At 44.0% G+C, this 57,849-nt stretch overlaps 3 protein-coding genes across 4 annotated transcripts; 2 read left to right on the forward strand and 1 right to left on the reverse strand.

The window, feature by feature from the left end:
- Positions 1-18,426: 18,426 nt before the first annotated feature.
- On the reverse strand, positions 18,427-25,413 carry klhdc10 (kelch domain containing 10). 2 transcript variants are annotated; one of them, XM_074698725.1, is made up of 10 exons: positions 25,165-25,413; positions 24,213-24,239; positions 23,098-23,319; positions 22,837-22,991; positions 22,582-22,730; positions 22,400-22,484; positions 21,991-22,057; positions 21,862-21,909; positions 20,552-20,691; positions 18,427-20,287 (listed from the first exon to the last, which is right to left on the reverse strand). In XM_074698725.1, exons 1-10 carry the CDS (start codon positions 25,253-25,255, stop codon positions 20,078-20,080), a joined length of 1,194 nt encoding a protein of 397 aa, XP_074554826.1. In that variant the 5' UTR covers positions 25,256-25,413; the 3' UTR covers positions 18,427-20,077. The 2 variants fall into 2 exon arrangements, with proteins under 2 accessions (XP_074554826.1, XP_074554827.1); XM_074698726.1 differs by lacking the exon at positions 24,213-24,239.
- Positions 25,414-27,174: 1,761 nt separating this feature from the next.
- Positions 27,175-31,792, forward strand: zc3hc1 (zinc finger, C3HC-type containing 1). The gene is made up of 10 exons (XM_074697687.1): positions 27,175-27,345; positions 28,300-28,402; positions 28,631-28,781; positions 28,915-28,998; positions 29,128-29,255; positions 29,468-29,607; positions 29,788-30,067; positions 30,174-30,377; positions 30,608-30,814; positions 30,906-31,792. The coding sequence occupies exons 1-10, from the start codon at positions 27,212-27,214 to the stop codon at positions 30,978-30,980; spliced, it is 1,506 nt and encodes a 501-aa protein (XP_074553788.1). The 5' UTR covers positions 27,175-27,211; the 3' UTR covers positions 30,981-31,792.
- Positions 31,793-32,711: 919 nt separating this feature from the next.
- Positions 32,712-57,490, forward strand: ube2h (ubiquitin-conjugating enzyme E2H (UBC8 homolog, yeast)). Its single transcript, XM_074698359.1, has 7 exons — positions 32,712-32,983; positions 49,595-49,671; positions 52,200-52,274; positions 52,355-52,394; positions 53,060-53,112; positions 54,361-54,489; positions 54,584-57,490. The coding sequence occupies exons 1-7, from the start codon at positions 32,931-32,933 to the stop codon at positions 54,706-54,708; spliced, it is 552 nt and encodes a 183-aa protein (XP_074554460.1). The 5' UTR covers positions 32,712-32,930; the 3' UTR covers positions 54,709-57,490.
- Positions 57,491-57,849: the final 359 nt, after the last annotated feature.

The following is a 57,849-nucleotide window of genomic DNA, read 5'->3' on the forward strand; positions in this document are numbered from 1 at the left end:
AAACTTCTAGGGTGCAGCCCGTCAGGGTCCTCTGAACTTCAAGGTGCGTCCGTCAGGTCACTAGGAGAGTCCCAGTGGGTTTTCTCAGAATCGGTGTTCGGGAGTGCCGATTTCGGAAAATCGCGATTTTGCAGCGGGCATGTTTTCAATAGGAAATGAGGCCTGTATTTAGCCTCTCAATTAAACTGGCCGAACTCCACAAAACGTAGCCCGAGGCTCTGAAACTTCTAGGGTGCGTCCGTCAGGTCACTAGGAGCGTCCCCCAGTGGGTTTTCTCAGAATCGGGTTCGGGGTCCCGATTTTCGGAAAATCGCGATTTTGCGCGGGCATGTTTTCATAGGAAATGAGGCCTGTATTTAGCCTCTCATTCAACTGGCCGTAACTCCACAAAACGTAGCCCGAGGGCTCTGAAACTTCTAGGGTGCGTCCGTCAGGTCACTAGGAGCGTCCCAGTGGGTTTTCTCAGAATCGGGTTCGGGGTCCGATTTTCGGAAAATCGCGATTTTGCGCGGGCATGTTTTCATAGGAAATGAGGCCTGTATTTAGCCTCTCATTAAACTGGCCGTAACTCCCACAAAACGTAGCCCGAGGGCTCTGAAACTTCTAGGGTGCGTCCGTCAGGTCACTAGGAGCGTCCCCAGTGGGTTTTCTCAGAATCGGGTTCGGGGTCCGATTTTCGGAAAATCGCGATTTTGCGCGGGCATGTTTTCATAGGAAATGAGGCCTGTATTTAGCCTCTCATTAAACTGGCCGTAACTCCACAAAACGTAGCCCGAGGGCTCTGAAACTTCTAGGGTGCGTCCGTCAGGTCACTAGGAGCGTCCCCAGTGGGTTTTCTCAGAATCGGGTTCGGGGTCCGATTTTCGGAAAATCGCGATTTTGCGCGGGCATGTTTTCATAGGAAATGAGGCCTGTATTTAGCCTCTCATTAAACTGGCCGTAACTCCACAAAACGTAGCCCGAGGGCTCTGAAACTTCTAGGGTGCGTCCGTCAGGTCACTAGGAGCGTCCCCAGTGGGTTTTCTCAGAATCGGGTTCGGGGTCCGATTTTCGGAAAATCGCGATTTTGCGCGGGCATGTTTTCATAGGAAATGAGGCCTGTATTTAGCCTCTCATTAAACTGGCCGTAACTCCACAAAACGTAGCCCGAGGGCTCTGAAACTTCTAGGGTGCGTCCGTCAGGTCACTAGGAGCGTCCCCAGTGGGTTTTCTCAGAATCGGGTTCGGGGTCCGATTTTCGGAAAATCGCGATTTTGCGCGGGCATGTTTTCATAGGAAATGAGGCCTGTATTTAGCCTCTCATTAACTGGCCGTAACTCCACAAAACGTAGCCCGAGGGCTCTGAAACTTCTAGGGTGCGTCCGTCAGGTCACTAGGAGCGTCCCCAGTGGGTTTTCTCAGAATCGGGTTCGGGGTCCGATTTTCGGAAAATCGCGATTTTGCGCGGGCATGTTTTCATAGGAAATGAGGCCTGTATTTAGCCTCTCATTAAACTGGCCGTAACTCCACAAAACGTAGCCCGAGGGCTCTGAAACTTCTAGGGTGCGTCCGTCAGGTCACTAGGAGCGTCCCCAGTGGGTTTTCTCAGAATCGGGTTCGGGGTCCGATTTTCGGAAAATCGCGATTTTGCGCGGGCATGTTTTCATAGGAAATGAGGCCTGTATTTAGCCTCTCATTAAACTGGCCGTAACTCCACAAAACGTAGCCCGAGGGCTCTGAAACTTCTAGGGTGCGTCCGTCAGGTCACTAGGAGCGTCCCCAGTGGGTTTTCTCAGAATCGGGTTCGGGGTCCGATTTTCGGAAAATCGCGATTTTGCGCGGGCATGTTTTCATAGGAAATGAGGCCTGTATTTAGCCTCTCATTAAACTGGCCGTAACTCCACAAAACGTAGCCCGAGGGCTCTGAAAACTTCTAGGGTGCGTCCGTCAGGTCACTAGGAGCGTCCCCAGTGGGTTTTCTCAGAATCGGGTTCGGGGTCCGATTTTCGGAAAATCGCGATTTTGCGCGGGCATGTTTTCATAGGAAATGAGGCCTGTATTTAGCCTCTCATTAAACTGGCCGTAACTCCACAAAACGTAGCCCGAGGGCTCTGAAACTTCTAGGGTGCGTCCGTCAGGTCACTAGGAGCGTCCCCAGTGGGTTTTCTCAGAATCGGGTTCGGGGTCCGATTTTCGGAAAATCGCGATTTTGCGCGGGCATGTTTTCATAGAAATGAGGCCTGTATTTAGCCTCTCATTAAACTGGCCGTAACTCCACAAAACGTAGCCCGAGGGCTCTGAAACTTCTAGGGTGCGTCCGTCAGGTCACTAGGAGCGTCCCCAGTGGGTTTTCTCAGAATCGGGTTCGGGGTCCGATTTTCGGAAAATCGCGATTTTGCGCGGGCATGTTTTCATAGGAAATGAGGCCTGTATTTAGCCTCTCATTAAACTGGCCGTAACTCCACAAAACGTAGCCCGAGGGCTCTGAAACTTCTAGGGTGCGTCCGTCAGGTCACTAGGAGCGTCCCCAGTGGGTTTTCTCAGAATCGGGTTCGGGGTCCGATTTTCGGAAAATCGCGATTTTGCGCGGGCATGTTTTCATAGGAAATGAGGCCTGTATTTAGCCTCTCATTAACTGGCCGTAACTCCACAAAACGTAGCCCGAGGGCTCTGAAACTTCTAGGGTGCGTCCGTCAGGTCACTAGGAGCGTCCCCAGTGGGTTTTCTCAGAATCGGGTTCGGGGTCCGATTTTCGGAAAATCGCGATTTGCGCGGGCATGTTTTCATAGGAAATGAGGCCTGTATTTAGCCTCTCATTAAACTGGCCGTAACTCCACAAACGTAGCCCGAGGGCTCTGAAACTTCTAGGGTGCGTCCGTCAGGTCACTAGGAGCGTCCCCAGTGGGTTTTCTCAGAATCGGGTTCGGGGTCCGATTTTCGGAAAATCGCGATTTTGCGCGGGCATGTTTTCATAGGAAATGAGGCCTGTATTTAGCCTCTCATTAAACTGGCCGTAACTCCACAAAACGTAGCCCGAGGGCTCTGAAACTTCTAGGGTGCGTCCGTCAGGTCACTAGGAGCGTCCCCAGTGGGTTTTCTCAGAATCGGGGTTCGGGGTCCGATTTTCGGAAAATCGCGATTTTGCGCGGGCATGTTTTCATAGGAAATGAGGCCTGTATTTAGCCTCTCATTAAACTGGCCGTAACTCCACAAAACGTAGCCCGAGGGCTCTGAAACTTCTAGGGTGCGTCCGTCAGGTCACTAGGAGCGTCCCCAGTGGGTTTTCTCAGAATCGGGTTCGGGGTCCGATTTTCGGAAAATCGCGATTTTGCGCGGGCATGTTTTCATAGGAAATGAGGCCTGTATTTAGCCTCTCATTAAACTGGCCGTAACTCCACAAAACGTAGCCCGAGGGCTCTGAAACTTCTAGGGTGCGTCCGTCAGGTCACTAGGAGCGTCCCCAGTGGTTTTCTCAGAATCGGGTTCGGGGTCCGATTTTCGGAAAATCGCGATTTTGCGCGGGCATGTTTTCATAGGAAATGAGGCCTGTATTTAGCCTCTCATTAAACTGGCCGTAACTCCACAAAACGTAGCCCGAGGGCTCTGAAACTTCTAGGGTGCGTCCGTCAGGTCACTAGGAGCGTCCCCAGTGGGTTTTCTCAGAATCGGGTTCGGGGTCCGATTTTCGGAAAATCGCGATTTTGCGCGGGCATGTTTTCATAGGAAATGAGGCCTGTATTTAGCCTCTCATTAAACTGGCCGTAACTCCACAAAACGTAGCCCGAGGGCTCTGAAACTTCTAGGGTGCGTCCGTCAGGTCACTAGGAGCGTCCCCAGTGGGTTTTCTCAGAATCGGGTTCGGGGTCCGATTTTCGGAAAATCGCGATTTTGCGCGGGCATGTTTTCATAGGAAATGAGGCCTGTATTTAGCCTCTCATTAAACTGGCCGTAACTCCACAAAACGTAGCCCGAGGGCTCTGAAACTTCTAGGGTGCGTCCGTCAGGTCACTAGGAGCGTCCCCAGTGGGTTTTCTCAGAATCGGGTTCGGGGTCCGATTTTCGGAAAATCGCGATTTTGCGCGGGCATGTTTTCATAGGAAATGAGGCCTGTATTTAGCCTCTCATTAAACTGGCCGTAACTCCACAAAACGTAGCCCGAGGGCTCTGAAACTTCTAGGGTGCGTCCGTCAGGTCACTAGGAGCGTCCCCAGTGGGTTTTCTCAGAATCGGGTTCGGGGTCCGATTTTCGGAAAATCGCGATTTTGCGCGGGCATGTTTTCATAGGAAATGAGGCCTGTATTTAGCCTCTCATTAAACTGGCCGTAACTCCACAAAACGTAGCCCGAGGGCTCTGAAACTTCTAGGGTGCGTCCGTCAGGTCACTAGGAGCGTCCCCAGTGGGTTTTCTCAGAATCGGGTTCGGGGTCCGATTTTCGGAAAATCGCGATTTTGCGCGGGCATGTTTTCATAGGAAATGAGGCCTGTATTTAGCCTCTCATTAAACTGGCCGTAACTCCACAAAACGTAGCCCGAGGGCTCTGAAACTTCTAGGGTGCGTCCGTCAGGTCACTAGGAGCGTCCCCAGTGGGTTTTCTCAGAATCGGGTTCGGGGTCCGATTTTCGGAAAATCGCGATTTTGCGCGGGCATGTTTTCATAGGAAATGAGGCCTGTATTTAGCCTCTCATTAAACTGGCCGTAACTCCACAAAACGTAGCCCGAGGGCTCTGAAACTTCTAGGGTGCGTCCGTCAGGTCACTAGGAGCGTCCCCAGTGGGTTTTCTCAGAATCGGGTTCGGGGTCCGATTTTCGGAAAATCGCGATTTTGCGCGGGCATGTTTTCATAGGAAATGAGGCCTGTATTTAGCCTCTCATTAAACTGGCCGTAACTCCACAAAACGTAGCCCGAGGGCTCTGAAACTTCTAGGGTGCGTCCGTCAGGTCACTAGGAGCGTCCCCAGTGGGTTTTCTCAGAATCGGGTTCGGGGTCCGATTTTCGGAAAATCGCGATTTTGCGCGGGCATGTTTTCATAGGAAATGAGGCCTGTATTTAGCCTCTCATTAAACTGGCCGTAACTCCACAAAACGTAGCCCGAGGGCTCTGAAACTTCTAGGGTGCGTCCGTCAGGTCACTAGGAGCGTCCCCAGTGGGTTTTCTCAGAATCGGGTTCGGGGTCCGATTTTCGGAAAATCGCGATTTTGCGCGGGGCATGTTTTCATAGGAAATGAGGCCTGTATTTAGCCTCTCATTAAACTGGCCGTAACTCCACAAAACGTAGCCCGAGGGCTCTGAAACTTCTAGGGTGCGTCCGTCAGGTCACTAGGAGCGTCCCCAGTGGGTTTTCTCAGAATCGGGTTCGGGGTCCGATTTTCGGAAAATCGCGATTTTGCGCGGGCATGTTTTCATAGGAAATGAGGCCTGTATTTAGCCTCTCATTAAACTGGCCGTAACTCCACAAAACGTAGCCCGAGGGCTCTGAAACTTCTAGGGTGCGTCCGTCAGGTCACTAGGAGCGTCCCCAGTGGGTTTTCTCAGAATCGGGTTCGGGGTCCGATTTTCGGAAAATCGCGATTTTGCGCGGGCATGTTTTCATAGGAAATGAGGCCTGTATTTAGCCTCTCATTAAACTGGCCGTAACTCCACAAAACGTAGCCCGAGGGCTCTGAAACTTCTAGGGTGCGTCCGTCAGGTCACTAGGAGCGTCCCCAGTGGGTTTTCTCAGAATCGGGTTCGGGGTCCGATTTTCGGAAAATCGCGATTTTGCGCGGGCATGTTTTCATAGGAAATGAGGCCTGTATTTAGCCTCTCATTAAACTGGCCGTAACTCCACAAAACGTAGCCCGAGGGCTCTGAAACTTCTAGGGTGCGTCCGTCAGGTCACTAGGAGCGTCCCCAGTGGGTTTCTCAGAATCGGGTTCGGGGTCCGATTTTCGGAAAATCGCGATTTTGCGCGGGCATGTTTTCATAGGAAATGAGGCCTGTATTTAGCCTCTCATTAAACTGGCCGTAACTCCACAAAACGTAGCCCGAGGGCTCTGAAACTTCTAGGGTGCGTCCGTCAGGTCACTAGGAGCGTCCCCAGTGGTTTTCTCAGAATCGGGTTCGGGGTCCGATTTTCGGAAAATCGCGATTTTGCGCGGGCATGTTTTCATAGGAAATGAGGCCTGTATTTAGCCTCTCATTAAACTGGCCGTAACTCCACAAAACGTAGCCCGAGGGCTCTGAAACTTCTAGGGTGCGTCCGTCAGGTCACTAGGAGCGTCCCCAGTGGGTTTTCTCAGAATCGGGTTCGGGGTCCGATTTTCGGAAAATCGCGATTTTGCGCGGGCATGTTTTCATAGGAAATGAGGCCTGTATTTAGCCTCTCATTAAACTGGCCGTAACTCCACAAAACGTAGCCCGAGGGCTCTGAAACTTCTAGGGTGCGTCCGTCAGGTCACTAGGAGCGTCCCCAGTGGGTTTTCTCAGAATCGGGTTCGGGGTCCGATTTTCGGAAAATCGCGATTTTGCGCGGGCATGTTTTCATAGGAAATGAGGCCTGTATTTAGCCTCTCATTAAACTGGCCGTAACTCCACAAAACGTAGCCCGAGGGCTCTGAAACTTCTAGGGTGCGTCCGTCAGGTCACTAGGAGCGTCCCCAGTGGGTTTTCTCAGAATCGGGTTCGGGGTCCGATTTTCGGAAATCGCGATTTTGCGCGGGCATGTTTTCATAGGAAATGAGGCCTGTATTTAGCCTCTCATTAAACTGGCCGTAACTCCACAAAACGTAGCCCGAGGGCTCTGAAACTTCTAGGGTGCGTCCGTCAGGTCACTAGGAGCGTCCCCAGTGGGTTTTCTCAGAATCGGGTTCGGGGTCCGATTTTCGGAAAATCGCGATTTTGCGCGGGCATGTTTTCATAGGAAATGAGGCCTGTATTTAGCCTCTCATTAAACTGGCCGTAACTCCACAAAACGTAGCCCGAGGGCTCTGAAACTTCTAGGGTGCGTCCGTCAGGTCACTAGGAGCGTCCCCAGTGGGTTTTCTCAGAATCGGGTTCGGGGGTCCGATTTTCGGAAAATCGCGATTTTGCGCGGGCATGTTTTCATAGGAAATGAGGCCTGTATTTAGCCTCTCATTAAACTGGCCGTAACTCCACAAAACGTAGCCCGAGGGCTCTGAAACTTCTAGGGTGCGTCCGTCAGGTCACTAGGAGCGTCCCCAGTGGGTTTTCTCAGAATCGGGTTCGGGGTCCGATTTTCGGAAAATCGCGATTTTGCGCGGGCATGTTTTCATAGGAAATGAGGCCTGTATTTAGCCTCTCATTAAACTGGCCGTAACTCCACAAAACGTAGCCCGAGGGCTCTGAAACTTCTAGGGTGCGTCCGTCAGGTCACTAGGAGCGTCCCCAGTGGGTTTTCTCAGAATCGGGTTCGGGGTCCGATTTTCGGAAAATCGCGATTTTGCGCGGGCATGTTTTCATAGGAAATGAGGCCTGTATTTAGCCTCTCATTAAACTGGCCGTAACTCCACAAAACGTAGCCCGAGGGCTCTGAAACTTCTAGGGTGCGTCCGTCAGGTCACTAGGAGCGTCCCCAGTGGGTTTTCTCAGAATCGGGTTCGGGGTCCGATTTTCGGAAAATCGCGATTTTGCGCGGGCATGTTTTCATAGGAAATGAGGCCTGTATTTAGCCTCTCATTAAACTGGCCGTAACTCCACAAAACGTAGCCCGAGGGCTCTGAAACTTCTAGGGTGCGTCCGTCAGGTCACTAGGAGCGTCCCCAGTGGGTTTTCTCAGAATCGGGTTCGGGGTCCGATTTTCGGAAAATCGCGATTTTGCGCGGGCATGTTTTCATAGGAAATGAGGCCTGTATTTAGCCTCTCATTAAACTGGCCGTAACTCCACAAAACGTAGCCCGAGGGCTCTGAAACTTCTAGGGTGCGTCCGTCAGGTCACTAGGAGCGTCCCCAGTGGGTTTTCTCAGAATCGGGTTCGGGGTCCGATTTTCGGAAATCGCGATTTTGCGCGGGCATGTTTTCATAGGAAATGAGGCCTGTATTTAGCCTCTCATTAAACTGGCCGTAACTCCACAAAACGTAGCCCGAGGGCTCTGAAACTTCTAGGGTGCGTCCGTCAGGTCACTAGGAGCGTCCCCAGTGGGTTTTCTCAGAATCGGGTTCGGGGTCCGATTTTCGGAAAATCGCGATTTTGCGCGGGCATGTTTTCATAGGAAATGAGGCCTGTATTTAGCCTCTCATTAAACTGGCCGTAACTCCACAAAACGTAGCCCGAGGGCTCTGAAACTTCTAGGGTGCGTCCGTCAGGTCACTAGGAGCGTCCCCAGTGGGTTTTCTCAGAATCGGGTTCGGGGTCCGATTTTCGGAAAATCGCGATTTTGCGCGGGCATGTTTTCATAGGAAATGAGGCCTGTATTTAGCCTCTCATTAAACTGGCCGTAACTCCACAAAACGTAGCCCGAGGGCTCTGAAACTTCTAGGGTGCGTCCGTCAGGTCACTAGGAGCGTCCCCAGTGGGTTTTCTCAGAATCGGGTTCGGGGTCCGATTTTCGGAAAATCGCGATTTTGCGCGGGCATGTTTTCATAGGAAATGAGGCCTGTATTTAGCCTCTCATTAAACTGGCCGTAACTCCACAAAACGTAGCCCGAGGGCTCTGAAACTTCTAGGGTGCGTCCGTCAGGTCACTAGGAGCGTCCCCAGTGGGTTTTCTCAGAATCGGGTTCGGGGTCCGATTTTCGGAAAATCGCGATTTTGCGCGGGCATGTTTTCATAGGAAATGAGGCCTGTATTTAGCCTCTCATTAAACTGGCCGTAACTCCACAAAACGTAGCCCGAGGGCTCTGAAACTTCTAGGGTGCGTCCGTCAGGTCACTAGGAGCGTCCCAGTGGGTTTTCTCAGAATCGGGTTCGGGGTCCGATTTTCGGAAAATCGCGATTTTGCGCGGGCATGTTTTCATAGGAAATGAGGCCTGTATTTAGCCTCTCATTAAACTGGCCGTAACTCCACAAAACGTAGCCCGAGGGCTCTGAAACTTCTAGGGTGCGTCCGTCAGGTCACTAGGAGCGTCCCCAGTGGGTTTTCTCAGAATCGGGTTCGGGGTCCGATTTTCGGAAAATCGCGATTTTGCGCGGGCATGTTTTCATAGGAAATGAGGCCTGTATTTAGCCTCTCATTAAACTGGCCGTAACTCCACAAAACGTAGCCCGAGGGCTCTGAAACTTCTAGGGTGCGTCCGTCAGGTCACTAGGAGCGTCCCCAGTGGGTTTTCTCAGAATCGGGTTCGGGGTCCGATTTTCGGAAAATCGCGATTTTGCGCGGGCATGTTTTCATAGGAAATGAGGCCTGTATTTAGCCTCTCATTAAACTGGCCGTAACTCCACAAAACGTAGCCCGAGGGCTCTGAAACTTCTAGGGTGCGTCCGTCAGGTCACTAGGAGCGTCCCCAGTGGGTTTTCTCAGAATCGGGTTCGGGGTCCGATTTTCGGAAAATCGCGATTTTGCGCGGGCATGTTTTCATAGGAAATGAGGCCCTGTATTTAGCCTCTCATTAAACTGGCCGTAACTCCACAAAACGTAGCCCGAGGGCTCTGAAACTTCTAGGGTGCGTCCGTCAGGTCACTAGGAGCGTCCCCAGTGGGTTTTCTCAGAATCGGGTTCGGGGTCCGATTTTCGGAAAATCGCGATTTTGCGCGGGCATGTTTTCATAGGAAATGAGGCCTGTATTTAGCCTCTCATTAAACTGGCCGTAACTCCACAAAACGTAGCCCGAGGGCTCTGAAACTTCTAGGGTGCGTCCGTCAGGTCACTAGGAGCGTCCCCAGTGGGTTTTCTCAGAATCGGGTTCGGGGTCCGATTTTCGGAAAATCGCGATTTTGCGCGGGCATGTTTTCATAGGAAATGAGGCCTGTATTTAGCCTCTCATTAAACTGGCCGTAACTCCACAAAACGTAGCCCGAGGGCTCTGAAACTTCTAGGGTGCGTCCGTCAGGTCACTAGGAGCGTCCCCAGTGGGTTTTCTCAGAATCGGGTTCGGGGTCCGATTTTCGGAAAATCGCGATTTTGCGCGGGCATGTTTTCATAGGAAATGAGGCCTGTATTTAGCCTCTCATTAAACTGGCCGTAACTCCACAAAACGTAGCCCGAGGGCTCTGAAACTTCTAGGGTGCGTCCGTCAGGTCACTAGGAGCGTCCCCAGTGGGTTTTCTCAGAATCGGGTTCGGGGTCCGATTTTCGGAAAATCGCGATTTTGCGCGGGCATGTTTTCATAGGAAATGAGGCCTGTATTTAGCCTCTCATTAAACTGGCCGTAACTCCACAAAACGTAGCCCGAGGGCTCTGAAACTTCTAGGGTGCGTCCGTCAGGTCACTAGGAGCGTCCCCAGTGGGTTTTCTCAGAATCGGGTTCGGGGTCCGATTTTCGGAAAATCGCGATTTTGCGCGGGCATGTTTTCATAGGAAATGAGGCCTGTATTTAGCCTCTCATTAAACTGGCCGTAACTCCACAAAACGTAGCCCGAGGGCTCTGAAACTTCTAGGTGCGTCCGTCAGGTCACTAGGAGCGTCCCCAGTGGGTTTTCTCAGAATCGGGTTCGGGGTCCGATTTTCGGAAAATCGCGATTTTGCGCGGGCATGTTTTCATAGGAAATGAGGCCTGTATTTAGCCTCTCATTAAACTGGCCGTAACTCCACAAAACGTAGCCCGAGGGCTCTGAAACTTCTAGGGTGCGTCCGTCAGGTCACTAGGAGCGTCCCCAGTGGGTTTTCTCAGAATCGGGTTCGGGGTCCGATTTTCGGAAAATCGCGATTTTGCCGCGGGCATGTTTTCATAGGAAATGAGGCCTGTATTTAGCCTCTCATTAAACTGGCCGTAACTCCACAAAACGTAGCCCGAGGGCTCTGAAACTTCTAGGGTGCGTCCGTCAGGTCACTAGGAGCGTCCCCAGTGGGTTTTCTCAGAATCGGGTTCGGGGTCCGATTTTCGGAAAATCGCGATTTTGCGCGGGCATGTTTTCATAGGAAATGAGGCCTGTATTTAGCCTCTCATTAAACTGGCCGTAACTCCACAAAACGTAGCCCGAGGGCTCTGAAACTTCTAGGGTGCGTCCGTCAGGTCACTAGGAGCGTCCCCAGTGGGTTTTCTCAGAATCGGGTTCGGGGTCCGATTTTCGGAAAATCGCGATTTTGCGCGGGCATGTTTTCATAGGAAATGAGGCCTGTATTAGCCTCTCATGTAAACTGGCCGTAACTCCACAAAACGTAGCCCGAGGGCTCTGAAACTTCTAGGGTGCGTCCGTCAGGTCACTAGGAGCGTCCCCAGTGGGTTTTCTCAGAATCGGGTTCGGGGTCCGATTTTCGGAAAATCGCGATTTTGCGCGGGCATGTTTTCATAGGAAATGAGGCCTGTATTTAGCCTCTCATTAAACTGGCCGTAACTCCACAAAACGTAGCCCGAGGGCTCTGAAACTTCTAGGGTGCGTCCGTCAGGTCACTAGGAGCGTCCCCAGTGGGTTTTCTCAGAATCGGGTTCGGGGTCCGATTTTCGGAAAATCGCGATTTTGCGCGGGCATGTTTTCATAGGAAATGAGGCCTGTATTTAGCCTCTCATTAAACTGGCCGTAACTCCACAAAACGTAGCCCGAGGGCTCTGAAACTTCTAGGGTGCGTCCGTCAGGTCACTAGGAGCGTCCCCAGTGGGTTTTCTCAGAATCGGGTTCGGGGTCCGATTTTCGGAAAATCGCGATTTTGCGCGGGCATGTTTTCATAGGAAATGAGGCCTGTATTTAGCCTCTCATTAAACTGGCCGTAACTCCACAAAACGTAGCCCGAGGGCTCTGAAACTTCTAGGGTGCGTCCGTCAGGGTCACTAGGAGCGTCCCCAGTGGGTTTTCTCAGAATCGGGTTCGGGGTCCGATTTTCGGAAAATCGCGATTTTGCGCGGGCATGTTTTCATAGGAAATGAGGCCTGTATTTAGCCTCTCATTAAACTGGCCGTAACTCCACAAAACGTAGCCGAGGGCTCTGAAACTTCTAGGGTGCGTCCGTCAGGTCACTAGGAGCGTCCCCAGTGGGTTTTCTCAGAATCGGGTTCGGGGTCCGATTTTCGGAAAATCGCGATTTTGCGCGGGCATGTTTTCATAGGAAATGAGGCCTGTATTTAGCCTCTCATTAAACTGGCCGTAACTCCACAAAACGTAGCCCGAGGGCTCTGAAACTTCTAGGGTGCGTCCGTCAGGTCACTAGGAGCGTCCCCAGTGGGTTTCTCAGAATCGGGTTCGGGGTCCGATTTTCGGAAAATCGCGATTTTGCGCGGGCATGTTTTCATAGGAAATGAGGCCTGTATTTAGCCTCTCATTAAACTGGCCGTAACTCCACAAAACGTAGCCCGAGGGCTCTGAAACTTCTAGGGTGCGTCCGTCAGGTCACTAGGAGCGTCCCCAGTGGGTTTTCTCAGAATCGGGTTCGGGGTCCGATTTTCGGAAAATCGCGATTTTGCGCGGGCATGTTTTCATAGGAAATGAGGCCTGTATTTAGCCTCTCATTAAACTGGCCGTAACTCCACAAAACGTAGCCCGAGGGCTCTGAAACTTCTAGGGTGCGTCCGTCAGGTCACTAGGAGCGTCCCCAGTGGGTTTTCTCAGAATCGGGTTCGGGGTCCGATTTTCGGAAAATCGCGATTTTGCGCGGGCATGTTTTCATAGGAAATGAGGCCTGTATTTAGCCTCTCATTAAACTGGCCGTAACTCCACAAAACGTAGCCCGAGGGCTCTGAAACTTCTAGGGTGCGTCCGTCAGGTCACTAGGAGCGTCCCCAGTGGGTTTTCTCAGAATCGGGTTCGGGGTCCGATTTTCGGAAAATCGCGATTTTGCGCGGGCATGTTTTCATAGGAAATGAGGCCTGTATTTAGCCTCTCATTAAACTGGCCGTAACTCCACAAAACGTAGCCCGAGGGCTCTGAAACTTCTAGGGTGCGTCCGTCAGGTCACTAGGAGCGTCCCCAGTGGGTTTTCTCAGAATCGGGTTCGGGGTCCGATTTTCGGAAAATCGCGATTTTGCGCGGGCATGTTTTCATAGGAAATGAGGCCTGTATTTAGCCTCTCATTAAACTGGCCGTAACTCCACAAAACGTAGCCCGAGGGCTCTGAAACTTCTAGGGTGCGTCCGTCAGGTCACTAGGAGCGTCCCCAGTGGGTTTTCTCAGAATCGGGTTCGGGGTCCGATTTTCGGAAAATCCCGATTTTGCGCGGGCATGTTTTCATAGGAAATGAGGCCTGTATTTAGCCTCTCATTAAACTGGCCGTAACTCCACAAAACGTAGCCCGAGGGCTCTGAAACTTCTAGGGTGCGTCCGTCAGGTCACTAGGAGCGTCCCCAGTGGGTTTTCTCAGAATCGGGTTCGGGGTCCGATTTTCGGAAAATCGCGATTTTGCGCAGGCATGTTTTCATAGGAAATGAGGCCTGTATTTAGCCTCTCATTAAACTGGCCGTAACTCCACAAAACGTAGCCCGAGGGCTCTGAAACTTCTAGGGTGCGTCCGTCAGGTCACTAGGAGCGTCCCCAGTGGGTTTTCTCAGAATCGGGTTCGGGGTCCGATTTTCGGAAAATCGCTATTTTGCGCGGGCATGTTTTCATAGGAAATGAGGCCTGTATTTAGCCTCTCATTAAACTGGCCGTAACTCCACAAAACGTAGTCCGAGGGCTCTGAAACTTCTAGGGTGCGTCCGTCAGGTCACTAGGAGCGTCCCCAGTGGGTTTTCTCAGAATCGGGTTCGGGGTCCGATTTTCGGAAAATCGCGATTTTGCGCGGGCATGTTTTCATAGGAAATGAGGCCTGTATTTAGCCTCTCATTACACTGGCCGTAACTCCACAAAACGTAGCCCGAGGGCTCTGAAACTTCTAGGGTGCGTCCGTCAGGTCACTAGGAGCGTCCCCAGTGGGTTTTCTCAGAATCGGGTTCGGGGTCCGATTTTCGGAAAATCGCGATTTTGCGCAGGGCATGTTTTCATAGGAAATGAGGCCTGTATTTAGCCTCTCATTAAACTGGCCGTAACTCCACAAAACGTAGCCCGAGGGCTCTGAAACTTCTAGGGTGCGTCCGTCAGGTCACTAGGAGCGTCCCCAGTGGGTTTTCTCAGAATCGGGTTCGGGGTCCGATTTTCGGAAAATCGCGATTTTGCGCGGGGCATGTTTTCATAGGAAATGAGGCCTGTATTTAGCCTCTCATTCAACTGGCCGTAACTCCACAAAACGTAGCCCGAGGGCTCTGAAACTTCTAGGGTGCGTCCGTCAGGTCACTAGGAGCGTCCCCAGTGGGTTTTCTCAGAATCGGGTTCGGGGTCCGATTTTCGGAAAATCGCGATTTTGCGCGGGCATGTTTTCATAGGAAATGAGGCCTGTATTTAGCCTCTCATTAAACTGGCCGTAACTCCACAAAACGTAGCCCGAGGGCTCTGAAACTTCTAGGGTGCGTCCGTCAGGTCACTAGGAGCGTCCCCAGTGGGTTTTCTCAGAATCGGGTTCGGGGTCCGATTTTCGGAAAATCGCGATTTTGCGCGGGCATGTTTTCATAGGAAATGAGGCCTGTATTTAGCCTCTCATTCAACTGGCCGTAACTCCACAAAACGTAGCCCGAGGGCTCTGAAACTTCTAGGGTGCGTCCGTCAGGTCACTAGGAGCGTCCCCAGTGGTTTTCTCAGAATAGGGTTCGGGGTCCGATTTTCGGAAAATCGCGATTTTGCGCGGGCATGTTTTCATAGGAAATGAGGCCTGTATTTAGCCTCTCATTAAACTGGCCGTAACTCCACAAAACGTAGCCCGAGGGCTCTGAAACTTCTAGGGTGCGTCCGTCAGGTCACTAGGAGCGTCCCCAGTGGGTTTTCTCAGAATCGGGTTCGGGGTCCGATTTTCGGAAAATCGCGATTTTGCGCGGGCATGTTTTCATAGGAAATGAGGCCTGTATTTAGCCTCTCATTCAACTGGCCGTAACTCCACAAAACGTAGCCCGAGGGCTCTGAAACTTCTAGGGTGCGTCCGTCAGGTCACTAGGAGCGTCCCCAGTGGGTTTTCTCAGAATCGGGTTCGGGGTCCGATTTTCGGAAAATCGCGATTTTGCGCGGGCATGTTTTCATAGGAAATGAGGCCTGTATTTAGCCTCTCATTAAACTGGCCGTAACTCCACAAAACGTAGCCCGAGGGCTCTGAAACTTCTAGGGTGCGTCCGTCAGGTCACTAGGAGCGTCCCCAGTGGGTTTTCTCAGAATCGGGTTCGGGGTCCGATTTTCGGAAAATCCCGATTTTGCGCGGGCATGTTTTCATAGGAAATGAGGCCTGTATTTAGCCTCTCATTAAACTGGCCGTAACTCCACAAAACGTAGCCCGAGGGCTCTGAAACTTCTAGGGTGCGTCCGTCAGGTCACTAGGAGCGTCCCCAGTGGGTTTTCTCAGAATCGGGTTCGGGGTCCGATTTTCGGAAAATCCCGATTTTGCGCGGGCATGTTTTCATAGGAAATGAGGCCTGTATTTAGCCTCTCATTAAACTGGCCGTAACTCCACAAAACGTAGCCCGAGGGCTCTGAAACTTCTAGGGTGCGTCCGTCAGGTCACTAGGAGCGTCCCCAGTGGGTTTTCTCAGAATCGGGTTCGGGGTCCGATTTTCGGAAAATCGCGATTTTGCGCGGGCATGTTTTCATAGGAAATGAGGCCTGTATTTAGCCTCTCATTAAACTGGCCGTAACTCCACAAAACGTAGCCCGAGGGCTCTGAAACTTCTAGGGTGCGTCCGTCAGGTCACTAGGAGCGTCCCCAGTGGGTTTTCTCAGAATCGGGTTCGGGGTCCGATTTTCGGAAAATCGCGATTTTGCGCGGGCATGTTTTCATAGGAAATGAGGCCTGTATTTAGCCTCTCATTAAACTGGCCGTAACTCCACAAAACGTAGCCCGAGGGCTCTGAAACTTCTAGGGTGCGTCCGTCAGGTCACTAGGAGCGTCCCCAGTGGGTTTTCTCAGAATCGGGTTCGGGGTCCGATTTTCGGAAAATCGCGATTTTGCGCGGGCATGTTTTCATAGGAAATGAGGCCTGTATTTAGCCTCTCATTAAACTGGCCGTAACTCCACAAAACGTAGCCCGAGGGCTCTAAAACTTCTAGGGTGCGTCCGTCAGGTCACTAGGAGCGTCCCCAGTGGGTTTTCTCAGAATCGGGTTCGGGGTCCGATTTTCGGAAAATCCCGATTTTGCGCGGGCATGTTTTCATAGGAAATGAGGCCTGTATTTAGCCTCTCATTAAACTGGCCGTAACTCCACAAAACGTAGCCCGAGGGCTCTAAAACTTCTAGGGTGCGTCCGTCAGGTCACTAGGAGCGTCCCCAGTGGGTTTTCTCAGAATCGGGTTCGGGGTCCGATTTTTGGAAAATCCCGATTTTGCGCGGGCATGTTTTCATAGGAAATGAGGCCTGTATTTAGCCTCTCATTAAACTGGCCGTAACTCCACAAAACGTAGCCCGAGGGCTCTGAAACTTCTAGGGTGCGTCCGTCAGGTCACTAGGAGCGTCCCCAGTGGGTTTTCTCAGAATCGGGTTCGGGGTCCGATTTTCGGAAAATCCCGATTTTGCGCGGGCATGTTTTCATAGGGAATGAGGCCTGTATTTAGCCTCTCATTAAACTGGCCGTAACTCCACAAAACGTAGCCCGAGGGCTCTGAAACTTCTAGGGTGCGTCCGTCAGGTCACTAGGAGCGTCCCCAGTGGGTTTTCTCAGAATCGGGTTCGGGGTCCGATTTTCGGAAAATCGCGATTTTGCGCGGGCATGTTTTCATAGGGAATGAGGCCTGTATTTAGCCTCTCATTAAACTGGCCGTAACTCCACAAAACGTAGCCCGAGGGCTCTGAAACTTCTAGGGTGCGTCCGTCAGGTCACTAGGAGCGTCCCCAGTGGGTTTTCTCAGAACCGGGTTCGGGGTCCAATTTTCGGAAATTCAGCGTTTTTTGCGGGCTGTCTATCTCAGGAAATCAGGCCTGAATTTCGCCTCTCATTCAACTGGCCGTAACTCCACAAAACGTAGCTCGAGGGCTCTGAAACTTCTAGGGTGCGTCCGTCAGGTCCCTAGGAGCGTCCCCAGTGGGTTTTCTCAGAACCGGGTTCGGGGGACACTCCTAAGGAATTCACAGATGCACCCTAGAAGTTTCAGAGCCATTGGGCTACGTTTTGTGGAGTTATAGCACTTTCGGTGGAAGGCTGAAAACAGGTCTAATTTCCCCTGAAAGACAGCCCGGAAAAAACTGTGTTTTTCAGAAAGTGGGACCCCGAACCCAGTTCTGAGAAAGCCCACTGGGGATGCTCCTAGAGACCTCATGGACGCACCCTAGAATTGTCAAAGCCATAGGGCTATTCTATGTAGTGCTACAGCACATTTGGTGAGAGGCTAATAAAACAGGCCTAATTATCCCCAAAAAATAGCCTGGAAAAAACTGTGAATTACCCAATGTTGGACCTGTAACCTGGTTCTGAGTAAACCCACTGGAGACATTCCTAGAGACCTCATGGACGCACCCTCGAAGTTTCAAGCCATCGGGCTATGTTTTGTGGAGTTACAGCCCATTTGGTAAAAGGCTCAAAACAGGCCTAATCTCCCCCCAAAAATAGCCTGCAAAAAACTGTGTTTTTCCGAAAGTTGGACCCGGAACCCATTTTCTGAGAAAACCTACTGGGGACTGATGTCCAAATTTGGTGAGGCTGTGTAAATTGTAGCCTCAATTTCCTTTTCCTAGCTGACAGGAGTTGCACCCTGTGTGGTCTTCTGCTGCTGTAGCCCATCTGCCTCAAGGTTGGACGTGTTTTGTTCAGAGATGCTCTTCTGCAGACCTTGGTTGAAACCAGTGGTTATTTGGGTTACTGTCACCTTTCTATCAGCTCCAACCAGTCTGCCCATTCCCCTCTAAAACCCAGTAGATCTGCAATTTCTGAAATACTCAGACCAGCCAATCTGGCACCAACAACCATGCCACTTTCAAAGTCTCTTAAATCACCTTTCTTCCCTGTTCTGATGCTGGCTTTGAACGGCAGCAGATCATCTTGACCATGTCTACATGCCTGAATGCATTGAGTTGCTGCCATGTGATTGGCTGATTAGAAATTTGTGTTAATGAGCAGTTGGACAGGTGTGCCTTATTAAGTGGCCGGTGAGTGTATTTATCTATCCTCTTAATATTTACATAGCACCATTACTCTCAGGAATTTATGTTGTAGCTTTAGGCTGTACTGAAGTCAGAGGACAGGTGATACGCTTGTAGTAACATTGGTATAACTGTGCTTCTCAGGAGCTGAGTAGAAAGAGTAATCCCTGGAAATATCTGAAGTAAAATAGAATCCATTTGTGTTCATGTTCATCATGTTTTGTGCTATTTTTTACATAAACAAAGGAAATGTGGGATTGAACATCCATTTACATCTCACTTTTATTAACATTGTGCTCAAACAACATTCACACAGGCCTATGGTACAACATGTTACCTTTAAAACTGTCCCGAAGTAAAGATCTGTTGAAAATAAAAGCAGGAAGGGACATCATGCATTTAAGTGATTGGATTCAGGAAATCAAGGAAAATGGTGTTCAGACAGATTAAACCATGAAGACCTTTAATTCTACATCATCACTCTTTTTTTTTTTGATTGCAACATTATTTGGCAACGTTGGAATTGACACAAACTAAGGATGTGTGTATCTTACGCACCATCAGTGTATTTAGGATTAGTCGACTTAGCCTGGCTGCAGAAACAGAATACTTAGTCAATGTTGAAACAGGTTACAAAACCTATTTTTGCCATCTCAGATGTTTTTTCATGTAATGGCTTGTTGAAAATAGCAAAAAAGACTCACTTGTAAACACATCTTCTGCGTAACTCCTTTTTCTACACATGCAAAAATGTTATACTGCGCAATTTTGCGAAATTTTAGCCTCAGTGAAACTTTGAAAAAAGGCACTGCAGTATGAACAATATTTATTTTAGAACCCTGCTACTACAGCAACTTCCTGTGCAAAAAACGACCCCAATTTTCACCAACAGAAAGGTCCTTAAAGTATGAACATAATGAAGTCTTTATTTAAATAAAAGCATTTTAAAATGATTTAAAGAGCACCAAATTCACAGTGATGAGTTGCATGGTTTGGTTCACAAATGAGATGGAATTTGATATTGTTTAAGAAACCCACCTGTCTTTGACTCTGGAGAAATGATGGGCTCCAGACTGGGTTAGAACTTAATCTATGATGAGAAATTAAAAAGTTTGAAATCTGAGCAAAAACTATAATTGAACCATGTCTTGACACATAAAAGAACAAACTGTGTTTCTGCACATTTTAGTAAATCAAGCACACACAAAAATGCTCCTCAGGGTCACTTTTAAAAGGAGGGGGAGAAGGTTGTAAAAACCTGAATTGAAACACTCCAGCATGCTGAAATAAAAAAAAAAACACGAGAGACTGTTAATTAATTGGCTAAAATGTGCAAAACCATCATAAGTCCAACACTTTTAAGACTGAAAACAATGCTTTGTTTGTTTTTAAAACTGTAAATCAACACAAATATCAAGACAAAGTGTGCAAACAGCAACATTGGTGATGAGTCCCCTCTTTTTGAAAACTGATGTACTCCTTCAAATAAATACACATGCATTCCTCTTTCGCACAGAACTCTTAAAAGTGCTAGAGAAGGCGGGGGTTTTTAAAATTGAGAGAGGAGAGTCTTTGAAAACGGGGTTTGGCAATAGAAAGTGTTTCTAGCTGCCACAGTTTAAGGAAAAAGAAGCTGGGTTTTGTTTTAAGTTTGAAACAAAGGCATCATGTAAGGAACAATGGTGCCAGGAAAAGGGCTGAGTAAAATTCATAAAACATTCCATGTGTATTTTATGTATCATCACTTTAACTGCAAAAATAAGAGCCAAAAAGAAAAAGGCATTCGATTGTTTATGGTTTTAAGGCGGGGCTACGTTTGGCAGGGGGGAGAGGGCATTTTCCCAAGAACTTTTTTCCTGTGGTTTAAATTATGTGCTCTATCATCTCCTACCAGTCCCATTCATTCATTAGTCCTTCCTCCTCCCTTGTAGCCTATTTCAAGCGTTCAATGAGTTCCTGTGTGAGGCCAAGGTTAAGCAGCTGCATGGTGGGGAGTGAAGCCAGGTGGGGGAAGGCCTTTAGGAGCTTCTCCCAGCAGAGCTCCAGCAGGCTGGGCACAGCCAACCAGATCTTAAACAGAGAGCCAGTCCTCTTGTTCTCATGGATGTTCACTACGCCACCATGGATGTACATACAACCAGCCTGAAGACGAGGGAAAGGGAAGAGATGGATTTAAAAACACACTATCGAGTTGACTCTATAAACTATCTGAGGCTTGGGCATCAACTCTCTCTGCCTCTAAGTTAACAAAGCAACCACAACGGCTTGCATAGCCTATTACAGAGCTATCATGTCATGACTCAAAATAAGTGTCAACCAAAGGGATAATAGATTAGCAAGAAAATCTTTGTTTCTAAATACAGCACAGGTATTTGGAGTGACTTTGTAGGGTGGTATTGTACTGACTGGTGTGACAGCAGCACAGTGGAAGTAGGCCGGCTCAGGCATCGTAGCTGGAAGTTTGTTCCACTGGAAGGTCTGCAGGTTGATCTTCCAAAGGTCAGCTAATATAAGTTCCCCGTTGTATCCTCCACAGATAAATACATCTGCAACAGAGAAGAGATCAGACGATGGTCGTGCAGCTTTACAGGAAATCAAAGTAACACTCCTGTGAGGGATTTCTGCTTCTGTTGTTTGCTCTTTACATCTGTAAATTGTGTTTTCTGACCGTTAAATGTGAGTTTATTTTTTAATATCTTATAAAGAATATCTTCAAAAGACTACTTGTAAAGTGTACCGTTTTTTTCCATTTTTCTTAAAATCAAAGATGAACACATTTAAAGATGCTGTGAGGAGTTAAAAAGTGATCTTGAAAAAGTCTCCTTTCCAGATATATACCTGATTTTAATCCACACTTAAAAATGAGATTATCAGCACCAATATTGCTGGTTACAGGTTATTTTAATTAACTACTTTCTAGCTTCCAGTTGGGGTCGTCCAGGACCAGATTGATCTACGGCAGGTCTAGGTCTCTATGACAACACCACGCTGGCTGACGAAGTTTGGTACTGAGAAGAGATAAAACGCAGAGATCTGTGTTTTTCTCGGCTAGATTTCTGTGATTAATTTTGTAGTGATGGTGGACACAGGAGCCTAACTGTCAGGCAGAAAAAGGACAGAAGAGCAGAAGGCAGCTAAACGGTAGAGTGATACAGCCTGAGCTAACGGCTAATTAGCCTTTAGCTCAGGCTGTATCACTCTCTAATACAGGAGCTAAACTGTTTGTGCTAATGTCAATTCCAACCCACAGTCAGCAGTTATTCTGCAGTGGTCTGTTCAAACTTGAGAGTTTATCAACAAAATGAAGAGTGAGGTTAGCTCTGCCTGACAGGCAGGACATAGCTAACCAGGATTCACTAACGTTACACATTACAGACATGTCTTGGAGCACTGGGCTGCCAGCTGCGCTAAATAAAAAACAGATACTAAACTACCCATCGGTTGTGACTAAGTTTAAAAACTGACAGTGTTTACTTGTTGTCCTGTTAGCCTACAGATACGTCGGAGCACTGGGCTAACATATAGCCGACTGCTACAACATTTGCTTGATGTCACATTTCAAACCGTAGCGCTACATAACTGTTAGACTCAGGGCCACAAGGTGGCGAGGGAGTGCAATTAAAATAGATCCTCCTCAGCATCTTTAAGATCTGTGATACTAATGCAAGAGTTTTTGTTTCTCTTTGAACTATAAGAGAACATGAATGTACTCTTACCATTTCTTATTTGTACACAGCTATGGCACCTCCTAGGAGCAGGATATCCTGTGAAAAATGCAGGCATTTCAAAATAATGTACATGAGAAATAACTGTACTTTAGCACTGATGATTTGCAGGACACAGACCTATTTTATCATGAGGTTTTGTCGTAATCTCCTCCCAGGAATTGGTCTCCAGGTTATAAGCATGTATCTGTTTAAAAGACATATTTTTAACTGCCTATGTGGGTTTTGTGCAGTGATTTCGATGGAATTAGTATGGATACTAAATCAAATTGTGAGGTAAAAAAGTACAATGACACATTAATGCTTTTGTCTCTGCTAGAGGTTAAAAAAAAAAAAACGTATAGGTCAACAGTGACAGCTCAGTTTCCAAATTGTTCAGCTCCCCTGGGCATTCATTAAAATTTAAACTCACTCTGCTATTACAGCCCTTTTCTTTGTCAACAAAATATGCTAAAATAAGTATTCTATTTATAGATCAGATGCTGCTATGAATATTTTTAAAAATACATCGTCAAACATTAATATGTACCTTGTCTAAAGGGTACGACGTCCAGGAAGTTCCTCCTCCTAGAATGTAGATCCTCTGTCCGTCGTGTGCTATTTCATGTCTGTACCTGTGACACAAAATGCATTCCATACGAGTCATTCGCACATGCAAGGATCTCTTGCTCAGTTCAATCTTTAAGTATATTCAAGGGTCAAAAGCTGTACCGTTCCTCGGGCAGGTCATCAGGAGGATTGTTGGGTTTGAGGTGGATCCACTCCCTGGTGGTCAGGTCGAGCCTGTGAAGGTCTGTGCTGTAGATGTAACCTGTTGTTCCCCCAAATACATACAGGAAGCCATTTATAATGACCATTGCCTGTGAAAAGATAGAAAAACGTAAGTCTCTGCAAATTTTAAATACATTAATTTTGCCCATTAAGTAAGAAAATATAAAATCACAGACAGGATAATCTGGGTGTTACCTGTCCGTAGATTCTATTGGGTTTCTTCCCTCGACAGTTGAGCAGTGACCATCGTTTGTACTTCACATTACAAACGTGAACATCATTTCCATTGTTTTCACCAAATGGGATCCCTGTGCCTCCAAACACGAGGAGGTTGTTACCGTGCAAAACAGCTGCAGAAACAAGCAACCAAACTCAGATCAACCTAAATTGCAATGCCAGAAATTTGATCTTGTTTTCTGTCAAGAACACGAATGAATACAAGATTCAATTTTCCACCTGACATAGATGCCAGCTCTGTGGGCATGTAGCCCTCTGTGCGAATCTGCTGCCAGCAGCCAGTGGCAAAGTGGTACCGCCACAGTTCCCTGAAGAGTGGATAGTCTTCATTCTCTGGGCCTCCTGACTCATCGTAATCAGGGTTGTATCCTCCAAATACGTACAGGTTAGTGTTGTCAGCAACACATCGATGCCCACTGCGGGCAGGGGGAGTACGATGACCTGGAAAGAAAGGATCAGAATTCACTTGATGAGGAGATAAAAGGAAACACAGAATTGACTGATATAAGATGAAGTCAGTTAAAGTTACTACCATTTGTTGTATGTACAGCAATAATAGTATTTCAATTTGCAAACATCCTCCACTCATCCCAGTCATCATAGAAGAACAGAAAGAGATAGAGTAAAGGGATGCAAGAGCAGTGGCATAACCAAACTTACACACTAAATAAATTTAATGCCTGGAACAGGAGCTGAAGTCAAGCTAGACAAGAACTTAAGTCTTCTGAGCACATTTTGATCATCTTAACATGCTTCAGGTAAATATGCACCCGGCTGTTAAATGAGGTGGCCCAGAACTTCTACAGACAAAAAACTGGCACAATTAGATATTCAGAAAGAGATGGAACAAAAACCTCTAACTATTCCTGATAATTCACAACAAGAATTGGCTTCTTTTTAGAGAATTTCACTCAGATTTTGTTGGTGCCAATAAGGTATAAAACAAACTTTTTCTACTGCTTTTAAGGAGCCCTCAGTGGAAAGACCCACCCACAACTACCTGTTCTAATGTCACTGGGGTTACCAGGTGGGCACCTCCTGTCACTGGTGTTTCATCGAGTTTTTACCATGACACCTTAGAGAGACTTAACAGGTAGCTCTGGCTTCCTGTCCCTCGATAGAACACTCCATTTAACAAACCAACCCAGTTAGTATCGCCATGTCCAGACCCAGGTTACATAGATGCAAGTTCCAAGACAACACTAACACACTACCCTTTGAAACCCTTAACCCCTAAACCAAGCAAAATGAGGAAGAGTCTGTATTAAGATGTTAGAAAGAAGACAGGGAAGACAGAGCTAGGACAAGAGGCCGGTCTGGGCAAAAACTCATACCTATCAGGCTAGGCTGGGTCCTGTCTCCTGAGAGGAGAAAAGGAAGACAAGCAAAGAAATATGTATGTAGAGAGATGTTTACTGTTATTTTGGCCCCAAACTAAAAAAAAAAAAATATTTCTTCATCCAGATTAATGGACTCATCCTCACTATCTCATCTGATATTTCCTTAACTGTCTTTGGCAAATTCTATCAACACCCAATTTCCCTAGAAGTGAAGAAGTCACTTGTACTTCAAACCCTCTACATCCTACTACTACGGGAGAAACCATTGCTTTCCAGCCTCACTGATCTGTCTGCTGCCAAATCTGCTTATTAAAGATTTTCCTTTCATATGCCTCCTCAGCTGGTCCTTATTAACGTTCCTCTAACTGACTGACCATAGAGCTATGTCAGGCCTCTAATTTATGCAAAGTGTTTCATGTGGAACTATAAGTTTACCTGCATCTTCCAGGCATTCTCCCAGTTTGAATTTTCTATTTGATTCATCCTTTCAATCTTTATATTCATTCAAGTTACAGAACTATTTTCACACAACTGCACAACACATTGCAGGGACATAAAAGAATATATTTGGCACTGTACTTTTGCTTGTCAGCAAAACGTAGCCATGGGTGTAAGACCATAAAATATACTGGCTCTACTGGTATGAAGGTTTTAAAAGGGTGTGCAATGTAATGACAAGTCGTGATACATATTTCTTGACTGGGTCTGGTTTCTCATAAAACATTAAAAATGTAAACAAGCAGATTTAATAGATGATGCTCGCTTGAACATGTTATGCTAAGCAATGTCACCAGTTAGGGTAAACATGACAATGATTAACTTGTGTATAATAACACAGTAAGTGGGCGAGCAATTCTGAGTGGCACATTGTTTATTTGAAAGATAAATAAGCCGACATTAAGGTAAAATCTATCGTTAGCACGTCCTGCTAATGTTGTTGACCGACCTGCTAGCGTCTCAGCGTTCGGCGGCCTGCCTGTCAGTTTCTCGAATCTGTTCAGCTGGTCTGGGCTGCGAGCACCTTCCGCTTCAGACATCGTTTCCCTATTAAAATCCAGTCCTCAACGATGTCACATCAGATAAAAAACATCTGTGGAAATGCAGATAAAACATCATCGATCATCCACATTTCAGTCACTTTGAAGCCATTCACAATTTTTCCCCCCCAGGCCGACAGACCCTTGACCAATCAGAAGGTCTGTTAATAGGATGTTACATCATTTCACATGGGCGGGACCAAGCGTGTGTTTCCAAAACAAAACTTTATTATTATTTTTTTAATTTCTGAGTGACTGTCCAGTAAAATGCTGGGATTATGTACGCTGTACAAAATTTGTGCATTGAGCTGATAAATGAAGTGAATTTTTCATAGCTGTATACATTTTTATATTTAACTTTAAAGAGTAAAGTATACTTGACTGTTTAGAAGGCTTACAGTCAGCATTTTCAGATGACGATTTGGCCTCACCTCTTTTTTGTTTATGACAGAAAAAAGGCTTTTTACTTTGTGACCTACTTTTTTAGCTTTCCCTTTATTTATCGTGTTGAACTTTGTAAAATAAAGTGCTTAGTGCTGAGTAGACTGAACAGAGTATTTTGATAAAGCTTTTATTATTTATTCATGCAAAGGCAGGCTGCCCAGTGGTGCAGTTGTTAGTGCTTTTGCCTTACAGCTAGAAGGTATCTGGTGCTATTCCCTAGCCGGACAGGTGCATGTGGAGTTTGCATGTTCTACCACTGCATGCATGAGTTCTCTCCAGCTTCCTCCCACAGTTCAATGCAGAGAGTAGTGGGTACAACAGAGAAAAAATCATCACCCCTTACCTCCCTCCTCCATCCAGAACAGGGGTCACCAACTTGTTTGAGACCGAGGACTACTTTACGGCAAATGAGTGGCACGAAGGGCTATTTGTCTGATAGAAACTTTCTGAACAAAATTGCACAGATCACTTATTATTAACATTAATCATAGTAATAGTAGTAATACTATGTGAAGAGACTGCTCACAGGTCAATGTTAATTATTTCACAATCATTATTATTAATGAATTCCACAGCAATGACAATAGAAAGGAGCACCATTATGACCAGTGCTGTTGTTTGGAACATGCCTTGCAACACCTTAAGTGGTTCTTGCGGGCACCCAGGTGCCCACGGGCACCACGTTGGTGACCCCTGGTCCTGAACATTGTCTGACTAAAGCAAGGACATTATCCCCACTCACCCTGTCCATGGACTGTTCTCAGTGCTGGCCCCTGGGGGAGGTTCTGCAGCATCAGGAAAGGACATCAAAATTCTTTGAGTTTCTTCCCCGATACCATCAGACTTAATGTTGCACTATGCTGTTTTACCTCTTGTTGCAGAATGGATTTTAATTTTCGTAATGGTTTGATTTTTCCCACATCCTTCAAGTCTTATGCAATAGAATTTCATTCATGCGTGCACTGACTGCTGTCATATATATATATATATATATATATATATATATATATATATATATATATATATATATATATATATATATTTATTTATTGAAGGTCACAACTACACCTACTAAGTCGTTTTTTCTGACAAAACAAGTAAGTAACTAAGCATATCTCATCCTGCAATGACAATCATTTGCATAATTTAATGATATACAGAAAAATGTATTCTTGTTGCTGTTTGCTCTTATAGGTCATCAAGAGGCATCACGATTATTTTTACACCGTTTCACCTTATTGCTTTTCATAAGTGCTTGGATTGTTGCTTACTCTCTTTTTGAATGAGAAATTAGATGGCTTATATCCATCACCTCTAATTTGCTGCTGAGATTAACATTTCCTACTAAATAAATGGGATTTTTTATTGTTTGCAAAAGATAGATTAAGAGTTAACATTATTTCAAACATGCTAGGTGTGAAGAAGACTGACATCTCTGTGTCGTGGTTGGGGTCTATCAAAGCGGAACGATTAGTTTGAGGGTTCATTTTCCGGGGAATCTCAGAGCTGATCATGGCGACTCTCGGCGCTAGTCGTGGAGATCGTCTCGCCAACGCTAATCCACAGAGGTCTAATGTTGCATCGCCAGAGAAAGTTCGTGAACTTCTTAATGATGGCGTTTCATCAACAGGAGTCGGATCCAACAGGTGTGTCTTTTAAACAATCGCGCGCTATCTGATGGACTTAAAGGGGCCGGAGACAAAGTTGATATTAGCTGCTGTGGTTAGCCACTTAGCCCGGCAGCTCTGCTACTTGAGCTCATCCTTTAGTCTTCTGTGCCAGCAAAATTTGATTAGTGACAAATTTAGGGATTTGTATGCCACAGTTTTTCGTTTTTATAGCTGTGCAAAATGTTGCACGTATTCCGATCATTTACAGGCAGGTTTATTGTTGTAGCTAGCCATGCTATCACTGCCATGCACACTTCTAGATAAGGGGGTGGGGACCAAAACTTTTACTGAAACGTGACACTACATTAATCATGCTATTTATGTGCAGATAAGTGTAATTTGCTTTCTATTCACAAATGCATGATTTGGTGTGTTTGATTTTATTGTCTACTGAGTTTTTTCGCAATGAATAATCATTAACACGTAACAAGATGTACGAACATACCGTCGCTTTTCCCTGTTACGCAATCTCCATTCAGGTAGCATGCTGGGTAACCACTACTGCTTGATTTCTAATATTTTTATTTTTTAATGTCAAATTATTTTTGTATTCGTTTTAAAATTTGGACATATACATTGAAATTATAACTTCCTCAAACAATTTCAACCTCTGTAGTTTTATGACGCTTCTACAAAAATATTTACTTTTTTCATGTTAGTATTTGCTGCAAAGAAAAGTGACATACAGGTATCATGTTTTAAATTCATTGTCAAAATATTTACCATCCACATTTTTTTTATGTTCGCACCATTTCAAAATGCCTTTGTTACACTGCTGTTTGACTCTTGATACCTGTCATTTTTAATCCAGCTGACTTACATCAGGAATTCTGAATAAATGTGTTGTACCTTGAAACCTCTTTCCATAACTAAGTTGAATATTTGAAAGAGGAGCATTAAACATATATTTTCCCTTTCTTTATGTTACAGTAAACAAAGTGATCTGAATGTTCTGGAAGCTAAAAGCAACACTCAAGCCCCATGTGAGGCAACAAACAAGGAAGCCTTTTTCTCAAGAGTGGAATCCTATTCAATATCCTTTCAGTTACTGGAACCTTTGAAAGAAAATGCAATGTACATTTATAGGGAACTTTGTGAAGCAACTCAATATGAAAACTGTTTTGTCAGCTTGAATTTCCCCCATTGTAAATATGGATGTATTAGGACGGTCAATTGATCTCCATGTAGAATGTACTAAATCTCCTGATTTAAGTAACAAAACTTGCTTTATATAGGTTAAAACTTTTCCTTAGTGTGACACTGTTTGAAATGGGCAGGCAAACCTCGCTCCCTCTCCCCTCTGGTTTGTGCCAGATATGGCTGGATAAATGTCGGCTGTGACATGCTCAAGTGCTCCAGCTGCCAGGCTTTCCTTTGTGCATCCCTACTACCAACTTTGGATTTTGAAAAATGTGAGTAAAACCTAAAGCAGCATATGAAGACAATGTCAAAGCTACTTCACACTTTTCCTGGGCAAGGTTAAGTCGATGTTGTAACTCTGCCAAAAAATAAAAGGTCAAGCTACTCTCCCTCTTTCGTTATTAGATGAATCCCGCATTGCAGAGATACTGAGACAGCTTCAGACGCAGCATGAGAAGTTTTGCCCGTGGCCTGACTTTCCATGCCCAGGTAGATGCAAACATTTTGTAATGTATATGGATTAACATAACGATCCTGATAAAACTGTGTTGTTTAAGCTGAATTGACCCTGAACTGTCAGCATGATGGTAAAAAAGGTAAATGTTGATGCCCTTTTAGAACGATTATGGCTGGTTCCTGACCGTGAACCACCAGCACTTCTCACTGCCTTTGTGGAGCGCTTCCAAAGTGCCTGTTTGCTTGCACAGCAGCTGCCAGCCATGAAGCCGGAGCAGCTGAAGTCTATGGTGAGCAGAAGCATTTTTTTATCCTGTGTTCTTAAAGGTACTGACTGAATCATGGTGAACATTGTTGGGATTACAGTAACGGACTTGAAGAAGCCTTTCAGAAATGTATTAGATGATCAGACAAATCTACTTCTGCAGACAAATTTGTAATGTGTAGAAGTTAAAGACAATGATTCTAAGCTGCTGACGTGTCCATTCACTGTTCTCTGCAGGCACTGACTGAGGATGTGGTGACAGTTTTATTACAGTTGATTGAAGAAGAACAAAAAAGAAAGAGACATAACCTATGTACTGAGCCTCTGGCTGTCCAGGTGGCTGCTTGTATTGTTTCGCTATGTGGTTGGGCTGCAAGGTGAGATGAAACTCCTCTTTGTTGCCTTTGTTCTGATGTTGCCATTAACCAATGTAAATCCTTAAGAATCCTTATTGTTGTACCAGTTTTGAGAAAATATTGGATTGGATATTTCAGAAATATTTGGACAGATTTGTTGGTATCATGTTAGGCCCTCAAATATGTGACCCTCCTTTCTAGCCCAGCTCTGAAGGCCATGAACCTGCCTATCCTTACCTGCTCATACTGCATGCGCAAGGTGGGTTTGTGGAACTTTTACCAGATGGAGGGATTGGGAGGAGATGAAGACGGAGCACACAACACTAGAAACTCCCCTGTTCCTCAAACAGCAGTTACTGCCTCAGCAGCTTCAAATGAAAGTCAAGGTGACCCGCCTGCATCTGCCTCTTCCTCATCCACCCCTGTTTCTACTCCTTGTCGCATGAAGCTGAGGAGCCAGGACACCACCCGCTCTGACCAGGTGGACTTAAAGTTTGATCTCAGTTATATTATCCTGTGTTTGACTATTTACTGAGATATGTCATTCCTGGCTGTATTCTCACCATGCTTTTGTGTCTGCATTGCAGGGTGAGGGGACGTCTTCCCCTGTAGGTTTGCGCGCCCGAAGCAGGGACTCACCAAGTCCCAGTGAAGATATGCCTAGTCCCTTAGCAAGGGGTAAAAGACCCGCAACACGAAGTCAAGGACAAGGTGACAACTCTGCGGCCGAGGGCACTTCAAGCCCACAGAACCCTCCTAAACGGCTGTGCCTGTCATCAGTTGGCGCTCCTGTAAGACCCTTGTGTAACTGTAAAGTAGAGGTTCCTGTTTTGATGTGATTTGCTGACAACTGACCATATAAGATGTTTTCTGAAGACTGATGACTTTTGTTAGTTTGAAAGAAGAAAATCACATTTCTTCATTTGTCAACCACTAAGACTGCCTTTTTCACCCTTTGCATCATTAATTCTGAATGGGCTATAGTAAACCACTTTTCTCACCCACTTCTCTGAATACTCAGGATGGACTTCTGCACAAGAACGCTTTCGACCCCATCGCACAGCACAGAGACTGGTGTCCCTGGGTCTCTGTAGGAAAAGAGAATGTGGAGCCAGGGACTCTCCCTTTTTTGGATGGAGGGTTTCATCAGCAGGGCTGGAAAGCTGCTCTTGACCTCCTGATGCCCATGAAAAAGAACTCTAATATAGCTGGAGGCAGCCCAGCACAGGCAAGTCAAGATCCAAGAACTTGGTTCCATAAATAATAATTTCAGCATTGTTTTGAACAGTGTCTAATACCTGTTGTTCCTTTCCTCACAGAGCCCTCGAGACAAGTCTAAAAGGGTGTTTGCTATATTTCGTCAGTGGCAGGTGTCATCCTCTCCATCTCAGTAGACCGTTTTCAGCATCGTAACACTGGCTTGATGAACTGATCTCCTTGTGGTTCAAAGTCCAAACTACCAACGGCAGGAGCGTCATTTCATATCACTGCATGCCGTCCCTTGAATTTGTGTTAACAGTCCGTGTTTCTGGTGGAAAAGGGAGTTGATTGTGTCTTCAGTGTCTTCTCTATAAAAAGTGAAGTATGTGAAGGATACCTCTGTGGTTTGAACACATTTTAACTGGGATGGGCATACACTGGGGGGTTAAAGAAGCCTTATATGTATATTTAGGTGGTCTTCAGGTAGAAGAATCCCTCTTGGCATTGAACTTGGCTACAAAGACAGCATCTTCTACTAACCTCAAATGAAGTCTGCTATGTTAGTCCTCCATGATGGTATGAATTTCTGTGGATTATAAGGAATTCCTGATGGTGAGAAAGAGCCAAATGGCTTAACACTGGAAAGGTAATGTTTACCTCCAATTTACGTTGAGTAATGTGAGTAAACATTAACCCCAGATAAGCAAAAAATAAAGCTGTGAGGAAGTTATTTTTGTGTGCATGTGTACTGTCAAGGATACAAGTTCTCTTTGTAAAGAACTCAAGTCTTTTGAAGTATTAAGATGTTTAGTTTTTTTTTTTTTATTATTTAGTCAGTGCTAAAATCCTGCTTCTTGCAGCCAGATAGAACAATGTGCCATGAACTTCAAACTTGTTTCAAGTAGAGTCAGAATGCCTGTTTTTCCTCTTTTGCCTTTCTGTGACATTTCATTGCAAATGCAGTCTCTTCTTTCTTGCATGTGCTGATATCTCAGTAGAATTTAAAGGGTTTAATAAAATGCTCTGAATATTTTCTGCACTTTACTCTGGATATTTTGACCAAACACTGGTCAAATATGAAAGAAAAATATGAAAATATTTTATTTAAAAAATAGTCAGGCAGAAATTTTATGAACACAGATCAAGAATTTTTAGTTTCTTAGTCATTTGGTATAGATGTGCCCTTGGATCAAAACTAATTTGATACACAATTTTGTTCTAAGCCCTCAGTGGCAGCCATTTTGCTGTTATTCATATCTTAATTTCTAGGTTTAACTGGATTAACTGCACTGTGTGTTCCTTTGTATCATCTATTTTGTTCAAATGACAAGTAAATGTACTATGTTTATATAGATGGCTCTCACCAAAGCTGACATGAAGTTAATTTCAAGGGCCTTGTACATTTTTAGCTGTGGTTGCATTTTATTGGGTCTCTTTAGGTTGCTATAGCATTTCACGACAACCTCCTAATAGGTACAACCACATTACAGGAAGACTACAGAAATGAGTCAAACAAGTTATAAGGATCTTTGTGTTGCAGAGTTTATACAACAGTCTGTACCATTTTGAGAATGTTTTCTTGAAAGGACTGTGGTAGATGCCAAACATTCTGTGGTATAAATTCTGGACTCCAGTATTTGGGTGTGTCACCTTTTGAAAACATGCAAGACACAGGCAATACCTAAGCAATGTGGAAACAGTGCATTACCAAACCTTGGGAATGTTTTGATAGTGAAGTGCAGTAAGAAGTTCTTTGTTGCACGTCTGACTAAAGTTAATGAACTTCAAAAACCAATGTATGTCTTTAAAAGTGGTTCTTTAAGCTGAAATTAAAGCTACAACACAGGAAGGGTTTGAAACTACAAACAGCGCCATTTATTATGACGTTTTGTCGCGCATATTTTACGTCATCCGCGGAGTGATCCTAGCTTGTCAGAACGCTGAGAGGCAGTGGACAGCAGAGGACTAACGTTAGCACAGCTACTCATTAGGACAGGCAGACATTGAACTGTGAAGACGTTTTGCTGGGAACATTTCTGCAAGCAAATGTTAACTTTCGGATAATACAGTTTGCTAGACTGTCTAGCGTTTCGGGGGCTAGCTTTCTGTTTGCCAAGTGGTGTTCTGCGGTGGAAAGAGCAAAAATGTCGTCTCCAAGTCCGGGTAAAAGGCGAATGGATACCGATGTGGTAAAACTGTATCCTTTCTGAACATAAACAACAGTCTCTCAATCGCTGTCTAGCCAGCTATGTCATGATATATGTGGATGTGTAATAAGAGCCACCACTATTTATTAATGCTGCTTGTTTGTCTGCGTAACCCAAATCAGAATTAGCTTTCATTGTGAATGACTGATGTTTTTGTGTAAACAACATTTTGCTAGCAAAGCCAAGTGTTAGCTATTTCTGTCCTGCGAACCTTCAGTCGCTTATCGGGGCAGCTGTATTAGCTAATCAGATTCCTCCAATGTCCTTTTCGCATTTTCCAAACTCTGCGTATTGTAACATAATCGTTAGGTGTCCACATTTAAAAACTAATGCAACGGCCGAAACACGCTAACGTTATTCTCCTTTTCCAGGAATGTCTTTCATCTCGTTGCACCACCAATATACCTGGCAGCAGTAGAATATACGAACACCTTATGGCAATTTGATTTCTTTGTCCAGCTTGTTGGCAGGAGAGTTAAGTCAAACTGCCCCTTTACACGTTGACACAGAAGCTTGTTTACATAACGTAAGGCTAACGTCAACTGAAAATGCTGCTGTCTTTTGTTCTACTGTCGTTAAAATGTTGACGTTGTTGCATCATTTATAGCACTCCCAGTCTTTATATGGCTCTGCCGTATAACCACACAAGCGCTGGTTAATTGCGTTATTATAACATCTTGAAATGCTGCCTTGTAGTGCCACTGAGCTGGCTGGCTAGTCTGCTGGTTAATTTCAACATCAAAATGGCCACCTGATCTGTGTCTCACTGTACTTCTGTGTGTCTACAGGCACACATAAGGAAGCCTGGCTTGTATCACTTTAATATTTGCTGTATTCTGTTTTTTAATGAGTGTTGGTAATGGAAGTGAACGTTGCAGCTGTTTGCCAAGTGTTACAGCAGGTGTCATGTGCCTCATGTCGTTTAAACTGTAGAATGCCTGAACTTTTAGGCACCATCCAGTGTGTTCTGTTTTTCAAGAAGTTGTTTACTTTTTAACTGCTGAATCATTTGTCCACTTTCACACCGAGTAGAATCTTTAAATCTGACCACAATGAAATTATATTCCTGACACATGCTATGTTCTAGATGAACTGTGTGAACAAGTAGTTTTGTTTTTTGTCCCAGCTCTGTGGAAACCAGCTTAATGATTGGGTAGCCTGTTACTAGCCGGAAACCAACGGAGGGAGGGACTTAGAACAGCTGATGGGATGGCAGCACTGCTTAGTCAAATATGGGGCTAAAACTGGGCTGGTCTAAATCAACCCAAAACAAGTGAGGTTGTCCCAACTGCTATTACACAAAGTTATTAAAGAATTTGAACTCCTTGGTAGTTTGATCCAGTAAAGTTCTGTTTAAATTGAATAATAATGACTTTTTAGCTAAATGTCCTCATCTAGAATTGTCATATCTAACTTATGCAACCCATATCCTGCCTTTCATAACACATCCTGCCTCTTACTGTAACATCAGAGGTCTGTACATTTGACACTGCATGTGGCCACAATATGTGAATAAACCATCAACAAGGCAGCAGCAGCTAGCTACATTTGTGTTGTTATTTCGGCCTAGTGCCTGAGGCATTTTGTTACGGTGCTTGTTTGAGCAAGTTTATGCTCCCCCCTCTCAACTCTGCTCATGTGAAGGCAATAGCTGCCGTGGAGTGGATGTTAAAGAGTTTTGAGAATTGCAGTGAACGAGAAGTAGCCCTGCACCCCCTCTTCTACTTTGACAACTTGACTGACAGGAAAGAGCAGGTTTGCTGTGTGCCACCTGCTCAGCTCCGTACAATGACCTGAGTGTGTTTTATGATGTTGGGAGTGAGCAGTGGTCTGCATGTGTTGTGGGAATCATCTATCAGTGTTTCAGTGTGTTTCTACAGACCTGAGATTTATGGTCCTGCACAGCATATGTGTTGACTGCTGACTAGGCGGCCTGGTTGGGCAAAAGAGGAGCCAGGTTACTGGTATGGAAAACAGTTCCTTCCTTCTGTTTGTGTCCCCAGAGCAAAACTAGCCTTAACAACCTCGTCTCTGTGCTCCCTATCCTCGCAGTCTCCCCACGGTGAAACCCAAACCCGAAACTCACACCGCCTTTTAGACAGGAGCTGCCTCTTTCTTATGGGCTGACACTGTGAGCCCTCACGCATTAATTTGCCACAGCCACCAGAGAGCTCAGAATCTGGAGCGGAGGCCATTAGAGAATTCATGAAAATGAATGTCAGAATGACCTCAGCATGTAGTATCACTGGGTTTAAGCTTTGTCCTGAGTTAGGCTGATGGATGCCAGCCTGCTTCCTCGCACAAATGTGCATTCTTTAAGTTTGCATGCCAGTGGTCTGAACTCTGTGCACTGCTAGATGAAATATAGACACAAAGAGGGCATCAAGCTTTGGTTTACACTGACTTTTTGCTTGCTGCATGATCCTCTCCTCCTTTAACTCCCATCTTTGCAAACTTTACCATAAAGGCAAGAAACAGCTGCTTTATAGACTGCTCCTTGCAAAACTGAACACCTAAAACCTTCAATTCACCTTTTCCATCCTGTGATCTGCATAACTTTTTGCCACTGCTTATTCAGTCTTGCTCTTTGACATGTTTCTTTCATCTTGGAACATGCTGTTCTTGAACAAGAGTCCAAGTGTGTGTCATTTCAAAGAGCTTTACATTCAGCCTGTTGTGTGGGGCTGACTGCACATGCTGTGTAGGTAGTTGTGCTATTATTTGCATGTATTCAACACTGGTCTACTCGCTTTACAACCGCTTTCAAGCAGTAAGCTGCTGGAATTTGAGCAAAGGTAGATTACAAAGGTTTAAGCCTATTTTGAATGCTAACATGAGCTCTTGCGGTGTCTGGCCTGTGGATGTCAAAGTGGAGAATGGGACAGAAAAGGAAAGCAGTTTGCAGAATAATCTGTACAACACTCAATATTCAATCAAGAATTACCTGGAGAACATGAGTCATGGTTATTCTAATGTTTTATTTTGGCTGTGAAGCGGATTAGCTCCAGGTTGAAAAAGATACTGCTCAAGCAATGGAACTGTATCAGTTAAATTTTACAGATGCCCTGCAAGAAAATAAAGACAAAGTAATGAGCTGTAAGAATTAGAGAGCAGGGTTTGTGACTTACTCTCACATCAGGGAGCTATACTTGTTTAGTCACTGCTGAGGACACTTGGACGCACTAAGTGTTTATTTTTGCAAGAGCAGTAGCCTGAAGACTTGAGGTGTATGTTTGTTTGTTTTCATATAGAATCTCATTACATCAGATTGGATGTTCGGACATTTTTTTCTGTAAACAGAACAGCATCTCAGCTGTACCTTTCAACATTTACAATTGCTGCCGGAAGGTCTGAAAGTGATTGGATAGCAGTCCTGTGAAGCATGGCCACTATGAATTATGTTAGAGACTGTGGGGAGTTGTTGGGAGGTGTGTTGCATGCTTGGTCGGTCCCTGTATCCATCACGATACCTGATGTATGCAGGTCTTATATTATTTTGCCAAAAAGCAGGACTGTGTGTTTCATATTTCACCTTTCAAGGTGAGTTTGCATTTTCAGATTTACTTCAAGGATTCCTTTGTTTCCCTGAAGTGACGGCTGAGGTGGCTCTCAACCTTCAGTAATCCTCATTTATTCAGTTGTCCACATTTAGGGGGCAGAATTCCAGGGCACACCTCCTCCTTCCTTTTTTATTTCATTGAAACGTTGTCCTACACCACATCCCACCACCCTCCCTGAGCATAATACCAAACCTCAGCTTTATCTGCTCCCCGCTTGGTGTTTCGGCCCCATTGTGCACTTGTAACATGACATCCGGACAGCATCGGCAGCGGAGGCTTTTGTGTTTTCCCGTTTACAGAAGACCCTGTGACCTCCACCTCCCGCTGCTGTGTCAGACCATGTCACACAGTCACAGGCAGCTAATCTGCACCGAGCGCTATTATTGCGGGGAGTGAACCAACTAGACGCGTTTGACTGTGGGGAAGGAGCCAGCAGTTTTCTGCCTGTTCCTGACCGAGGGGGTGATTGAATGAATGGGAGCACGGTGAAACCCATGACAGGAATGGGGAAAGCTCTGGTCTGATGACTAAGTCTTGTGAACTAACAACATGCTTTGTCATCATGGTGGAGCAGAATTGACTTTACAGTTGTGGACACAAAGAGCAAAGCTTACACCAATAGCTCTGCTGTATTATATTCATCCCCAAAACTATGAACCAGACTTAAGATATGGAATCAAATAACCAACAAAGATATGAAACAGATGTCACATTTATTCATAGTGTATGTCTGTTTGCTGATGTGAGTTTATGTCGGCCATGTTTTTTTTTTCCCTCTCCTAAGTCTTCTTTCATTGTCCATTTTTTAACCCTGAAGCCCAGTTATTCCTTTGCAGTCTGTGCTTATTGTGACTCAGATTTGATATTTAATCTTCAGTAAGATGCTCAGAGTCTTAACAAAGAAGATGCAGGGACCGGCCCACCTACTGTGCCTATTCTCTCTGTGAAGGTATGGAATTAAGAGGGCTGAACTGAGATATTTTTGCCGTTCTGGGAAAATTAAAAGGTTTTGCTCATGTTCAGTCAAAAAAAAAGGAGTTGTTTGTCCTAAGATTTAAACATATTGTGGTTTTTGGGTTGTGTGCCGTGTCTAAATCCATGAAAAGAATGTAATTGCAGGATGATAACATTTTTCTTCTCCTCCCTCTTGGCTTTATTATCTCTTTCTGTCAGTTTGAAAGCTTAAGTTTCCTGCTGTGTCTTCTTGTCTCTATCTGCATCTCCTCAGTGTGCGCCACCTTTTGTTTGGAGCCGTGCAGGTATTGTTGCAAACACGCTCCTGCTCTTATTCCTGTTTTATTTCCTCCTGAGTGAACATTAATATATTGCGGATGTGTCTCCTTCTAATCAGGGGCCCTCACCTTGATTGACAGTCCTGTTTTAGGGGTCCAAGAGCAAGGCATCTCTAACAGTAGGAGATTTGAGGCCCTCACTGTTAATCCCACAGTGCCAACAGTGGAGCTCCCCGCATGCATGGCTGAGTCCCCTTAGAAAAACAGATGGACTGAAGTTCCTCTCTTTGTCTCGCATGATTTTTTTTTTCTAGCTCTGGGAAGCAGTCTGCCTCTGTCGCTCACGTGCACGCCGCCTATTAATGTGGAAAATCTAAGGAGTGACCATGAGGTGGAGGCATGTAGGTTGGCGTATGGGCTAGCAAGACTGGATCCAGTTGTTTGACGACTTTGAAATACCTTTTTTATGTTGTGTCTCTAGGAGAACAGCCTTATCAGAAAAGTGCAACACACACAACCCATACACACCCTGTACTTGAAATTATCTGCTAATCTGCAGCTGTGTGTCTCTTCTGTATCAAGTCGATAGAATTAGCCATGTGTCCATCTAGGTAGCAGATTCAGGTTTGTTTTCATTCAGTTTGCTCAACATTAATCTGTTGAATTAATCTCTTTCTTTGGACAGAAAATCCCGTCTGTCAGATTCGCTCATTAAACGTTTCCCTCAGATTCAGGCCGTTGTTTCTCTTGCCCTGGCTCAGTTTGGTGATCATTAATAATCATTTTGAATGTGTGTGCATGCGTGCAGCTCACACGCCTGCCTGCACACACACACTCACACAGAGTCTGTGCTATTGCTGTAAATAGACTGTTGATTTAGTGAAGGGCTGAGAGGAGGAGCAGCTGAGGGATTCACGTTTGATTGCAGTGGGTGGGCTCTCATCTCTCACCAGAGAAGACAAAGAACTTAGCCTGTGCAGCGCTGTGCTGCAGCAGCTCTCACACAGGGAGGTAGCCATCAGCTAACACTGACTATCAGGGCCTGTTTCAATCAGCATTTAAGTGGGATTATAATGATTTGAGATGCGCGTTGAGCTTGGTATTTTATTAAATTTATCATTCCAAGGATTGTCTTACTGAATGTAAAAATCATAGATTACAACGTCAGTCACCAAAGCTTTGCATATACCTTAGATCTGTGAGCAAGGGAAACATAATCCCTCATTAGTACCTGTGAAGCAGACACAGGTAGACTTCCTTTGACATTATCACAAGTTTCGATGCATTTTCCAGATTTTAACCTTTATTTTTTAAATGAGAAATGGACCTGATCTTTGCATAGAGTTCATTTACTCGCCATCCAGCGTCCCCTGAGTGCAGCACTTTACAGCAAGCATTTCCATGTGGACTTAAGTGGGTCTGGCGTTTGGGGCCATCGCTCCATTGATATGTAAAACGTGAAGCAAGGTTTTTCTCTCTTACAGACCGCACATGCTGGCACCGAGCACTCCATGGCTTTTTATGTGTCAGAAAGAGCTCTGTGCTCTGCTGAAAGACAGTTAAAGCAGAGTGTTGCTGATATCACAGCACTGAAGATGTTGAAAGGACAGTTTGCATTTTGAAATTTTGAATTCATCACAGAGCAGAAAAGAAGAGTGCGCTTTTGTTTTTTTTGGACACACGACCAATTCTGTGACCCGTTCAAAGTACAGACCGTGAACATGAAACTCACTTGCAATGGGGTACAGCGCTTTGTTTTTCAGACTTGAGTGAACAATCGGAAAACATCAGATTCTGACTGTCATGGCTGACATCACAAGATTAAGATTTTTACTGTCACTAACAGTCTCAGATTATTTAACTGTGAAGTGCATTTCCTGTGGTAGACTAAATAAGAGCCACATTCACCTGACCAGTCCATAAAAAATGGTTCAAGTTATTTAAAGACAAAAATGAGGTCTTAATTGATTGTAACAAGTAAAAAAAATCATCTGCCAATGGAACAAAAGAAATATGCTTATAACTAGCATCATGTCTTAATGCAACTAACTTTCCTCTTGTTCTATTGTCAGATTTTTTTGTGTGTTACAAGCAAGCCAGACCTCATTTTTGTCTTAAAATAACTTGAAAAAAGACATTTTTCTGGATGAATGTGGCTCATATTAAGTCTAAAAGGCCATTGTCTACTGAAAGTAAGACAAAAACACTTGATAAGATTTTAGTTTTTTTCCATTATAGTTTGAGGCATTAGTTGTTGATTTAGGTAAATTTGAAGTTTGAGGATAAAAGGGTATTATCAGACACATGTAAGCAATTTCTTGCCAGAGATAGAAGATTGTGGTGTATTATTAATGATAAGCAGAGGTTGAAGCATTTTATGCCATGCTTTTGAAGTCTTGACTTAAAGAAGACTGCATAAATCTGATTTATTCCTTCATGGCTTTTTGAGGACTTTTGACATCTGGCTGTATTCACGCTTGATCTTAAAATAAGATCTGCATAGTTTGAGTCTAAGTGTAAGCTTTCTCGAGCCTATTCTTCGACCCTACTTGGGAATATTTGTTGTATCCCACACTAAGGGTGGGAGAAAAAAATCAATGTATTGTATAGGGATTGGTACTGAATAAGGTACTTTTACAGGTACTGACCAAATTCCGTCAAAAGTATCAGGTACCGATTCACATAAAACCAAAAGGTTTCATGTTTAGGTACCTAAATGCATCCCTGTGACTGTGAAGGAGTGGAAGAGTAGGTGATTTTCAATACTGGACATGAACACAGCATTGCAAGGTTATATATTGAGGAAAAAATATGTTAAATTTAATTTTTTATATTTTATTATTAAACAAATTGATATTTTTTTCCACATAAACGCAAAAAAAGTACAAAAAATGGTACTGTTGCGTACCGGTACCAATTGCCAGGTACCGCATCATTTCAAATGTGAAAGATACCCATTCCTAGTCTTGTAGAATCTGTATTTTCTGTTTAACGGTTTTGATAGTTTTTTTTTTTCTCAAATTTAAGTCCTTCGTTTTAGTCTTTGCTTATAAACTGGATTGGAAAAAGTTGAGATGTCAGATCCCCTGAATCCCCTAAAACTGACTCACATCTGATGTGCATTTTTTTGGGGGAAAATATGGCTCCTGATAAAGTCTGTAGACATCATCATCACATTTAACTTTTTCACATGGTCTCGTGTTACAAAAGCGAAATAAAAAACACAAACTAATAATAAAAAAATTTAAAAAAACTAAAAATATCAGTAATCCATATCACAATTTAAATCAAATTGACACCCCAAAAATCATAAAAGAATCAAATTGGAAGAAAAGCACATCGTCCCAGTCCTATCCCACATGCTTAAACTGTTGATGTATGTTTACCTACACGTTAAGAAGCCCTTTGCTCCCATGAGCAGAGATCTCTCGTTTCCCCGGTGGGACATGGGCAGGAAAAAAAGGGGAAGTGAGAGCAGCTGGCATGACCACAGGCTTCATACGATCATACCAGAACACCTCTACTCGGCCATGAGAGCTAGCCAGGAGAGCTGAGGACAAACAGAGCAAACACAGGGAGCATCCAGGAGCATTTCTAAATCAGATTTGAACCATCAATAACTGGCTGTGTGCTCAGAATTATCTTGTACATCCTGAACTGAAAGGGAGGCGTAGTTTCGTAATCAGGCGAGCAAACAAGAGGACACATTCAAAGTCTTCGATACTGTTAGATCAATATCTACCAAATGTAAAGAGATGGAAATCTACATCTGTGACCTTTGAGTTTTTTCTGCCTTGCTTGATGATTATTGGTATTTAAAAATACCTAGTGTCATATCAGCATTGTCAGTGAAAAAGTTTAAATAAGCTGTCTGTTATCTGGTTGGAAAAGCTCTTGTTGAATTGAGCCTCTGCGGTTCATTATCTTTCTCCTGCCCTCTTAGTTCACCGTGTATTCACAGGATTATCTATCTCCGGAGTCAATGAGCTGAGGGGGTTTCTGCTGGTTGAAATGGTTCAGCGAAGCTCTGAATCTGCATTAAAATTGAATAGAGGGAGTCGGATTTAATGAGCAATGAAAGAAAGTAAACAGCAGTGGGAAAATGCTCGCCTCAGAGTGAGAGTGTGTGTAGAGGAGTGGGTCAGTGGGGTTGGCTGGTGACGGCTGCAGGGGAGAACAGTGTTTGTTTGGTGTTGAGCTGATTAAATCACACTCTCACAGCAACACTGCCTATCACTCGCTCTGCCTGCTGTGGCAGGATGGTTGCTGTGCTACACTAGCTGCATCTGTTCTCAGACTGCTGAGTTTAGTGGAGGTCACACAGTAATAATCCCGCTTGGCTCATTGCTGGGCACTAATACATAGAAAGTTCAATGCAGGAACACAAACACAGAGGCCAGGATACAGTTAGAGATGCGTGCAAAAAAAATGAGGGAGATGATAGTTTTGTTTTTGTTCTGCTGGTATTCTTCTTCCGTAATGATTGCTTTCTGTTCTATTTTTGTTCTCCAAGGCTGACTTCTGTCCTTATTGAAAAATGCAGCTCTCTGTCTCAAGTAGCAAATCTTCTCTCTCTTTATCTTTTGCAGCTAATGCAAATTAGCTCATACATTTGTTTTGGTATTCTATACTTATAGCTCTCTCTGTGGAGGAAGCCTACCCGTTGCATACATCCTGGACAGCTGCTATATTTCCTGCCTTTCATCTGCATAGCCTTTGATTGAACATCGTTGCCACAGTCTGTGAGTGAGAAAGAGAAACGAAAGGGAGGTCACAGAGTTTGTCATTTCTTAAGAGACGCATTCTCGAACAGGCTATCAGGTTTCTTGCGAAGACTTTGCTTTGTAAACTTGTTTAGTTGCCAGGTTTAAATCTTACTTGTGCTTGCAGATCGTCTGGAAATGTGGGCTCACTGCTGTATGTAGAAAATTCCCTTTTTTGTTCTTTATCTCTTTTGATAATTGTTGTGAAACACTACAAATCTGATGTTGTTTTCCAATCAAAAGAGGTGTTCCACAAGGCTCTTGGCTAAGCCCCTTTCTCCTTTGTTTTATTTTACCTCTGTAAACACAGCTTATTACAGATGACTTTGAGTATTATGATGCTGCTCTATATTCTGCCACTGCAGTTTTTCACTCTCATATTTACCATTTTTAAACTAAACATCTTTGGATCAAAACTGTTTGATTAAAATTAATTAATCACATTTTAATCTCATATCTCCTTGAAGTTCTAGAATTTGAATTCTAGTACATTACAAAATTGTAGTGCATGACTAATAAAATGAATACACGAAGAAGAGAAGTTGTAAATTCACATTTTTTCACCTGGTTTGTATCAAAATGTTCGTGTTCGCTGCCATTGACATCTATAGACATCAATTCGATTGCACCCATTTACTGTGTCTATAGAAGTAAATTGTGTTTTTCAGTAGAGGGAGGTGGAGTCTGGTGGAACTTGTTAATCAAAATCATGCTCGTAAATTACTGTGGGTGAGAGTGGCGTGCTCTTTAGATGAGAGCTCAGCATGGATATGAGGAGAAGATGTGAGATGACAGAGACATAGTGAGATGCTGCAAGTCAGAAAAGTTCATGCAGCTCACGCTCCAACTGAGGATGTGTTGTGGTAGTTCAGGGCGAAAGAGCGGCGCGATTGTGAGAAAAAACGACGGAGATCATGGAGAGGATCAAAGGATGGAGTGCTCTGGATAAATGCGATAAAAAAAAGATGTACGTTTTGACTGTTTTTTTTAAATCAAAAACAGGAAGAGAGACATAAAAGAAGAGAGTCCCCTCTTATTAGGTAGTTTTGGTGTTAAGTTAGTCATTGAAAACAATGGTATTTGAGTCTTGAAAGATCATTCAAGATGCTCCGAAAATGGCTGGCAGTTGATTGTGTTAATTTCTATTATGCATTAATTTAACACGTTAAAGTGACAGCCTGTTTTTATTTTTTATTTGGACTTTCCCCATCGGAGCTCTTGGGCTAACATTGACTTATCAGTTTCACAAGAACTGGGGTTTATTTCTTACTCTGGTCAAGCAAGTCTTGGACTCAGTATTTGTCTGTATGCAATCAGGCAAAATCATCATCATTGGCCTGCAGTCCACGGGAATGATGTCATTCTCGCAGATCTGCCTGCCAGGCCAGATCAGCATTCAGTGGGCTGAACTCTTTTCTCTCATTATCTCTGCATCACTCTCTCTGCTTCTCCTCTGGCATCACTCTTTCCATGTTTCTTACTTTAACTCAACAACTCTTCTGTACCATGTCCTCATGCTCTTTTCTTTGCTCTTTCTGTCCTCTGCTCTGTTGGCTGACCTTATTCTACCCTGTCTTTTTGTGCCGGGTATTGAGAGAGATATGGACCATTAGTCTCTTTCAGGCAGTACACGAAGCATTTTTTTTTCTCAGTCACAAACACAAGCACTACTCCTCAAGTTCTGTCTTTGAAAAGTCTCTTCTTTCTTCAAGAAAGAAACTGGAGGTGTCAGTAGGTTTTGATTGAGATTATTGTATAGTTTCTGTAAATTGCCATACATGACAGGAAGAGTTTTTTTTATTTCTACACGTACAAGATTCAAAGAAGCGACTTCCCTTGTTGACACAAGGTTGAATTTATTAGATCACCTCAGTTGCTCTCATCAACAGAAGATGAGACAAGAATCTGCTTTGAAGCCACCCAGCGCCTCACATTTAGCACATCAGCGTCTCTGAAGAAGGTAACGTGCCAGCACGGATGCGACCGCATTGTTAGACAGAGTGCTGTTTATGATTCCCAATCATGTTTGTTTTCCATTCTTAGAAGGTGGTTGGTCTGGATAGGATATTTTGATCCCGGGTCAGGCAGGGATAGTGGACTGGGTAAACCAGAAAGAAAACAAGACATGTCTAGACCACAACTGTGAATGCTGTTTTGTGTGTATTTTTGAGCTGAGGCCTTAAAATGTCCTGTTTGATTGACAAGAGCAGGAAAGGCTTTAACTGAGTTCTTGGATCAACCTTAAAACATGAAAATAGGTTTAATATTTTCCCAGCTTTGATCATGTAAGAGAGAGTGACGCCAGGCAGTGTGTGAGGAAAATCTTACTGGAGAGTTTTCTTTCTAAGGCTGTCAGGGTTCAAGGAAAACTTCGCTCTGTCCATGTTCTAAATTGATCTGGCTCTTTGTTACAGATTAGAAGAGTGTGACAGGATATTGACCTGCTACACAGATTATGACTTATCTATACTAATCCAAGGTGGGGGGATGGATGTATAGCCCTGTAGTGCTGGGTACAGTGAAGAAACGTATTCATGTTGTTCATCGAAACACTATGAAGACGAAAGAAAAGGTAATACTGAGCCACCACATGTAGTTTTTGTTTCTTGCAATTTATGCTCAAATTTCACCAGCAGCACCATTACAAAAATGTCTTCTTTAAAAACTAACAAACTAAAGGATTTGGAGCAGCCCCTTCAATTTTGGTAATTGTGAACTGGGTCTGATTCTGATGGATCAGAATGAGCTTGCATGAAATAAACCAATCACAGCATTTCTAAGGTGGAACCAAGATGGTCTGCACATTTTGGCTCCACTTAACATCTCTCAAAGTCTCTGTCACATACCAACATAGCAGTTTCATGGACTACTTTTTTATTACTCATCAAGCGCTGCAAAGTGCGCATGAATGTTTAGCATGTAATTATGTGGGAGGGGCTTAGCAGTGTCATTTGAGGCAGAACAGAGGGTGGTATAAGGTCTGGGAGATGTGTTGTTAACTTCTCCAGCATGAATATTTTAAACTTTGAACACAGGGGCTGATTGAGGTTAACAGTTCAAAAGTCAAATTGATTTTTATGAAACAACACTGTAACACCAAGTCTCTTTTGTGATGTCTTGTCAGCGATTCAGGTAAAACCAACTTCTATTTCCCACTTTTACTTAATCAGGACAGTTTATGTTAGTCATGTGTAAATATTTTAAGGAGGTATTATTTTTTCCAGTGCAAGTGTCATCATGTCAGCAGTGTTGATTAAAAAACGTCAACATATAGTTAATTAGTGTATTTCCTGTATCTCATACCTTTTTGAATGGCAGCGAAGACGTTTCTATCCCTGATTTGAACCCATCTCTCATCTGTCCGTCACTTTGAGATTTAAACGCTCTTCCAGGAACTCACTCCTGTTTTAACAGACCTGCCAAACCTCTTTATAAAAAGGGAGGTAGCTGTTGCTGACAGTGTCTTGGAGCTGCTGGTCTTTTGGTGGATAAGTGGATAAGACCATTGTTTTCCTGATGACATGGACGATGGCCAGAGCACAAGTGAATTATTGTTTTGTGAATGGCTTGAGTAAAGACGCAAAGCAGAGGGAAGAGTGAGAGTGTTGAAGGGGATGGTAAAGCCAAAGATTGTTCCTTTAGATAAACACTGGTACTTAATTTACTGGTGTTGCTCTTTTCTCCTAAGCAGGGTGAGATCAGAGGAAGTCGGATACCCTTAATTTTTCAGCAAATTGTAGCTTGTACAGGCGAGTAAGCTAACAAGCGCCTCCTAAACCAGTGTTAGTTCCATGTCAATAAAGGCCATTTTTCCCCCCAGTAAAACCAGTCCTCAGTCTTGCACAGCCAGTTTGTGTTACGTCAATTGGCCTAAGCGTAACTGGTGTGGATTCAACCCCATTAATAGCTTATCTCCCACCCTGCCCCTCTGCTGTGTTCTATACCATACACACATAGCTCACACCATCCCCCTCCTCAGCTTTGCTTCCCTCTCACGTGTGGATGGACACACACTCAGCAGCCCACTACATTTTCACTTCATGCACAGAAGTCCTCAGATGAAGGGCACAGTTTGGGCTGCAGAATGTAAACATAGTGCATGTCTTCTCAGTGCTCTGTAAGGTTAGTTGTTGTTTTCTTTGCATGCCATATGAAATAAGTGTTGTCCTACTGTTCGTGGTTACTCATTCTGCCTTGGACTTTGCATCAAACGGCCTCAGAACGGCTCCTTGGCTCCAACGTGAGAGGGAACACAGCGGTTCCTCTTGTGTCTAACAATGACACATTTCCTTGCCGGAGCCAGCAACTCAGTCTGCTCTTCGCAGACTCAACTGGAGCTTAAAATAACCCTTTGATTTAACCCTTTGGGGGTCAGTCTGCTAATGGGATACACACTCAATCAGGGCTGACAAGCCAGCTGCTACTGTGTGTCATGGAAAACTGATTTTTATCCCATCTTGGTCTTTGATGTGCGGAGTCGGTCGCTCATTTTGGGAGATTTTCTTCTCGATCTTGTTTATTTTCAGTCCAAGTCTCTTTCTCTTTCCAGCGCTTCTGCCCTCTGCTCTTATGAAAGGGAAAAGATTTCTCTGTGATATGATTTTGTGTGAGCCTGGAGATCAGAAATGATCAGAGTGAGTGTACATTACAAGAACATAGCTGTAATGTTGGACTTGTAGTATGATACACTGAATAGAAATCAGCTGATGTGCTTTAAGGTTTGTTATTATGCCGTTAAGTCTGTAAGTTAGGAAAACTCTGGGTCAGTATTTCCTCTACTGAACAAAATAAGATAACACGGGTCATAAATATGGTATTGGGTTGTTAATAGTTTGGATGTTGGATCACATTACAAGAGATAAACACAAGGCTGTTTTTGTTAGGACCAAGATTATATTATTAGTGCATCAAAAGGAAGCCAAGTATGTCATTGTTGTGCAAACGTCCTTCCACCAACATGTTTACATAATCCACATGTCGCAGGCTTTGATTTCACATCTTTGTTTGCGATGATCTTGATATTACATTTATGAGCCTGCTATAAGCCAGCGGCATGCACCATAGCGTTAGCTTTTTGTTTGGATGTCCCGATACAGATTTTTTGTCTTCTGATCTGATCCGACTTTTTTCAAGATATGTTTTGTTGACACCAATACCTTCTTTGATAAATCCCGCACTCTGTTGGGTAGTTCTGTTGTAAATGACAAATCATATTCGTTGTAATGAAGTGAGTCCTGTTGGTACCTCCTCGAGGAACACTCAACACAAATGTTACAAGACGCTGTTTTACTATCATTTAAATCAATGGCAGTCTGAATAGATGGGATTTAAGCCTGGATTCAAAAAACCCAAAGTCAGCAGTGGTGCGTAGTTCAGGGGGCAGCTTATTCCAAAGCCAGGGTCCAGAGACTGAAAAGGCCCCTTCACCCCAGTGTTTAGTCCTTGCCCTTGGGACTTCCAGCAAGAGCTGGTTTGAGGACTGCAAGGCCCTTTTGGGGTTCCGAACACACAGTAAATCACATAGGGAGGGACAAGGCCATTAAGGGCTTTAAAAACAAGAAGCAGCAATTTAAAATCAATTCTTAAAGAAACAGGGGGCCAGTGAAGAGAACACAAAACATGGGTAACGTGTCTGAAACGGTGAGTATTCTTTAAAAGTCGTGCAGCGGCATTTTGAGCCAGCTAAGAACTGCTGAGAGATGGCTTAAAGACCTCGACATACGACACATTACAGTGGTTGAGCTTTGAGCTGATAAAAGCGTGAATGGTTCTTTCCAGGTCATGCAAAGCTGTAAAGTGTGATGGCGCTGAAAACACGTGAAAAGAGGATCGGATCACGTATCAAAATCGGATGCTATCCAATCCTCCAAAAATAGCAATATCGGGCGCAGATCCCGATCAGTGTATTGGATCGGGACATCCCTCTTTTTTAGCACAGCAAAACTCCTCCTTTGCTTTATTAGCAACCTTATGTGGACAGTAAAATATTTATTTCAGGTGTTGATCAGTTATCAGGTGTTCATTTGAAAATAAAGTTGTCTACTGAAAAAAACAACTTCAGTTCAACTTAAAATAAAGTATGTTCCACTTTTTATTCCTTGGCAAGTGATAATAGTTTGATTGGAATAACACCCTTCAAGGTGTTCCTCATCAGGGTCAAAGGGAATTATCCCTTCAGTGACCGTGTTCTTGGCTTCTTTGCTTCCTGAACCTGTTGTTGGCGTGCCTTGCTCTGATTGGCTTGATCATCCTCAGCTTTTGAGTAATGCAGCCAATGAGGAATCTTTGATAAAAGTCATTCAAGAACGCCATATGTCCAATAATTTGTTCAAGATTGTGGGTGAAACTTTTGTGTTTCAGATTCCAGCTTTATAAAACAATCAAACATAGAATTTCTTTACTCTGGAAGAGTGTGTTTATGAGTAGTGAAAGTGTTTAAAATCAGATTGAACCTCAGCTCTCCCTGTAAGAAGATAGCCTCCTGTTTTTTGCCTCCCTGTGTGGACTTGTGTGTTTTGTATCCGAGGGGATTATTAGAGAGTGACAGGTGGAAGGAGGCCTGCAGCATGGGTGAATGTGAGCTACCAACTGGTGTGAGTGTGCATGTTTTTTGTTGTTGTTTTGAAATCTGTGTCCCACATACTGCACATTTAGTCAGGGAATATTAATTCAACGTGCAGAGTGACAAATTGGCGCCAAGCTATCGATTGTCATCAAAAATGACTCTCCGGGACTCTGGGTCAGAACTGAATCCAAGTATAATCTCCCTGCATTGATTTGTTTTCATTATCTGTCGGACGCCATCATTTCTCTCTTTCATTTTCATAACAGAGGAGAAAGGTCAGACTCTGCCTGTGTCTCTTTTATTCCTGGCTTCGCAGCATGTGGTGGTGTGTAACTCATGTAACGAATGGGTGTAAATTAGCATTTCAGAGAAGCTGAATTGATAATAACCTTGACTATTATCAAGAAGTTTCCACATCACTGTAGTCCTTCAGGTTGTAGTCGTTTCTGTGCTGTCACATTCTCCTTGACAGTCTTTACAGCATTGAGAGCAAGCACGAAGTTACCATCCTCAGCGGACTCAATGAATTTGTAGTGAAGTTTTTCGGACCACAAGGAAGTAAGTATTCATCTTACCTGACCTTTTAACAAAGACTATTTATTAAGTGTCCTTGATGAATTCTTATAAAGCCTCATTGATTGATTGAAGAAGAGGATTAAAAAACTTGGGTTTGAAGAATGTCTGAGCATTTGCCACGGGGATCTCAGTTGTTCTCCTATTATTTCACGTTCTGCAGCAAAGTGTTTAACATTTTTGGAGCTCCTGTGAGAGATTCTTAGCAGACGGAAATTAAGTCTGTCTTGTTTTGACCTACAAGTAAACACTCAGGCATCAGTGATGAGATTAATCATTCATATCTTATAATTTTTTCCAGAAATTACACTCTGATTGATGTAGGCTGAAATGCCCTTTTTTTAAAATATTTTTCCATGGACAAGATTTTGGAAAAGCGACCTGTTTGATTATTAAAAGACATAAGAAGGGGGAATGTTGTTGAAATATGATCCAACTTTTTAAAATGAACTAAATTCAAGGAAATTTGGAAGACACATTTTCATTTGCTTATTAATCCGTTTCTTCTTTGGTCCTTGTACTTTTAGAGGAAAATAAAACTTACTGACTTCAGCCCCATTTCCACTAAGTGGTTCAGTTCGGTTTGTTTTTTAGCAAGCATTTTTAAGTGTTTCCTCTGACTAAGGCCTCGTTTACATGACAACATTTCATCGGAAAAAGGCTGAAACCCAGTGAAAAAAATCTGCGTTTACATGGAAACACTGAGGGACTGAAAACCCTGTCGTAAGCATGCAAGGCCTGTAGTTGGCACTAGAACTATCTTGTCCAGAGCTGATCATCTGGTGTTTTGGCAATTATTAGTGCAAATGTGGAGCAACAGATGCACTTTTTCTTGAAAAACAGTCAGCAGATTGAACAGCACAAGCACAACACAGTAGTAGTATGGCAGTAGTATGTATGCGCTTGCGCAAAGTGGAGCTTGACATCAGCGTTTCCACTGAAAACGCAAGGTAACTGTTTGCACGGCAACGGTGTTGGCAGCGTTTAGAAAAATCCCACTTTGGGAGCCGTTTGAAAAGTCTGCATTTCAGGTCGGCTAAAACGCTGTTTCTGTGTAAACGCGAGGCTGAAAAGCGACAACAATTTTGCATTTCAATCTAAAACTGTTGTGGTGTATAAGGCCCCTAAAACCAGGACACTTCCCCAAGTTGCTGACCCATTTCGTCCCACTTTTTGGTACTCTTCTGTTGGGGTGCTAGAGTTACCCATCCGACCCCAGAAGGTGGAGTTACAGTCCGTTAATTGGTCAAAAGAATTGTCACTTCCCGTGCAACAGCAGTAATATAGAACAACACGTAACTCTGTCATGTTTAAATCTCCAGTCGACTTTGTGTAAATAATTTCTTTGTTTGGAAAATGGCGTCACAAAACAGCATAAAACTGCTGTCGAAACAAAACTGTAATGTGTCTTTCTTCTTCGCTGGATTTATTTGCGGGCACACTGTGTCGTGTCGTGTTGCTATGCCATCACACTATTTCTTAACTGATGCGGCGTTAAGTATCCGGCTTATACACCACCTACCAAGAAGGGCCATACTGGACTGCTTGGTGGAAAAGGGGCTTATGTTACATTTTGTGTAATATTGTTAATTAAAAAGTGACAAAACATGGATCAGTTGGTAAAGTATCTAGGTTGAGATGTCTGAATTACTGTTGTTAAATGACCCTAAGTGAAGACATATTGAGATGGAAAAAATAACCAAAGGGGGCGCCAAAATCAACACAAACCCAAAGCTTCTCTCAGGAGCTTTAAATGTGAGAGCTGATAATCTGCTCATATGAGCAGTTTAGTTTAACTCTAAACAGAGTGACATTTATATTCCCCTGAGGGCGTCCAGCTCAGGAATCTGTCATCCTCCTGTTTGCATCATAAAGAAAGGTTCCTCACAGCAGGCCTGGAACGTACAAAGGATTGAAACCAGCCCGGGGCCAAAAGTGTAAAAATCCCAGGATCCGGGCTTGAGGGGAATTTGGATGAGGAGCACGGCCTCATCAGCAGGAAATTCTTCTTCTGCCTGCAACATCTGTCGCTCTAAAACCACTGCCACTTAGGCATCAGTAAAGAGAGGAAGTGGGAGTTTGACCCCGTTTATGACGCCTTGTAACGATGCCAAATGAAATGGGATTGATGCCTCTCCTCATGTGAATAAGAGTGCACGTGCTCACCATCATTCATCCTCAAAACAAGTGTGTTTTCAGTCATGTATGAGCTGTTGAGTTTGAGAATGGCACATAAGGCTCTTGTTACACACAGCTATTTTAGGAGAGCACCTCATCCCCACACTGTCTCTTCCTCTTTGATGTCAGCGTGTTATACCAAGTGAAGCAAAGAATCCTCTCGGGCTGAAATACATTACTGCATAAAATAGAAGAAAACTGCAAAAGAAAATAGTGCGTGTAGTGGGAAATAGAGATAACCCCTCAGCCTCTTGATCCATTGTGAGTGCTCTCAGGATGAGATGTGGAGAAAATGTTGTGCCATTATTTCTGCTTTGTCCTCCTCTTTCATGCAGCACCATATGAGGGAGGTGTGTGGAAGGTGCGAGTAGATCTTCCCGACAAATACCCGTTCAAATCACCATCAATAGGTAGGAGCTCTAACACATAAAGTATCATGAGTCCACATTTATTTTACAAACCGCCTTTAACTCTGCTTTGCTTTTTTCAGGATTCATGAACAAGATTTTTCATCCCAACATTGACGAAGCGTAAGTCGATGTTAATTTCACATTGAAATGTTTTGAACCGCAGATTGGACAGCTAGTGGAGACTGATGAATAATTTATTTTAACACTTATTTTTCTAATGTATTCTAAGCTGGCCTGTCATTTTGCCAGCTAATAATAACAGCAGGATTAATCAATTAACAGTTCCTGAATCTCCTCCTTCGCTTTTCTTTTTTTTTGTCATTTGAAATGTCAGAAGAAGGGTTAACTTGTTTTTGAGAACAGTTTGAACTTGTTTTGGCACAAACATCAGAAAATCACAAACTCAGCCAAGCACTGTGTTTCTCTGGGCCCATTAATCCGCTCCTTAGAGGCCACTTCTTGTGAAGGACACAACCCATGAGGGCTGGTCTCTGGGAGGGAGGACTTGATGGACAGGCTGAACCTGTGCCTCCTCCTCTTAAACATTCAGAAACACAAAGAATGTGAAAAATGATGCATTCTTTAGAAAGTTTTATAATTATCACCCAGGAGAGACTGGAGGTTTAGCACATGTAAATGTAAGTGGGGAAATAAATCAATAGAGTAAAAAACACTTAAAAACAACATCTTTCTGTGGTTGTCAACATGTTTAGCCTGCTACACGCAGCCTGTGGCGTCCGTGTCAACCTTTACTCCCCTAACTCTTTCTTCTTCTCACTTTCCAGGTCAGGGACAGTGTGCTTAGATGTCATCAACCAGACATGGACAGCCCTTTATGGTAAGCCTCCCTCGCTGCATATGTGTCTGTATTAAGTTTCCTCACCAGGGTCCTGTGTGATTATGTGCAAAGAACTTGACATGGAGCCATCAGCACTGAAAACGTTGACGGCGGGCTCCTCGCTGGGAAGTGTGGACACATTAGGCAGTTGTGCACAATTGTTCCTAATCTACTTAGTGAGGGGGGAGAAGTGCACACTAATGAGGTAATACCCTCACTCTGCAAGGTCAGAAAACGTTCACCTCCAAAGGGAATGAAATACTGTCCGTCAGCTGTGGGAGACACTGACATGCTGCCACGCGTTACACTCGGCAGAGATTGAACTGTCCTGCTTCTAGTTTCTCTTTTTTTTTTTTAAAGTTCACTGTCACTACGTCTCTCTGTGTGCTGCTCTTGATGTCCCTGTGCCCTTCTCCCTATTTCCCCCATTAATTTCTCATTACAGCCCCTCACAGGCCTAACGTAGCTGTTGAGCAATATAAATGGCTTTACAGTAATATCCCTAACAGATGTTTCAGCATCCCTCCCTATTTATCTTAAACGATGTCCTGGATATGACTCTGGGGAGAATGTCAAAGAGTGTAAGAGGTGTCAAAGCAGCTTAATTAAAAATTAACCCTGAAATTAACCCTGAAAGGTTTTTCTGTAAGAGAGAAACACGTGGAAGTTGTTATTTAGAAGTCTGTCTTGTCACAAAATGTTTTATTACTTTTGCTTATAAATAGAAAATACTCTTTAAGGTTTGTTTTGTGGCTGGACAAGGGAATCAGATTAGTCAGACATTGAGAGAACAGTCAAACCTTCTTTGTCTCTGAAATCAAACACACAAACCATCTGATTAAACCAGCTCAACATGATAACACAGCTCTAAATACTGTAAGAAAGTGTTTGTTTTTCTTACTTCACTGGTCTCAACGCTGACACCTAGCAGGTGGGAGCAGAACTGCAGGTTTTTGTCCTAGGCCTCAGCTCTGAGGGAAAGCAGAGGCCTGCTAGCAGAGAGCTAGTGAAAGGGATTAGTGGCTCTGTGAGGCCATCAGGCTCAGGATTTTATATTCGCAGCCTTGTTGTTAGCATATTTCACCACCCAGCTGTTTAAATGTGTGCGGTCGCCAGCAAATGATGTGTGGAAATCGATTCCACCAGCCAATCAGGAGATAAAGCACTGTAATGTGATGTGTAATTGGGAGTGTATGAGGGAAATAATCATCAAGATGCTGATAAGTGATAATCTCTCTTCTTCTGCAGACCTGACCAACATATTTGAGTCGTTCCTGCCGCAGCTGCTGGCGTACCCAAACCCCATTGACCCGCTGAATGGAGACGCAGCTGCCATGTACCTTCACCGGCCAGAGGAGTACAAGCAGAAAATCAAAGGTTCAGACCCAATTCAGAGAAATATTCCAGCATAAGTTACAATCTAACGAGTATGGTTGGTGATTTTTTTTTATCTCTGTCTTTGTTTCTACAGAGTACATTCAGAAATATGCAACAGAGGAAGCTCTGAAGGAGCAAGAAGAGGGGGCAGGTGACTCTTCATCCGAAAGCTCCATGTCTGACTTCTCAGAAGACGAGGCCCAGGACATGGAGTTGTAGTGTTAGGAGGGCTCCCCCATCCCGCCCCCTCCTTTAACCCCCCACAGAGACTATATTTGATTTCCTAACCACGAGAAAAAGCAGACTTATAATATTCATATTTAAACAAGTTGATTTTTTTTATTATTATTACTACTAAACAAGGATTTTTATGGATATCTAGCCTTTTGGTGTGTTTGACACCCCTTCCATTCTGTAGCTGTTTCTCCCAACAAAGACGTCGCGATTGCTCTCACATTCTCTCCCCCGTCTCTCTGTCATCACCGCAGTTTGAAGGTGCGTGATGTAGTCTTAGTCAGGAAACCTACTCATGAAGAAAACGTCAAATTTCTCCTTTTTTTTAAAAAAAAAGTTACAGTTTTCAAGTGAGGCCTGAATCTTAACTTTTCTTTCTTTTTCCAGTCCGCCAAGTGATTCTGACCATTAGTGAAATCCTCCAAAGCTGAAAGTTCTGCTGAGAGCGCACGGCTCGAGGATATAATCCAGTTGGCTAGAATGTATTTTTAAAGCGCACAATCACACAAAAGGTGCATTAGCACACATAGGATGGAATAAAATCTACACCCAGAGATCAACCCTGAATGTTTCCTATGCAGAACTTTTTCAGTGTATCGATTGAGACGTGAAAATATGCCTTCATTTTGGATTTAGTTTATGTTAGTTTATGACCTGCTGCAGCTGTGCATTAAAAACTACTCGCTCATATCGCAGGTCTTTGCCATCAGATTCACCAAGTCATTAGAAGACATGTGATGCTGCAGTTACAGACATGATGGGTGCTTTTGGTGTTGATTTTTGACACTTTTTTAAAACTATTTTTATTTTTTGAGGAGATTCTGGTCAGAATCAAGCGGCATAATGGACACTGAAAACAGACTGAGCTCAAACCATCTGACCATGTGAGTTTTAAACCTCAAGAAGTTCACTTTAGATTAAACTGTCAGGATGCACTTGAGCAACAAACATTCTCATTGTGCATCCGTAGTGTATTCTATTTTAAGACTTATCTACATTCATAATATTGCTGTAAACAGATGCAGCCCCCTTTAAGAAAAACAGTTTGATTTATTGTTTGATTTTATTAAAAGCTACAAAACTGTTCAGATGGTTTTTGTGAAGCTCTGAGAAAAATAACTGATTTAAGATTCAGGTTTGTGTATTATTGGTTTTCCTCACATTCCACTTTCTGTTACAGACTGGACTTTGCTCTGATTCATGCCCTTCATTTTGACTTGTGTACCCATACTGCATCACCTGGTCTCACAGGAGGATTTCAAAACAAGAGCCCAATGTATGACATTTAGGCTTATAGTATTTTTTTTGTTGTTGGGTGGAGTTATTTTAATTTGAAACTCATATGTACAGACTTGATTCATGTCCAAAACAACAACTCAAAGATTTCTGAAAAGAGAATGCAATCGCAGCTTTGATCCCTGGCTGTTTTTTTTTCCCTTCTTTTATTTCTTGTACATTTTTTTGCCCGATGGGGGGGTCAACACGTTTGGATTTTTGTTTTCTTTTTTATGTACAGTATCTACCTTGTACAGTGCTAAGACACCTCTCTGTAGCCTCATGAAAAACTCAACCCCCAAAAACACTGGCCGAGTGTTGCTTCGTCGAGGCTGAAGTTGCAGTCAAACTACCTAGGAAACCTTGAAATGTATTCTCTTCATAGATTGCAGTAAGAATCACTGGTTGCTTTGTGGGCAGATTGTGGATTGTACCCGGGAGGTTCTCCTTTATCACCTCTGATTTCAACTCCCCCTTCTGTGCCTCATCACAAAACGACTGTGACCATTGGAGAAGTCCCCTGAAACCATGTTTTCCAAAACAGACGGAACAAGACGAGCACGTTGTCCTCTCTCCTCCTACTTTAATTCTCATCTTCCTGCTATTTGATCTGAAACCAGGGCTGAGCGGCGTTTCTATGAGCTGATGCAGGATTGTTCCACTTTTACGGCTCAGGTTTGGTTGTATCTTGTATTGTGATGAACACTTTTACCCGGGACTTACAGAAAGGCTAAAATCATCATTGCTTTTGACATAACAGGATAGTTTGTTTTTTTTGGGTGTTGACTTCCACTAAACATCATGTGCTACTTTACATGGCTGTATTACAGATAGAGCGTAGCTAGTTTGGTACCTGATAAAGCATTCATTGCTCATCCGACTCTTTAGTTAGTGTCTGTTGTGTGGTTTAAGTGTAAGATACTCCATGGACATGCCTGCTTGTCGTCTTCTTCCTGCAGATTTAGAGTTGTACAGATGAGTGTGAGGGATTTCATATGTAGTGAGCCTGATGGATCTAATTGTACATTAAACAGTAGTGTGGTTTAAAGCCCTTTACAAAGATTGGACTCACCTTAAACCTTTGTTTAAATATGATTTAAAGCAAAAACACCTTCATTTGTTTTCATTTAGGCCATTGGAGTATTATTCCTCTCACCCAGCCTGGGTAACGTCTTCACTGTTAGCTCGGGGTCACCCTTAGCAGGATGCAGCCGTTTTAACTGGTGATACTAGATATATTAAAGTTAGTATAAAGCATTGTGAATGTTTCACCTGAGTGTATGTTAACAAATCCACTCAAACAGAACAAACCTGCCAATTCCACACAAATCCCCTTAACCCACATTTGGCCAGTTTCTTCCTTTAGCTGCCTACAAAATGTGTATTTATTCATTAAAGAGACCTCCTTTGTTGCTTTTAATCCTCGTCATCAGGCGGCACTGTCATGGTTCAGCTCAAACATCACACTGATGACAACTTGATCTTGAGTTTTTGTTTTAAAAATTCAGATTGGAGATCCTTTTTTTTTTTTTTTACTTTACACTTGTGCAGTACTTTACCTGAGTGCTGAGAACAGTATATCCTTGTTAAGAACTGTAATAAAAAGTAGCACATCATGAAACATGTGCAACAAAGAACAGCGATCAAGACTCTTGTGTTTGGTTACCATCATAGGTTTGGTTTTCAACATTATTTGCATATCTGATGAGTAACAAATTGACAGATGCCAATCATTGTCAAGATTAACACTGACTGCCTTTGTGTTTCAGATTGTCTTCACTTTGTTGAAGTGATAAGAAAAGGATTATATAACTTACTACAACTTAAATTCTGAGTTATGTTTGGAAAACA

Source organism: Halichoeres trimaculatus, unplaced genomic scaffold (assembly GCF_033239565.1).
Source record: "Halichoeres trimaculatus isolate MK-OKI-2021-1 unplaced genomic scaffold, fHalTri1.1 fHalTri1_scaffold_21, whole genome shotgun sequence".
Lineage (NCBI taxonomy): Eukaryota > Metazoa > Chordata > Actinopteri > Labriformes > Labridae > Halichoeres > Halichoeres trimaculatus.

What these genes read in the sequence shown, in the direction of transcription:
- klhdc10 (XM_074698725.1), bottom strand. Translation starts at nt 25,255, where the DNA reads ATGTCTGAAGCGGAAGGTGCTCGCAGCCCAGACCAGCTGAACAGATTC. An exon ending in GAACGCTGAGACGCTAGCAG is followed by an intron (nt 24,240 to 25,164) that starts GTCGGTCAACAA and finishes TTCTCCTCTCAG; the next exon opens with GAGACAGGACCCAGCCTAGC. An exon ending in AGAGCTGGCATCTATGTCAG is followed by an intron (nt 22,992 to 23,097) that starts GTGGAAAATTGA and finishes TTGTTTCTGCAG; the next exon opens with CTGTTTTGCACGGTAACAAC.
- zc3hc1 (XM_074697687.1), top strand. Translation starts at nt 27,212, where the DNA reads ATGGCGACTCTCGGCGCTAGTCGTGGAGATCGTCTCGCCAACGCTAAT. An exon ending in AACTTTGGATTTTGAAAAAT is followed by an intron (nt 28,782 to 28,914) that starts GTGAGTAAAACC and finishes TTTCGTTATTAG; the next exon opens with ATGAATCCCGCATTGCAGAG. An exon ending in CGGAGCAGCTGAAGTCTATG is followed by an intron (nt 29,256 to 29,467) that starts GTGAGCAGAAGC and finishes TGTTCTCTGCAG; the next exon opens with GCACTGACTGAGGATGTGGT.
- ube2h (XM_074698359.1), top strand. Translation starts at nt 32,931, where the DNA reads ATGTCGTCTCCAAGTCCGGGTAAAAGGCGAATGGATACCGATGTGGTA. An exon ending in GATACCGATGTGGTAAAACT is followed by an intron (nt 32,984 to 49,594) that starts GTATCCTTTCTG and finishes CAGTCTTTACAG; the next exon opens with CATTGAGAGCAAGCACGAAG. An exon ending in GTTTTTCGGACCACAAGGAA is followed by an intron (nt 49,672 to 52,199) that starts GTAAGTATTCAT and finishes TCTTTCATGCAG; the next exon opens with CACCATATGAGGGAGGTGTG.